Source organism: Neofelis nebulosa, chromosome 2 (genome assembly GCF_028018385.1).
Source record: "Neofelis nebulosa isolate mNeoNeb1 chromosome 2, mNeoNeb1.pri, whole genome shotgun sequence".
NCBI classification, from domain to species: Eukaryota; Metazoa; Chordata; class Mammalia; order Carnivora; family Felidae; genus Neofelis; species Neofelis nebulosa.
In genome coordinates, this window is record NC_080783.1 from 128326613 (window position 1) to 128396814 (window position 70202).

At 52.1% G+C, this 70202-nt stretch overlaps 1 protein-coding gene across 3 annotated transcripts; it reads right to left on the bottom strand.

Annotated features, from left to right (window-relative positions):
* Positions 1-12052: 12052 nt before the first annotated feature.
* On the bottom strand, positions 12053-31720 carry CSF1 (colony stimulating factor 1). Of its 3 annotated transcripts, none has more exons than XM_058716271.1 (9): positions 31402-31720; positions 28077-28196; positions 26781-26843; positions 24794-24964; positions 20875-21022; positions 18619-19160; positions 17978-18030; positions 17584-17642; positions 12053-14214 (listed from the first exon to the last, which is right to left on the bottom strand). In XM_058716271.1, the coding sequence occupies exons 1-8, from the start codon at positions 31438-31440 to the stop codon at positions 17597-17599; spliced, it is 1182 nt and encodes a 393-aa protein (XP_058572254.1). In that variant the 5' UTR covers positions 31441-31720; the 3' UTR covers positions 12053-14214; positions 17584-17596. The 3 variants fall into 3 exon arrangements, with proteins under 3 accessions (XP_058572254.1, XP_058572255.1, XP_058572253.1); XM_058716272.1 differs by having other exon boundaries at positions 18619-18749; positions 31402-31716; XM_058716270.1 differs by having other exon boundaries at positions 18619-19685; positions 31402-31714.
* Positions 31721-70202: the final 38482 nt, after the last annotated feature.

Sequence of the window (70202 nt, forward strand, 5' to 3'; positions counted from 1 at the left end):
GTATGCCCTGTTCGGACCTCTGCTGATACTCCCATATCGGATTTCATCGTGCTGAAAAATCGGTGGTGAATGTTTGCAGTGGAAAGAAAGTCCCAGGTCAGGATTTGGCTCCTGGTTAAAAATAAAGGAGGAAATCATCGGTTTTGAAGTTGTATTTGTCTTGCCTTTCTGTTTTGTTCCTTTCCGCTCCACAGACGCGAATCGAGTGCCTCCTGTGCCCAGCTGCCCCGTGAGCAGGCTTTGTGAGTGGAGTTCAGACCTGGTGAGGCTGAGTGTCAGATGCAGTTCCTCTATCCCAGTGTTTGAACTTATAACTCAAAGGGTTATGAGTTTTAAGGAAGATTCTAAAGCCCATTTCAAATCTTTCTTCCTCTGTGTTTCTTCCCTGATCCTTAGCTAGACCGACTCTGCCTCTCCGTCTCTTTTTTCTCTGCCTCTGTCCCTTTATGTCTCTTTGTCTCTGTCTTTCTCTCTCTCCCCCTCCATTTCCCATCCCCCTTCCTCCAAGAGTAGCTTTTACTCTGTATCTCCCAGGACACTTCATATTCCAAATATTTTGCTCCACAATTCCTACATTAGAATGTGCTCAAAATGCAAATATCTTGACAACAAAGCAACAGCTTCTGAAATACTTTTGTATCCCCCAAATAATAAAACAGCAGACACTTGCACAGTGCTATTTTCCAGGACAGTTTAGAGATAGGTACTATTGTCGTCCCTAATTTACAGAGGAGGACACTGAGGCACAGAGATATTAAATGACTTGCCCAGGTCTCCTTGGTCAGATCTTGTGGGCTAATTTCTAGTTGAGAAAATACAGTCTTCGTAATCACTCATCCTATCTCTTCCACTCCCTCTGGCCTTGCCTGTAAGCTTTGCACATCTGTGTCTTTTATCTGCTTGTGGGCCAAAACCTTGTTATCATCTCATCCCTTTGCCCCATGTGCCTCTCTTGTACAGAGTGGAAGTTCAGTAAATAATTGTGGATCAGTTAATCAGCTCAGAAAAATATAGACCATAAAAGAATAAAAGAATATCTACAAAAGTTGTAATGATGTGGGAAATGTTTCATGATTATAATCTTGAGTATAAAATTGATATATAAGTGAATCTACATTATGGTTTTACCAACATAAAAATATAAGTATAGTGCTATTAATATACTGGAAGAGGGGCACCTGGGTGGCTCTGTGGATTAAGCATCCAACTCTTGATTTCGGCTCAGGTCACGATCTCATGCTTTGTGAGTTCAAGCCCCGTGTGGAGCTTTGCACTGACACTGTGGAGCCTGAGAGATTCTCTGTCCCTCTCTCTTTGCCCCTCCCTGCTCTCTCTCTCTCTCTCAAAATAAATAAATAAACTTAAAAAAAATTTTAAAAAAATACTGGAAAGAAACACAAAAGCGTGTTGGCAGTAGTGGTCGCTGAAGGGTGTGGCTGAGAGTGGTTTTTATGTGCTTATTTATACTTTTTTGTACTTTTGCATTCATGTGGAATCAGCTTACGCTATCTTCATAAACAGAAAAATGAAAATTTTAAAATATAGCATCCACTCAAAGCAAAGCAAGAACAACGGAAGATACTGGTTGATAAAATTTGCCCTAGTGACTTGGGGTCTCCCTGGGGGCGTTGGGCAGAATTTGAGTGTGGTGTGGATTTCACAGCCCGTGTGTGTGTGTGTGTGTGTGTGTGTGTATGTGCGTGTGTGTGAATGTCTGTGACATCTGTGCCACAATCTGATGGTATACATGGGAGGACATAGTTTAAATGATTACTTATGAATGAGAAAATGATTAATATAGTTCAAATGGCCCATAGGCTTTGGAAGAAACTGGTCCTAGGAAAGACTAGAGCATCAGGGCCGCAAAAAGGCCACAGAGATCCCGAAATGTAATCTCCTCTTGTATACATCAATATCTGATGCCTATTTTGTTCAGGGAATCGATCAGGGTTAACCTAGGTCGGAAGGGGAGGAATCCTCACTTCTTCCTCTCTCTGGGTCAAACCTGCAGCAGCCTGATCCTGCTGTCCTGGCAGAGGGCCCCTCAAGCACACCTCCAACGGCGAGCTGCTACAATGGTCCAGCCCTGACCCGGGCACCTGTGGCTGTCCCCTGTTGTCCTTGCCGCTCGGGACATCGCATCTCTGTGGCTGTGTGTGTGAGGTCTAGTAATGAGTAATTTGCAGGAGGGCACGGGGCACTGGGACTGGGCTCTCTGGAGACCCAGAGACTGCTCTGCTAAGCCAAAGAGTCTGCTCCTTTCCGAGGAAATGGCCTCTACTCTTTCTAGGCCCGTGTGGACCAGCGGACTGCCGTTTGTGACCAAAATGACCATTCAGAGACATCGAACCTCCAGCGACCAACCGACAACTGACCAGTAATTTGTTCAATTGGTCAAACTGCTTTTGTACGTTTACATCTTGCCTCAGAAGGTAACATTTTGTGGTTTGGCAGATGACTTCGGGAAAATCACGACCTCACACGCAGAAGTAGAAGTTTTACAAAATATTTCAAATAATTTTTTGGCCTATAAAAGCAAAATGAATATTTTATTAAAATTTGGGAAACGCAGAAAAAAGAAAGAAAACAAATCCCCCATAATTTTAACCCTTAGTAATATCCTCTATTAACATAATTGTTTTTCCTTGCTATTAGTGGTTTCTTTTCATTTTTTCCCTCTGTACAGATTCATGGCATACTCTAGGTGTTTTTTAGTCTTGCTTTTTGCCCTTAAAAAGTGTATGATAAGCTTTCCCCGTATCACTCAATACTCTTTGAAAACCATGATTGCTAAGCACTGCATAAAATTCCACTGTAACAATGAACCATCATTATGTAACTATTCTCCTGGTTGCAGACATTTAAGCGGTTGCCACATTTTAAAAATAAAAATGTCATGAACAGAAGAGGAGACAATCAGTCCTGGATACCTCCCGATGGAAGTGCCCACCAGCACCTGTGAAGGATGTTTGTCGAAAAACTGAGCCTGAATCTGATCAAGCCTCTAGATCTAACCTCCAATTTACAAGAAATGAATGACAGAGAAACACATTAGTGACACTCTGACACCACACTCAGAAAAATCTGGATTCCGGGAAACTCTACAGGACAAATGAACCAGGTTTTTCAGGAGATAAGAGGCCTGGTGGAAAGGATGAGGGAAGGGGAATCTATGGACGGAAAGAGGCTTAAGAGGGAGCATCAACCAACTGCAGTGTATGGACATTTGGGTTCATATTCAAACAACCTCTAAAAAAATATTTGTAAGACAGAATTGGCACACTAACTTAGATATTTGATAATATCAAGGAGTTACTAATTTTTCAGAAGTGATAAGAGTTTTTGTGGTTATGTTTGAGAAACAAATCCTTACTTTAATTAAAAAAAATTTTTTTTTTCAACGTTTTTTATTTATTTTTGGGACAGAGAGAGACAGAGCATGAACGGGGGAGGGGCAGAGAGAGAGGGAGACACAGAATCGGAAACAGGCTCCAGGCTCCGAGCCATCAGCCCAGAGCCTGACGCGGGGCTCGAACTCACGGACCGCGAGATCGTGACCTGGCTGAAGTCGGACGCTTAACCGACTGCGCCACCCAGGCGCCCCCCTTACTTTAATTTAAAGACACATGCTGAATATCTTACATTTGAAAGGATGCATTTGGGATTTGCTTCAAAGTAATGGGAAGGGGGCAGGAGATAGTGTGTGAGGATACGGGTAGGTCAAGATTGTCCACAGTTGTTGAAGCTGAGTGATGGCTGCATGGAGGTTCATTTTATTATCTTTTTACTTGGCGTATGTTTGATACTGTCCAGAATTAAAAGTTAGCAAAAGGAACAAAGGAAAAGGGAGCCAGTTTCTCTGATGACCAAATGCTGAGCTGAGCTCTGGAGAAAAGAGCCCTGTGCTTGAATAAGACAGACCTCATTTTAGTCCCACCATTCACGTTTACTGGCTGTGTGTCTTTGGGCTATTTATCTACCCTCTCTGAGCCCCAGAGCCTTCACTTATAAAACTGATATTATAAAGCCTACCTTATAAGGTTGTTGTGAGGAGGACACACGATCTTATCTGGGAAAGTGCTTGGAAAACTAAGGAACATTGGGTATTTTATCTCAAGGGACGGGTAGAGCATGAGATCAAGGCATAAGGAGAATGTGCCTCTTTGCCCCGCCCCTCTTCAGGGAGTTAAGCTCCCCAGTTTTTCATTGACTGCTGCAGGGTGGGCCTTTTATAGAAAAATACTCAGGTATGTAATTTTATTTATCAACTTATTTATTTATTTTTATTTTGCGAGAGAGTGAAAGAGAGAGAGTGCGTGAGTGGGGGAGAGGAGTGGCGGGAGAAAGAGAAAGAATCCCAAGCAGGCTCTGCACTCAGCGAGGAACCCCATGCGGGGCTGGACCCCACAACCCTGAGATCATGACCTGAGCTGAAATCAAGTCAGATACTCAACTGACTGAGCCACCCAGGCGCCCAGGTGTACCATTTTAATTCCCTTGTTGTTTTTTTTATTATGTATTTTTGAATTGTTTACTTTTTGTTTTCATTTTTGGTGGGAAGGTTGAATTTTTTGTTTGGTTTGGTTTGGGTTTTGTGGGGTTTTTTTCGTGTTTTTTAAAAAATTGTTTTCTTAGTGGTTGCCCTAGGGATTACCATCTTAAACAACCTGGCTTAAATTGCACTAACTTAATTTTTTATTTTTATTTATTTTTTAATTTTTTAATTTTCTTTTTAAGAGAGAGAGACAGAGTATGAGTAGGAGAGGAGCAGAGAGAGGGAGACACAGAATCCAAAGCAGGCTCCAGGCTCCGAGCTGTCAGCACAGAGACCGACGCGGGGCTCGAACCCACGAACCATGAGATCATCACCTGAGCCAAAGTCGGGCACTTAACTGACCGAGCACCCAGACGCCCCTAACTTAATTTTAAAAAATATTTGTGATGTTTAATTTTTCTAAAGCATTGTGATGTGAACAGTGAATTGAGTATACCATTTCTATTAAAATACTGTTCTGAAATTTTTCAAAAATCTGCAAAAGCAAGGATTAGAGAAAAACCAACTATCATCTTACCTTGAAAATTGTCAACTCATAAATGATTTAGGTTCTCTTCCTGTAGAACCTGTAGCAGATTCCAGAGAGTGCATGATTTTATTATCTGCCAACATTTTAGTATTTCTTAAAGACCCAACGTGGATGAGCGACAGAGATCGAAAGAGACTTCACATACACATCAACCAGTTGCAGATTATGGATCTTATAAAGATCCTGAATCAAATGAAATGTCAAACCAAGGAAACAAATGAGACAATTGGGGAAATACACTAACTTAATTTTGATAGCACACCAGAACTTTGTTCCTTTATTGCTCTAATACTCCCCCTCCATAATGCTGTTATTTTTATAGGTTACATCATTACACATTTTTTTTTTTTGCCCATCAACATAGATTTATCATCATTGCTTTCTGCAGTTTTCTTTTTAAAAAAAAAAATTTTTTTTAACATATATTTATTTTTGAGACAGAGAGAGACAGAGCATGAACGGGGGAGGGGCAGAGAGAGAGGGAGACACAGAATCCGAAACAGGCTCCAGGCTCTGAGCGGTCAGCACAGAGCCCGACGCGGGGCTCGAACTCACGGACCGCGAGATTGTGACCTGAGCTGAAGTCAGACGCTCAACCGACTGAGCTACCCAGGCGCCCCTCTGCAGTTTTCTTTTAAATCAGGTAGGAAAAAATACACTTACACTGTCTTTTGTATTTACCTATGTATTTACCTTTACACAATCTTATTTCTTCATGTACATTCAGGTTTCTACGTAGTAGATTTTCATTTCAGCCTGAAGAACTCCCTTGGTATTTCTGGTAAGTCAGATCTGCTTAGTGACAAACTCTCAGTTCTTCTTTATCTGGAAAAGTCTTAATTTTGCCTTTGTTTTTGAAAACTGCATATAGAATTTTTTTCTGGGTATAGAATTCTTGGTAGACAGTTCCCCACCTCCCCCACCCCCCCCACCTTCAGCACTTTGTGAATATCATCTCACTGCGTTATAGCCTTCATAGTTTCTGATGAAAATTCAGCTGTTGATCTTACTGAGGAGTTCTTGTCTTGTTTGCATCATTTCTCCTCTGCAGCTTTCCAGGGTCTCTTTGTCATTTGAAAGTTTGATTATGATGAGTCTAGGTGTGGGTTTCTTTGAGTTTCCCTACTTGGAATTCATTGAGCTTCTTGAATATGTGGATTGATGGTTTCCATCAAGTTTAGAAAGTGTCAAACTATTTCCCCAAATATTCTTTCTCTTCCTTTGTCTTTCCTCTCCTTCTTAGGCTCCTACGATGCACAGGTTGACGTGCTTGTTGATGTCTCGTAGGTCTCTGAGGCTTCATTCATTTTTCTTCATTCTTCCTGTTATTAAGGCAGGATAATCTCAATGGACTTATCTTCAAATTCACTAATTCTTTCTTCTGGCTGTTCAAGCCTACTGTTGAGTTCCTGTGGTGAAATTCTCCTTTCAGTTAATATACTTTTCAACTCTAGAATTTCTATTTGGTTCCTTTTTCATAATTTCTTTTCTTTCTTTCTTTCTTTCTTTCTTTCTTTCTTTCTTTCTTTTTTTCTTAGAGAGAGGGAGGGAGAGAGGGGCGGAGAGAGGGGCAGAGAGAGAGAGAGAGAGAGAGAGAGAATCTTAACCGGGCTCCATGCCCAGTGTTGAGCTGGACTCAGGGCTGGATCCCACAACCCTGGGATCATGACCTGAGTCAAAATCAAGAGTCAAACACTTAACCCACTGAGCCACCCAGACGCCCCCCACCCCCTTTTTATAATTTCTATACATTTGTTGACATTCTTCATTTGGTGAGATATTATTCTCATATTTTTCTTCAGGGTCTTTTTTTAAGATTTTATTTTATGTTTAAAGTTTATTTATTTTGAGAGAAAGAGAGAAAAGGAGCATGAATGGTGGAGGGGCAAAGAGAGAGGGAGAGAGAGAGAATCCCAAGCAGGCTCTGCACTGTCAGAGCAGAGCCTGATGTGGGGCTCAATCTCAACTGTGAAACCATGACCTGAGCCAGAATCAAGAGTTGGACGCTTAACCTACTGAGTCACCCAGGCGCCCCTTAAAGATTTTGTCTTTAAGTACTCTCTACACCCAACATGGGGCTCAAACTCACAACCCCACGATCAAGAGACATATGCTCCACCAACTGAGACAGCCACGCACCCCTTTCTTTAGTCCTTTACACTTGGTTTCCTGTAGTCTTTGAACACACTTAAAATACTTGACTTAATGTCTTTGCCTAGTAAATCCAATGTCTGCACTTCCTCAGGGACAATTTCTATCCATTGCTTTTTTCCCTTATGTCTGGACCAACTTTCTCATATCTTTAACACACCTTGTAATTTTTTGTTGTGGTGGTGGTTAGAACCAGACTTTCGAAACGATCTAATGCAGCAATTCTGGATGTCAAGTTCCTGCTCCCTCCCCAGAGTCTGTTGTTGTTGCTTCTATAGAAAAATACTCCAAACATAGCACAGGCTTTGGGCCAAAATTTCTCCAAGACAGAGGATGTTCTTTGGGAGAATAGATAGAGAGAGGCTCTTGCATGTGGACATGGAGCTCCTCTGAGGAAAACCTCCATGGACTGAGTGCCTACAGTGCACTCTGAGAATGATGCTCTTTGAGTCTCCCTCAAATATAGGCAGAAGGAGGGTTCTGTCCCTAGCCATTTCCCAGTCTCCCCAGAATCACTAGTGTGTTGAACCTGCAGATGTCACACTCGGTGATCCTGATTCAGCCTCGGTCGTGCCATCCCAGCCTGTGACAACCTCCTCCGGAGATCTGGCTGGTTGTATGGTGGGCAAATGCCCAGCCTCTTCGCCCAGGAAGGTCAGGATCAGGCAAAATAAGAATAACACCAAAGCTTGTTGCCCCCTAAAGTGATCAGTGCCCAGATGTCGCCTTGGCCAAAAATTAGTCAGAGACCTGGGAGAAGCCCAAAGGGTGGGCAGGGAAAAAACACATGGGTCATAAAGGACCCAGCCAAAGGGAGTCTGTGGAGGGGCTGGCAGTCAGGAAGGGACTCTCCCAGAGGCCCAGGTGGTGGGCACATCACCCTGGAGGGGCTCTTTCTCTTTTCCTGGAGGATTTAGGATTAGCAGCAGGGCCGAGTATGAATCTGGTAGGAATCTGTCACAGGTCCTCCTGCCCGGTGCCAGACTAAACAATCCTGCCGAGGGAGAGAAGAAGAAGGAGGTTGCTAAGGCCCTGGGAGCCCTCCAAGCCTGCCAGACTGGAATGAAGTGTCCATTTGTGTAACAAGCATCTGCTAAATGCCTACTAGAGTGTGATGTGACAAGACCATGGGCTTTGAAAACAGGCAGATTGGGGTTGAAAACTAGGCTCTGCCGCCTACCACCTGCTGTGACCTTGGCCAAGCAGGTTTTAAGTGTCTCTAAACCTTAGTTTCTACATCTATAAAAGAGAATATTAGCACCCACTGATGGGGCTATTGTAGGATGGAATGAGATGACATTTTTATAGAGTGCCTCACCCATACCAGGCAATTAGTCAATGAAATCTATTCATCTTGTTGGCAGCATTGGATAAAGACTATTCCTCTATGACTTCCTCTGCCTTGATTTTCCTAAGGGCCTGCACTGCCCTGCATCCTTGACCAGGTCCTCTGTTATAAGCTCTCACAGCACCTGTGTCTTCCTACCTCTGTTTTGGTTTCATAATTACTTACTTGTGTCACTGACCTATCTCCCCCACTGACTCTTTTGCTCATGATTTGGTGCTCGGTTTCTAGCAATAAATGGGGAAATGAATGAGTAAGTGAGGATGAGGCTGTGGCCTTCACAGACCTCACCAGGTGCACACACACAAAGAGACTAAATAGCAGAGTGGCTGGGACAGGTGTCCAGGACCTCTGAGCAGGCCTGGGACCTGGGAGCTGGAGTGGCTGGAGTCCAGGATGGGGCTCTCACCCAGCTCTCCTCCAGGAGCTGGTTCAACAACTCCCTTGACCCAGCCTCCTCCACCTCCCCCACCTGTAACCTCTCCTGCCCCACTGTCACCCAGTCCCAGAGCTGCATCAGTGTGGACTCTGGACAGGGCCATGGGGGTCAACCTGTGGGCCTTCCTGTGGTCTCAGACCAGCGATGGGGCCATGGCAGCTGCAGCCCCTACAGGCCTCAGAATGAGCCTCTCTGTGGTTTGGTCACTTTGCCATGGGGCTTTCCAGGCTGACAGGTCCACCTTGTTCCCTCAGGAGTCCCAGCATCCAGGCCCTCCCCCTTTCCCAGAAACTGAGGTGGGAAGCCAGGGGACAATTTGCTCTGCTCTGGCAGAGGGGCAGTTCACTGCGGGAGGGGAGTGTGGGCTCTTTCCCCACAGCTGCCCAGCAGCTGACCTGGGCATTGCCCATGCCTTTATGACTTTAGCATCTTGTTCAAGGGGTCGCCAGACGCCCACCCAGACTCCAGGCCCCTACCAGCCCTTTCCTTGCCATGGCCCGCAGTCTGCATGAGGTTAACCTCAGGCTTCTTCCTGGTTGTCTCTGATTCACTTTCCTGTCTCTGGCCGGATAATGGTTTGGGGTTTGGCTGGGCCCTTCTGCTCACATACTCGAAGACAGAGTTCCTGACCCTGCCTGCCAATGGGTACCTACTGCCTCCCGGGGCCACTTTCCCCTGGGTCTCCAACCTGTATCCTGCCTCCAGCCGGAAATCCTTGAGTTACAAGGTATCCGAATCCTCACCCGGGTGGGAAACACCCAGTTCTACCACCTTGGGCTGAGAATAGCCAGGGCCTGGTAGCATCCCGCCTCCCTGGTGCCTGCCCCGAATGGAGCTGTGTTTAGCCTGGGCCCCCTGGGACCACTCAGCAAAGGCAGCATCAGAACACATTTTGTTTGGGGACAGCCCTTTGGAGTCCACCTGGTGCTCTGTGGTTTCTCCCTTCAAACCATGTATATACCTGGCTTGTATTCTGAAACCAGTTCTAAGGATGAGGAGAAACCTGAGGTTTGGAGAGGTTGAATACTTGCCCAAGTCTGTACTGTTAGGCAGTAAGAAATCCAAGCCAGCTACCTAAATGCTCTTGCTCTGAATCCAAAGTGACTATTGTTCCATAGATATGACCCTTCTCCAGCAGCCGCGGCAACACGTGAAACCCAGGAGAAGACTGCTGAGGTTCCCGGGCCTTTCTTTCTGGATACCTCCTGGGGTTTCTGGAAAGGCAAGTGAGGGGCAGGGATTTTTGTTTGGTGGGTTGGTTGGTTGGTTGGCTGTTTTTTGTTTGTTTGTTTTGTCAATCCTTGCCTTGAAGTATACATTCCATCCATAGCACAGTGATTAGAGAGAATTCTAACGTAACTTCATCTCCATCAGAAGCCAGAGAGAACCTTCTACTGAAAATCCCTTCTCTGCTTGGCTAATGAATTAGTATAGTTATCCAGTATACATTCCACTGGTTAATACCAGTGAGGCTCTAGAAAAGGGCGCCCATGAACTCTGGTCAGAATTCGCATTATTATGCCTTCATTCACACATTCAGTATTAACCTTTTGACACGCGTTTATCAAACACCTACTGTGCGCCAGATACTCTTGGGCGTTGGGATGAGAGAGGGCTGTAGCACAGCTCCTGCTACAGTTCACGGCCTGGTGGGACAGACAGACCCATTAACAGGCTCTCAGTCTGTTGGAACACAGAGGAGGAAGGAACTAAGCCTGGGTGGGCCTCAGAGGCCTGGGTCAGGCTGGGAAAGCATCTCAGAGGAGGGGACTTTTAAGCTGGGCCTCGAAGGAAAAAATATGAATAAGTTTCTTCAAGAATCTTTTCTGAGGGGCTTTTCACAAATGATAGGAAATGCTTATGAGAAATGATGAGGGATAGGGTGGTAGTGGGGGTTAAGGGTGTAAAGAGGGATGACAGAGACACCTGGGAACTTAGTCCCTGGCCAGGTTTCTTTGGGGCCTGTCCTGACCTTACAACCTCAGTCCCCTAAGTGCAGGGACCCAACCTTTTAGTCAGCACCGTCCAATAAGATTTCTGCAATGGTGCAAATGTTCTGTTTCTGTGCTATCCAACAGGGTAGCCACGTGTGTGGCTAGTGAGCCTTTGAAATGTGGCCAGCGTGACTGAAGAACTGGATGTTTCCTTTCATTTCGTGGTAAGTCATTTCAACTTAGTCCCCATGTCAGACAACGCACCTCTATGTGCTTCTCACTCTGAATCACATTGGAATCATTTAAGATGCCTTGCAGAATTTCTGATGCCCGGTGCCCGAGCCTTTATCCTGTGATTCTGATTTTGTTGATCTGGGGCGGGGGGTGGGGGTGGGGGTTGGGCATCAGCTGTTTTTTGAAAACAACTCCAGTGTTTCTCAGGTGAGCCAGGGTTGAGGACCATTGGTCGGAAGCTTTGTCCACCTCTCTCTCACAGGTGGGGAGGTCCTTGTTTCACAGGGTTAGTTCAGGGGAGTGGGCTGTGCCTTCAGTCACCCTGGCTTTCCCCAACACCGCTCCCCCAGTTAAGGCCACGCTGCCCAGTACGAGGGGCAGGCCCTAAGACCCTTCGCACAGCCTGCCGGCTCTCCCCATGCCGGCCTCACCCACCTCCCAGTCGAGGCTGCGTTCAACCACCTGAGCCCCGCTAGGACAGAGCCCCCTGTCCCCTTGCCGGACAGCAGGGGTCAGTGGTCAAGAAGCCTGGTCCTTGCAGGTCTGGGGACCTTGGACAGAGCCCAACCAGCCATTTTCCCAGGCTGGGCGAGGCTGGGCTGGAGCGGGGGCCGCTGGCCAGGCCTGAGGCTTGGCTAGTTTCTGTCCACTTTCCCATTAAACAGACACGCCAATGCGTATGTTTGGGACAGCAATAACACAGGGGGTTTTGGTAACGGGACTGGGACCTGGGGAGAACCCTCCTTCCCCGTGTACCCTGGAAAAAGCTTTCTGAGCTGGGGCTGGCCCAGCAGCTGCTGCCTGCCTACCCCCGTTTTTGCCACCCACGCCCCAAAAGCACTTTTCCCATGACTCACACGTGGCAGCCTGTGCACTTCTTTTATTATTAAATATATAAGCAGCTTCCTATTTTTTAAATAGATATTTAAATGACTTTATATAAAATAATTCACCACTTCCAAGTATAAAAACAAAATCTCACAGTGTGTGAGCCAATGTTCCCTCTCGGCTTTCTCAAAGAAGGGATTCCTGTGCAGGTAGCCGGGGGAGCAGCCCAGAGGTCCGGGGCCCCTCCCGCACCTGTGTCACCAAGCGCCCACAAAGAGCTTCTGCAAGGAGTTGGATTTGCTTTCTTGACTTTTAAAATACTATATGTTTGGGGTGGGGGAGGAATGCCTTTTTTCTGTGGATTTTTTTTTTTCCCTTTCACTTTTAAATACATATACTCTAGCATCAAATACAGAGTCTGTGACTAGAAGGAGCCCCCACAGGGCAAGTTCCCCGCTGCTCTTTCTTCAGCTGAGAGCGGCAGGGCAGGGGCGGTGGGGGCCAGCAGACCCCAACTTTCGAGGGCAGGAAGAAAAGTCATGGGCCTCGGCCCAGGGGCCAGGAAGGGTGGGATCTCTCGGCGGAGGGCCCAGGGCAGCAGAGAGGAGGGATTGCAGCAGCACAAAGAGACCAAGGGCAATCAGCAGCCCTGTCACCTGCTGCCAGTTCTCAGAACAGTGGCCACAGGCTGGCCCAGGAAGCTGAAGCCCTCAAGACAGAATTGGAAGCAGGTACCCGGTCCCTCTCCCACCCCGGCTGGCCCGGCCAGAGAGACAGTGTAGGGGTGAGAGCTGGGGGTATCATTGCCTACCCAGGTGGGGAAAGAGGGGGGGGGATGAGAATGGGAGCTGGGTGCCGCGCTGAGATGCTGGAGAGCAAGGCCAGCCTCAGGGCTTCCACGGGGACAGCCGGGGTGCCTGCCAGCACTGCCCTGCTGCTATGAGGGGGGCGGGGCCTGGTGCAGGGAAGGAGACGTGGGCCGGAGGGTCAGGGTGCAGACGCCTCCCCCCACCTCAGCGGTATACCCATAATTGCAAAGACCCATTTTCAGTCAGAGTTCACCCCGCAGCCTCCTTCTGGGTCTGCCTCTGCCCTCCCTGCCCGCCCTCCCACAGTCACTTCCCTCCTGGGAATGTCAAAGTGCAAGATGCAGAAACCTGGGCGAACAACGCAGCCTAAAGACCAGCTCTGGCTGGCAGCCCAGGCAGTTCTCCCACCCCATCCACCCTGGGGAGTCGAAGCCTGGGTCAGCAGAAGGTCAGGGCTTAGGGGCTCCCTCAGTCGACAGGCAAGGCCGGCTCGGGCACTCAGTGCAGGAAGCTGGCGAGAGGCTGGAGGGGCAGGAGGCCGGACAGATGTTCGCTCACAGGGATGGACGGGGCAGGCTGTTCAGCAGGCAGGTTCAGTATTCACAGTGCAATGGCTTCCTTCGTGAGGGGAGCCTCTGCGCAGCCTCCCGGAGAAGCTCTGGCAGGGCTGGAGGGAAAGTGGGGCAGATCCCAGAGCCTGGTCTTCTCCTTGGCATTGGAGCCAAGCCAGACAGGTCCCGAGGGCAGGGCTGACCTCTCCTCTCTGCCTGGCAACCAGCAGAGGGCACTTGGGCAAGCAGAGGGTGCAGACACGCTCCAGGCTGTCAGTGCAGACCAGCAGGCCCAGAGGCCTTCTCTTCCCGTCTTTTGGGCCGCACACCTTTACGGGAAATCCAGCTGACGCTGTCCCGCCCTGCCAATCTCATGCTTCTCTCGCTGGAGACAAGTCCCTGCTTGTCGGTGCTGGCATCATCCCTAGGCACCAGGCGGTCCTCTGGGCAAAGGGCTCTTTCATTCTCGGTGCCCACCCTGCTCTCCCACGTCCTACAGGCATCTGGGTCCCTGGCCCAGGTGTGGCTTGGAGGGGAGTAGGAGGAGAACACAGCCCCTGAGGCGCAGAGGGTCCTCAGCCGAGCTTCCCAGCCTTCCTCTAGTGGATGGGAGCCGCGAGGGCCCACGATAAATATCAGCAGCGTGGAGGGCAACCTCCAGCCCTCTCCTGGTCAGTCCAGAGTCTGAGGGTCGAGGGCAGAGGGACTCCAGCCTCGCTGCTCTGGTCAGGAGCTCTCGTGGTGGGCAGGCCACATTGCGAGGAGAATGGCTGGGGAGGGGTGGTGGTGGACGCCCCCATGATGTCTCGTCCCATGGAGAGACTGTCCTGTGCGCCCAGCTGTAAGGGAGAGAAAGAAAGGCTGGTCAGCCGAGTGGGAGTGGAGGGAGGGGTCGCTGAGGACACGGGTGGGGGAGACAGCGTTCCTGTGGGCTGTCGGTGGTGCTACAGGCAGGACTTCCTCTGGTCCTCTCCCTCGCCTTCCCAGCCACCCCAGACACCGCAAAGGACCAGGCGGCTTTTCCTGGCAGCAGTCCAAGCCTCTGGCCAGACTGGCCTCACCTCCTACCTCCTCCTGGGGAACTAGGGACCGCAGGGGGAGGTAACGGGGCCGGGTAGAGGCCTGAGCAGGGCCAGGAGAGGGGGTTGGCAGCTGCTTAAGTGGATGAGTCTAACAGGGAGGTGGGGGGGGGCACTTGAGTGTCCTTAGACTTCCCCTCGGGCAAGACCACCTCCCTGGCCTTGGGCCAATGAACCAACGATTCCTGCTAACTCTAGCAAAGAAGAATTTCTCATTCCCACCTTCACACCATTCATCACAGACGGTCATCGCACACATTACTCGATACTCGGGACAGCAGGTCATAGGTAACCAAGAGGAAGAAGTAGAGGCAGTTTCGGAACAAGGAAACTTCCACCCTGCCACTTGGCGTGCTATCCCCTAAGTAACCCCGCCTCCTTCCTGACGGGCCAAGGGACTTGCCTCCCTGGATCATCCATGGGAGTCAGGGCCTTGCTGTCTCCAACCCCACCCCCATCCTTGTCCCTTGCCCAGCATGCTCAGAATGCTTTGTTCCCGGAGCAGAAATCCCCTGGGCTCCATCCAACTTGGGATCCTGTGTGGGGTTTCCCTCCCTGACCATCCATAGACCCGATGGCAAAGTCCGTGACGGACAAGGAGGGCAGATGGGACCATAGCTTCTGGCTTCCAGCCCGTTCCCGTGCTGTGGAGGGGGAAGAAGGGAGAACCAGAAATTGGACATGAGCCATGCTGGGCACAGCGGGGTCTCAGACCCGGCTGGGGCTAGAAGGGAAGAAGGACCAAGTGGGTGAGTCCGCTGCCCGTATGCCCTGATTCCTTAGAGTGCCTGTGTCTTCTTCTGAGCATCCGTCTATCCGTCTCTCTGCCTCTGTGTTTTCTCTCTCTTGTCAGAGTGGCAGGTAGGCTAGGGGCTCGCCCTGGATCTCCTGAGGCTCCTGGGGCTTAGGCTGGACCTACTGATCCAAGTGGTGGGATCAGGAATCTGGGGTGTGGTCCCTGCCCTGGATTCCCTTTCTAAGTGAAATCCAGAGGGGAGGAAGAGGAAAGTTGGGCAGGGCCTGAGAACAGGGAGGCAGGGAAAGCAGAGCAGGGGTGTAGAAGAGATGGGGCGGAGGGCCAAGACCAAGGGGGGAGGCTGGCAACCAGTCAGAGGGTGGTGCAGCCCTGAGCCACGGAGTCCCCAGGGACCTTGATCCCTCCTCTGCTTTACCAGTCTCCAGGGAGTCTGGGTCATCCTCACAGCCCTGCCAGTGTCCCACCTGACCCGCTCACCCATCTTAGCCCACCCCGCTGAGAAGGGGGGACCCCAGGATTCCAGATACGCTCCCTCGTGCTCTCTTCTAAATAGGCTCCCTCGATACTGAGTATTCCTTAGATTCCTTTTCTGCAAGGAGTGGCCCAGACCTGTCACTGTACCCATGGGAAGGTCCTAAGGCGCTCACGTGTATGTGCCATGGGGTGTGACTGGAAAATTGAATGGGTTACCCTAGCTAGCCAGCCAGCGAGCCAATCAGCAAGTCAGGCCGTTAGCCGCTAGTTAGTTAGGCAGGCAGCTCAGTTTAAGCAGTTCCCAGCTAGTCAGTCGATCAGTCAAAGTCACCTAGCCAGCTGGTCAGCCAGGCAGCCAGAGTTGATTAGTTAGCTGGTTAACCGGTCATCCGGAAGGCTGGTCAAGGTAGAGCCTGGCCAGGGTCAGGCGGTCAGTCAACCGTGAAGCCAGTCAGTTATTTATTGAGTTCTTGGCAGATGTGGAGGAGCCCTCGCTGTAGTAGAAAAAGAAATGCAAAGAAAGTGGAAGACACAGTCCCTGCCCTCAAGGGGCTTACAGCCTTCTTAGGGATGTGCAACATACATGTACACATAAAATAAGATTTCGAAGTGTATGAAAACAACATCCAAGTAAGTGCCAATTGATACAGGATTAACCAAATACCAAAGAGCGGAGGGGGAGGACCTGAAGAGCAGTCAGCGGGCGGTGGAGACAATCAGGAAGAACGGGAGGTGGGAGCGCTGCCTGGAATCGGGGAGCCAGGGTGAGGAAGGATAAGGGTCACATCTTTATCAACAGCGTGGGCGAGGACAATAGAAGGCGCTCATCAGTGTGCAGGAGACACATTTGGGAGGACTATGAAGACAGCATTAGGACTTGAAACGATTTCAGTGGGCACTGGTGATGGGCAGAAACACTAATGCAATCTGAATCTGCTCGAAAAGAAATGTCCAGATCAAGGAAGGTTAACAGTCCCACTGTACTTTGAGCTGGTCAGACAACATCTGGAGCACCGTGTCCAGGGCTGGGTGCCACATTTTCAGAGGGACATTGACAAACGAGTGTCCAAAGGAGGGCGACCAGGATGGTGAGGGGTCTGAAAACCCTATCATACGAGGAATGTTTGAGGGACTTGTGCCACACTTAGCTTACAGAATTCTTAAAGGGGGCCTGGATAACTGACTTGAGACACTGGGAGGGCTCTCGTGAGAACAGGAGGGAGGACCATCGCGGAGCAGGCAGGGAAGCTCACTCGAGGCAGGATTTCCTCGCGGCGCTCCTGGGAGATGGCAGGGAGCTTGCCTGGGACTGGGAATATGGGACCAGCAGCTGGCTGACCCCCTGTCGGGGATGCAGAAAGGGGAGGCCTCTGTCAGGTGGGACACTGGCCAAATGACCTCTGAGAGCCTTTCTAAGACTAAGGTTCTGGGGGTCCATGAATCTAAAAGCAGGGACGTAGAAATGATCTCGGCTGCGGAGAAGGGTCAAATAGGGTGCAGACAGATAGAAACCTGGCAAGAGGTGCCAAGCTGAGAATGTTGGGTTTGAAGTGGTTGGCGGTGCAAATTCCCCGGGAGGGTAAAGACCACGTACAAGAAGATTTTGGTTGCTCTGGGATGGAAGGTGGCAGCAAAGACTAGAAGCCAAATATAGAAATGATAAGCCGATGTACAGGCCACAGTGCCTAGCCTCCGATGGTGGGGGTGGGGGGAATGGAGGGGCCGTGCGGCTTCCTGAGGATCTCGAAAGGAGACAGTTGGCAGGATATGGGGACGGATGGAAAAGAGAGCAGGAGGGGAGGGAGTCAGGTGTGGGTTGGTGATTAGAAATGTAGGGTGATTAGAAAAGAGGGTAGCTAATTTTAAGGGGTGGAGAGAGATCCAAATCAGAATCTTACCTTAGAAACCCCTCTATACTGGGAGCTCCACCTGTCTGTCCTCATCCTGGGTCAGGGGGCTGCGGGCAAAGCACAGGGCTGGCATAAGACTTCAGCAGAGGCTGAGGAGTGAGGGAGCCCCTTAAGTTTGTCCACCAAACCCCTGCACATGTGCTCCAGCCCTCTCAGACTTAGAAGACTCAGAACTGCCTAGCCCTAAGGAGAAATCAGGAAAAATCCCAGAGATACAGGAGAGAAGAAACGCCCTTCCTCCTCTCTGCCTCCCATCCTGTTCTGGGCTCCACTTCCTCAGAGCAAGTGAAAGGAAGTCTCCCTCAACTCTGGAGGGGAAACAGATGCCAAGACAGGCCCCCCTGTGCCTTCCAGAGCACCCCCACCTCCTGCAAACTCTCACCTGCCCTCTGGTCGCTCCATGGTAGAATCCACTGTCTGAGGCTCTCGATGGCTCTGGGGACAGACAGTAAAGATCAGGCTCCCTGAGGAGCTGGGGAATGGTGTGGGGACTGTGGCCTCACCCCCAGGCAGGGTTGCCCAGAGGAGTAGATGAGAGAGTTATTGAAGTCTCCCCCAGCTACCCTGATGTGGGGGTCAGCCGCGGGGCCTCACTCCCAGCCGCTCCCTGGGGCCTCACTTCTGGTGATGCCCCATCTCCTCTCCCCATGCAGGCTGCCTCCTATCCCAGGGGTCCTGGGGCCCGGGGCCCCACAGAGCTCCCAGCAAACACTGCCCTGACCTCCATGCAGTACCACTTTCCTCTCCTAGCTCCCCTCATGGCCGGGGTCTCTTCCCACTCTCGGCCCAAGAATATTCTCTCCTGGTCCCTTCCCGTTGACCTTATAGCCTGGGTCTCCCCTGTTTTTGAATAGACCCTCCACTTCAACCTGCCATCTTCTGTGCTCAGCTAGCCTCCTGTCTTGGCATCTGAAGAACCCAGGCGGAGCCCAAGTAATCCTCCGACCCGCTCGACCTGCTCCCCCACCTAGGCTGTGCCACCGCCCCCACGGGATGCCCTCCTCTCGCAGGGGCTCTCCTTACCCGCCTTCTCTGCCTGTAGAACAGGAGGCCGCCGACGGCCAGCAGGACCAGGATGATGCTGGGCACCAGCAGGCGGAAGACAAACCCGGGGAGCTGAGGGTCTGACGGTCCCTCCTGCTGCCTCTCATGGCCTGTGTCAGTCAAAGGAATGGAATTAAAGCGGGCTGAGGGCCTGTGCCCCTCACTTGCTTGTCCTTCCAGCTCTGTGGGGCTCCTCCGATCCCTGGTGCTCCTTCTGCCCTCCAACTCCCTGAGGGGCAGCACATGGCCCCAGGAGTGGCTTCCGGGAAGACTTGGCTGTGCAGAGAGGGCCGAGGGACTACCGGGGCTTCGTGGAGGCCGCGACGGGGTCCTGAGACTGTTGAGGCTTCGTGGGGGCCGCGACGGGGTCCTGGCAGAGCCTGGCTCCTGGTGGTCTCTGGGCTTGGCAGATGGACGGTCTGTCTTCTCAGGTGTATGACTCTGGGCCTGGCCAGTGGGTTTCGCAGGGCCCACCATGGGCAGGGGTATGCTAGTCATGTCCTCTGGCTGCTGGCTCCTGGCTGAGTAGGACAACGGAAAAGATGCTGACAAGAGGTCACTGGGCCTGGCGGTCATCTTGGCCTGGATGCTGCCTCCTCCCGGCCTGGAGGAGGAAAGCTCTGCCCCTTGGGGTACGGGACCCTCACTAGCCTCTCCGGAGGCCTCTTCTAGGGTCCAATTAGTGCCCAACACAAAGTCAAGAATGTGCTCCATCCCAGGGGTGGGGGCCCCGGCAGAGGACTGGGGCTGAGGTGAGTCTCCGATAGGACTGGCCTCTACACCCGGGGGCTCTGGAGAGTCAAAGTTCTGGCAGGTGCTCCTGGCTGGTCGCTGCTTGGCAGTGCCCGGGTCCAGGTCCACCGTGCGGAGGGGCAGCTCACTGGGCAAGAGGGAGCCGCCCTCTGTCCCCTCAGAGTCAGCCCGGGCCAAGCGAGCCATGGGGGCCGTGGAGGGGGCAAGGGGCTGCTGAGGGGAGACAGAGGCCAGGTCACTGGTAGGGGTGGCTTTGGGGTACAGGCAGTTGCAATCAGGCTTGGTCACCACATCTGAAAGAACCACAGAGAGAGGGAGAGAGAAAGATGGGGGGGAAGAGATAGAGTCACCAGCCTTCAGCACAGGTTTCCCGGGGGGGGGGGTGTTGAGAGGGGATATGGGTCCAGGGTCCCTCATCCCCTAATCCCTCAGCTAGGGGCTGAGGAAAGGACAGGACTGGAGCCAGTGCTCATGACACAGGCCTTAGGCAAGGAAGGTACAAGCTGCAGGGTCTCAAAGGCAGAAAGCAAAGAGTGGGGTTTAGAGGACAGACTAGGGGCCAGGGTCAGGGAAGACCAGGGGACAGCTTTTCCTGGAGTTCCAGCTGGCAAGGTGCCAAGCCACGGTTGAGCAGCAGCTGGCCAGGTGGTTGAGCAGCAGCCTCCAAGACTAACACAAGACACCCTCAGGTCCCATAGACAGTGCTGGTTGGAAAGCAGCAAGGTGGTTTCATGCACAGCCAGGGGCCACACAGCCACAGCCACAGGCGGGAACAAACTGGGGCTGGAATGTGGCCAAGACTTGAGGCCTTGGGATTGAAGCAACGAGATTGGACTTGGCCATTGGCAGGTCGCGGGGCCTCAGCTCCTGCCTCGGGGAGCAAGGTTGAATGTAGGAGGGCACACGTGGCACAGGACGCAGAGACGAGGCCACGTAGGGTACACGCGTGTGCAGCTGGGCCTGCACTGGGAGAGTTTGAGTGATGCTCAGCCTTCAAATCCAGCCTTTTCCCTTGAGGGGACATTCAAGGCATCCTGGGGACTTCTGGAGCCAGGGTATCCTGGTGATTCACAGCAGGGCTCCTGGTGCAAGGGCCCTGGCTCCCAGATGGAGCCTTGCTCTCTCCACGGAACCCCCTGTGCGTTCAGCCAGCCTGCAGAGCTGGAGGGGAAAGCCTCCAAGCCTACAGGGCCCTCTGAGAGGGGCCCCTTGCCCATTCCCTGATCTCACAGCCACCAGCGTGATCCTTCTCGATGTCTCAACATGCACACACATGTCAGAAAAGACATGTGCCTGGACCACCCAGAGGTACGTGAAGCCACATATGAACATGAGAAAAGCACATCTACACACACAGGAGCTCGCGTCGCAGCCAGGCTGCCTGCCCAGGGTCCCTCCAGCCCCGCCCCTCACCTCCCAATCCCTGCTCTGTTCCTTACACCCTCCCCTTGACCCACACTTGCTGGCCCTTTTGGTGCTTACCTTGGCTGGAGCATTTCTCAAAGCTCTTGTTGCAGTTCTTGCTGAAAATGTTCCAGTCCTTTTTAAGGAGATTCTTTGTTTCATTAAAGACATTCTTGATCTTTTCCAGCAACTGGAGGGGTGTCTCATGGAAAGTTCGTACACAGGCCTGGAAAGACAGTAGGGCCCCCCCCCCCAACTTGGTGAGGATGGGCCATGTCTCTAGCTTGTTTGCCAAACGCCCTTGGCCTTTTTCACATCTGTCTTCTTTTTCTCTTTCATTTTCTCCCTCCCCTCGCCCCTGCTGGGTAGTGGCACCAGCCCTGAGATCTCCAGATATGTCATTTATTCACAGATCTGTTGAGCACATATCTATGTGCCAGGCATATGGCAATTACCTGGGAATCATGCAATGAGCATGAGAGAGGTGGTCACTGTCTGAGTTGGGACACTGAATCTAGCAAGGCATTGGCATTAAACACGTTACAATTGCAGGGAGTCATATGAAGAAGTGTGGAATGATCTGAGAGTGCACAACGAGGGGAACCAAATGAGGGCCCAGGGTGAATTTCCCCATGGAATCAACTGAAAGATGAGCAAGGGTCAACCAGGAAAGGAGGTGGGGTTGGAGAGAGTGGTCCAGGTTGTGGGAACAGAGTATGCAAAGGTCCTGAGGCAGGAAAGAGCCTGAAATGTGGAAAGACCAAAAGACGGCTAGAGTGGCTATAGTAGTGCCACCTAGGAAGAAGTTGGCAAGAGATGGGGCACCTGGGTGGCGCAGTCGTTTAAGTGTCTGACTCTCGATTTCCACTCAGGTCATGATCTTACAGTTCATGAGTTCGAGCCCCATATTGGGCCCTGTGCTGACGGCACGGAGCCTGCTTGGGATTCTTTCTCTCCTTCTCTCTGCCCCTCCCCCACTTCCACGTGTACATTTTCTCTCTGTCTCTCTCAAAATAAATTAATTAATTAAAAAAAAAGACTAAAAAAAAAAAGAAGTTGGCAAGAGATTCATGCAAGAGAGGTCAGCAAGGGCCAGGTGCTTCGGGCCCTTGTTGGCCATGTCACAAACCGCTAACCTGATCCATACAGCAAAGAGAAAACATCCGAGGGGTTGTTGGGGAGGTGGCTGGTGTCACAGTGAGACCCAAGTTTTAGAAGGGTCATCCCGTGGTGTGGAGCAGGCCACGGGGCTGTGGGTCCTTCTCCGGCATGAGTATGCCTTGGAAGGGGGGGCTGAAGCTGCCCCAGTCCTGTCTATTGAGCTGTCCTTTTCTCTTCTGCTCATAGGACCATGGCTCCTACACCCACTGGGGCTCTGAGAAGCTTTACACCTCCTGAGCTGCTCCTTCTCAGTCGTCTTACCAGGCTCCCTTCCTCCACCAGACTCCTAAATTCTGGCATTCCTCAGGGCTGTCCTGGACCTACTTTCTCCCTTTCATGCCAGATGAGGCCCCACATGCCCGTGGCTTCATCCGTGGTCTACTTACCAATGACTTCCAAATACCAAGTTTTTCCTTAAACTGAGCTGCACAGGCCCTTGATAAATGTGGACCAGATGAACAAATGAATGAATGAATGAATGAATGCACGCATGAGAAAACCTGGGCTCAGCTCTGTCACCCACCACCCACGTGACACTGGCCAAGTGGATTATCCAGTTTGGGCTCATTTCCTCTTCTACAGTGCCTTCCAGCCTCCCACCAGGGCTGCTATAAGAAAGAGGGAAACTGCCTTTCTCTTCCTTTCTTCGTAAACCTCTGTGTCCTTCGTACCTCACCTCGTAACTGCACAGGGAACACGGCAACATCCAACAGAAGGTCCCGATACCCACCTATCACACAGAGGCTGTGCCTTCTCTCTTCAGGAGCTCTGAACCCTCACCAGCCTTCTCCTCAGGAGACTGGCTCCTGTAAGCCTCAAAGGCTCCCTCCCTCCTCAAGTCCACCCTGCTGTGTTCATGCCGGGTGTAGGAAGTGTGCATGCAGGGTGGGTGGCTTGTGACAGTGCAGATTCCCAAGCCCACCCACAGCCCCAGGGAATCAGACTTTCTAGGGGTACATACTGGGAATCTGGATTTTAAACAAGCTCCCCAAGTGATACTTAATGAACCTTAACATTGGAAAACCTCAGCCTTAATACCTCTCGGGAAAGATGTTTCCTCCCGCAATCCCACGCTCCCTCTGGTGACCTCTATTCCTGTGCCTTTATGGAGCCCCACTCCCCCACAGCGCTGCCTCTACTTCCTCTCCGTTCACCCTCATCTGGCACCTGCCTCCAGCAGCAGCCGCACACTGCCTGAGCCATCGGACGCTTTTCTACCCTCGTCTTGCTTGACTTCTCAATCCCGTTGGATAAAGGCGACTACTTTTTGCATCTGGAGACAGTCTTCCACGGGCCCAGTGAAATCAGTCTCCTGGTTGTCCCTCCACCGCTCAAGCTGCTCCTTCCCAGTCTCCTGGCCGGGTCCCCTCCTCTGCCTGGCTTCTGGGTGCTGGGGTTCAGGGGTCTGTTTCTCCTCCCACAGTGGGCCATGCTCTACAGTCTCTTGGCCTCACAGATGACCTCCACACCACCTCCTCTTACACGAGTATCTTGCCAGACAGACTCAAGACCCTGTGTATCCAGCCACCTGCTCCGCATTTCCCCTTGGCTGTCTCACAAGCGTCTGGAGTTTCATGTGTCCCAAACTGAGCTCCTGCCCTTTCCCCAAACCTTCTCTGCCTGATCTTCCCCTAACTGCTCCAGACAAAACCGGCCTTGAGCCATCCCTTCCCTCGGCTCCTTATGGCCACCGCATCCCCAAATCCTGTGCGTTCTTTCTCCAAACTCGACCTGGGAGCACAGCTGCTCGCTCTGCCTGCACAGCATCACCGGGGTCCAAGCCCCGCGCTGTGTCCCCCGCCCCCCAGTGGTCCAAGCCACTAGAACCTCTGGCCCTGACTCGCGCCCCCTGCTGGCCTCCCAGCCTCCATTCTTGCCCCCTGCGGTCCTCGCAGTGAAGTTAGATTAGGTCATTCCTCTGTTCCCCAAAGCTTCCCTCAAACTTCAGACAACATTCCATATCCTTAAGACCCCAGATGCGCCCCCTGCTGGCTCCCACCTCCTCCCCTCTCTCCCCGCTCTCTTCCACACTTCCTGGCGACCACCCTTTCTTTGTGGTCCTGAATGTGCAGTCCTGCACACCTCAGGGCTTCGGGCCTAGCATTCCCTGTTCTGGAATGTTCTGACCAGCCTCACAGCTTCCTAACTCTTCCTCATCTTTGAACCTCAAGCGAGTATATTCGTACTCGGAAGGCTTCTCCTTCTCTTCTTCTTCACCCCCCTTTTGAATTAGAATGCTGTTTCTTTCTCAGAGCCCCATGCAGCCCTCCTTCATGGCGCCGCTCCCTCACCTCCTTCAGGTCTCCCCCTTGCCTGGCTTTCTCTTCAGCAATGCACTTACTACCATCCTACATACCACGTATTTGACTTGCATATTTTGTTAACTCTCTCACCCCCCACCAAATGTAAGCTCCATGAACGTGGATGCGGGTACTCGTCTGGTTTGACCCCAGATGATTCCTAGTGTCTAGAACAGTACCTGGTACACAAGAGGCACCATTCACCATTGGTCGAGTGAATGAATAGTGCTCATGTTTCATAATGCTATTTACTTGTGTCATTGTTTAATGGTTGCCAACCTCACTTAACCGTAAGCTCCACAAGGGTGGGGGCCACGGAATTTTTCCTCACGAAGACACGGCCAAGGCCTAGCACCGTGTCTCCTGCCCGGTAAGTCCTTAGCAGAGGTATGTGGGGTGAATAAATGAATGAGAGAGAGAGGAACCATGACACAAGGTGAAGCAAGTGAATATACTATGTGCACAAGGACAGGGAGGGTACCACCAAAGCCACCCTCTACTCTTGCTCACTGTTCCTGGCTCCAGGACCCTCCTACCTTGTCCTGCTCTTCATAGTCCTTGGTGAAGCAGCTCCTTAGCCTCAGAGAGAGCTCCTGGAGGGTCACGATGACATTGGCATTGGGAGTATTGTCTTTGAAGCGCATGGTGTCCTCCATTATGTCTTGCACTAGGAGAAAGGCCTTCTTAAGGTAGCACACGGGATCTTTCTGAAAAACAAGAAGCTGGAGTTTATGGTCTGGCTAATGTGATCGGGGAACCCAGGCTCTTTGACAGGTGCCCCCATCCCGGGCAGACGGAGGGCTGCGGCCTGCCCTTCGCCTGCCCCCGAGGGGAGGGCCACACCACCCCAGTAAAAAGGGGGGCGCTGACCTCAGCTGGTGTTTCAGTCTCTTTCATGGGATCTGGAGCTGCCTGGACTTGAGGTAGAGGGAAGGAAATGTGGGTTCTGATTAGAGACATCCTCAGATTTCTGGAAGGTGAGGCTTTCATCAGAATGGGGGTGTGTAGGTAAGGTGGATCCTGGGGAAATACTCTGTCTCTCTTTGGCTTGCTTTCACCAAAAGTCCTTTACTACACGGCTCCTTCAAATCCTCCAGGCCACAGGGGGAACTAGAGACCACCTGAGGACCCAAAGGATAACTTCCATGTTTTGTGTCCCTCAGAGAAGGTGGTTGCCTCAACAGACACTCTGCTTCAGCACCAGATTCCTGGTACCAGTCTTATCATTTCCTAGCTAAGGAAACTTGCCACATTTGTTAAGGCGTGAGTGAGTGAAATACTGAGGTTATTCCTTGGACCATGAGGTGGTCTCCAGTTCTTTTTTTTTTTTTTAATTTTTTTTCAACGTTTTTAATTCATTTTTGGGACAGAGAGAGACAGAGCATGAACGGGGGAGGGGCAGAGAGAGAGGGAGACACAGAATCGGAAACAGGCTCCAGGCTCCGAGCCATCAGCCCAGAGCCTGACGCGGGGCTTGAACTCACGGACCGCGAGATCGTGACCTGGCTGAAGTCGGACGCTCAACCGACTGCGCCACTCAGGCGCCCCTCCAGTTCTAATAGACATGTATATGGGTCAGGTGTGCAGAGGTTCAGAGATGGGAGCAACTCTGGGGCGTATCATGGTGATTTTGCAGGTGCAAAGATGAGCAGGCGTGGAATAAGGAGCAGTATGGGGGCAGTTGAAAAGACATCACAGGCACAGGAAGGGCTTGTGCCAAGGCTTGGAGGCAGGAAGGGGCAGGGAATGGGGGCGGTGGGCCCGGACTGTGTGGTGTAAACCCCAAGCTGACCAACCTGGGCTTTCTCCTGGAGTGAGGGGCAGGGGCGAGGGGGTGCTGACAGGTTTGGAGGAGGGAAATGAAGGTAACAGGTTGGAGTTCCGAGAGCTCCCCCTAATGGCGGGAAGATGGGGTGCATTGGAAGCAGGGAGGCTCTTGAAACTGTCCAAGCAACTGATTGGGTGAGGCTCCCGCAGAGCCCAGAGCAGCTGGGAGGCAGAACCGGCAGCACTTGATGGCTGGTTGGGTGTGGGGTAGGAGGAAGAGGGAAAGGGCTGGACTGACTCCCTGGCTGCTGTTCAGTCTGTTGGATGGAAACGACATCCTTAAGCAAAGCATGTGACCCAGAAGTCATCTTGGTTTGCTTTGGCCCTAGAGCCAGCCTGCCTGGGTTCAAAGCAGGCCCCCACCACTTAGAATCTATGCTCCCTGAACCTCCCTGAGGACGATAACCGAGACTGGTATATCACATAGTCGTACTGTCAGGATTAAATTAGAAAGTGTCTGGTGCATAGTAAGGCCTTGATATGTGCCAGGGCCAGGAGAAGGGAGCAGCAGGGGACTTGAGGCCCGGATCCTGCTCGGCCCTGGACCCTGGCACCCCAAACTTGAGCACCAGGGATCCTCACGCCCTCACCATGCCCAGTTATGGGATTTCTCCTCCCTTCATGTTCCCACATATACCCACCTTGGGAAACACATATAGGGCTGGCACAGGGGCCTTATAAATAACCATAACTCACCAACCGCTCCTGGTCTACAAACTCAAAGGCAATTTGGCACGAAGTCTCCATCTGACTGTCAATCTGTAAGAGAGAGCAGGCCAGGGGTGGCAGGGCGTCTGCAGCTCAACTGAGCTCACCTAAGAATGAGAACTAGAGTTTTTGGGTGGGCGTTTGGTGCTCATCTACCTCCCCACCAACCATACTGGGAAAGACAGAGGCAAGGGAAAGACTTGTGCCTCCCCCATGCCCAGGGTGGGCTGTAGAAGAACAAGGAGTCTCCTCGCTCCACCCCCACTCCACAAAATCTGACAAATACCAGTTAGTTAGAAGGAAGAACTATCTAACAGAGGGTACAGGGCATAATCTTCCACGACAAGTAGTGAGCTCCCTGTCCTGGCAGGGATTCGAGTTGCGGCTGGACAAGCTCTGGGGATTCAGGATCTACAGGGGCTGGGGCTAGGTGCCCTTAAAGCCCTCGCTGGCCCCCAGAGCAGTGGCTCTGGGAGTGTAAGCCTCAGAGAATGCTATGGTTCTTGTTCTACCTGGATGGCTGCAGAAGCTACATGCAGGAGGAAAAGTGTAGAGGTAAGAGAGGCAGGAGGCCCAGCCTACAAGCCCCGAGCTCAGGGCCCTGGAGCTGGTCTTAGCCAGTGGTGCCCCACCCTGTCTGGCTGGCCAGAGGGATGGTAAATTCTCTTCTGAGCAGGACAGCAGCCATGATGGTAACCTGATTCTGCCCGGCTGAACCATGTTTGGAATTGTTGACAACTCTGCCAGCCGGATTAGAATAAGACACGGGTTCCTTCATGGCCTGGGTGAGCAGTCCATCCCAGCCCCAAGGCTCAGGCAAGAGCCAGGAGAGTGAGGGTGGAGGGCTGGGAGCTAGGCAGGAGCCTTCTCTCCAAATCTGACGGTAGCTCTGGTGCCAGGTCGGGGGCATATCCGAGAGGCTGGGAGTTAGAGGCGACACAGCAGGCAGACTGGGATGGCTCCCCAGAGGAAGCATCACACTGAGGGAGAGCAGGCTTCGCAAGCCTTTTCAGAGTCTATGGTTGACATTCTAGGCAATCATTAACCCAGGCAACTGGCTGGAAGCCCACCCTGTCCACTGTCTGCAGGGGAGTCAGAGAGGGCTGCAGGCTTGGGGGTGGGTCAGAGACCCTGACCCTGAGAAGGTCAATGAGAGCTAGGTGGGAGCCATGAATCATGTCCTGTGCAGCCGTATTTCTCTGCCTGCAACCCTTGCCTTTGACCCTGCTCCCTGCCTCAGTTTCCCCGTGGGGAGAAGGTAGATAGGCACGGCCACACACTCACCAGCTGCTGCAGGAACTGCAGGTGTCCGTTCCCAATCATGTGGCTACAGTGCTCTGACACCTCCTCGGTAATACTCCCGCTCACCAGGAGACAGACCAGCAGCAGGCGGCTCAGCCATGTCTGTGGTAGAGAGTGCATCATTACTCCCAGCCCTCACTCTCCCTAGGAACCCCAGTGCCCTGTTGAGAGTGGAGAAACAAGGAACTCACACCTACAATGCTGCAGGCTCTGCCCCTTGCCCAGGATGCAGCGTTGCCCGGAACTTTTTCAGGATTTCCTACGTGGCATGCACAATCTCGCTCTCCTTGATAACTACCCAAATGTCACCTCCTCCAAGAAGCCTTCCCAGATTAACCCCAGCCGAGCCTGATTACACACTGACCCTTTAAAGAGGACACGGGAGGTGTTCCTACCAGTCTAAATTTCCGTGACACTGGAAACTCCTTGAATGCAGGGCTTGCATCAGCCCATTGTTGTGTCCCTGCAACTTCAAACACCGAGCCAGACATCTTGTGGGCTGCCCACTCCTCTCAAGCTCATGTTCGAGCACCCACTTTCAGACTTCCAGCCAGACATTTTCCCTAGGCCCAGCCCTTCCTCCCACCTGATTCCACACAGGTCTGGCTCTGCTACTGGAAAAAACCAGGGCCCCGAACTCAGTTTCACTGGGAACCTATCCCACACTGGAGACCTTTTGGAGCCCTGGGTGTGTGTGTCAAAAAGGAGTCTGACTGCTTAATCAGAGGTAGCAGTGCCAGTTCTAGGCCATCCCTGGTTGGCACCTGCTTATCAGAGCTCCAGCAGGGTCTGCATCCATCCTGCCAGCTCTCATCATGGTCAGGAAGTTTTCAGAGATCTTTCCCTCCTTCAGCTCCCACCTGGCCCAGGAGCTGCTCACCCCTCGAGTGACGGGACTGGTCCCTGACACCTCATCGTTCCCCTTCCTTCCTTTCTCCCTCCTCCTAACCAGGGTCCCCTCAACCCTCCCCCTGGCCCAGGTCTCCCATTCTCTAGCCAGAGGCAGAGGGACTCTTGAACTTTCTTTCCCCAACTCAAGGTTGCCCCTGGCAGCTGATGTCTCCAGATTCAGGGAAACACTGTCAGGGTGGGGTGAGAGCTGGCACCTTCCTGGGCTCTGGGCTCTGCCTCAATAATCCAGATGATGAGACAAAGACTGCAAATAAATAGCACATTGGAAAAACAAGGAGGCTATGAAACAGCCCTCAACAACATGCTGATTTACATATAATTAAAAGCCCAAATGTTTGTTAGCTCCTACCAGGGAACAGAGGCCCTGGCTGGGACTACCAGGGAGGGCGCAGGGAGAAAAGGCCTCTGTGAGGCCATGAAAAATGGAGAGAAGTTGATGGCAGAGAGAGGGAAGGGGAGGCCTGGAGGGAAGAGGCACAGGATGGCCCAATGCCACTCAGTAAAGGGATCTGGTGAGGGTCCTGGCCTGACCTGGTGGAGGAAGAGTGGAAAAGGGGGAGGACAGTCGGCGGGGAGGGCTTCAGGCTCTGTTGGGCAGTTGAAGAGGTAGCCCTGGGTGGGAATGGCTGCCCAGGCCCTCCAGAACCTTTAATTCAGGACCCATTGGAAACTGGGCCATGCGGAAGGTGTGGCTCTGTCCCAGGCCGCTGCCCCTGCCGCTCTGAACCCCCAGTTTTAAACAGTGTGGAGGAAAGAGCCCGTGAGAAAGGCGGTATTCAGGAAGACAACCTTGCCACAGGCACTTCAAGATATTGACATCGGAGGACAGCTTAACACCCAAGGGCTGCCTGGCGTTTGGAGATATTTCAGTGATTGGTGCGGGGAGGTGCAGCCACCACGTGGGAAGCTGACTTTGAAGGTGGCCAGAGGGGGTCCCCCCTGCCCCTGGGGCCCCAGGTTTGCCTCAGAGGAGGAACTGAATGGGCACCCAAGGGTTAACATTCTAGCTCGCATCTAGCTGGGCTGGCTCTTCTCCCCCCTCCATTCTTCCTCCCACCCACCCGCCTTGGCCTCTGGGACAGCCACGAAGGCACCTCTCCTGCAGGCCCACAGACATCTCAGCCCGCTGTCCATCCTCACCTGTCCCATCCTTCCCATCAACAGGGGCCCTGGAGGGACCTTGGCACGACCAGATCCTTAGACGGCTCTTGTCTAAAACCAGTCTACGTTTCCCTCCACCTTTACTTTCCTCATGGTCTCCCTCCAGCCCTTATCTTTGTCTGGTTGCCTACCAGCTCCCCCTCCACAATTTCCCCCCTCCTGACACTGTCGTCAGTCTCTCAGTTGGGCTCTTCCTCCCCTGTGGGTCTGCTCTTCCCCCTTCCTCTCAGCCCCACCTGCAACCCCTTCCATTCCCCTCCAAGTATTTGCTTCTCTCCCAGCCAGTTTCTCCTGCCATTCTCCTTTAGGGCTCCTCACAAGTAAACCCACTGGGAGAACACCTACTGTTCATTAACAGTGCCACCCTGCACTTTCTAGGAGCTGCCCCACCTACTGCCGGCACTTGGGGCCGGACATTCCCCGTGCAAGGCGGAGCAGCCCCTACCCTGCCCAGGGCTCTGCACCACGGAACCCTCCTTCCACCTTCCCCTTTCTCTGCCACCGCCGAGCCCAGGAGCTCCCCGGCTGAATGAACCAGATTTTGCAATAAAAAGATTCGGAGCTAGCCCCAGGCAGCTCTGGAGTCCGGTCCCCCCAAAACAGACTTGACTCAAGTCCCCCAACACCTCCTGCTTGCATGCTGGGACAAGTAGCGGCTTGCCCGGCTCTTTCCTTTTGCCAGCAGGTTCCTGGGCACAGACCCTGGAATTCTGTGAGCTGGATGACCTCTGAACTTCTCCAACGCAGAAGCGCCCACTCCCCAGCAGAGCCTGGAAGCATGTGTGGCCCATGGCGAGGGTGCCCACTGGGAGGGCGCCACACTCAGCGCGCAGCCACTACGCGGGTCTCTTGGCGGTGTCGGCTCAGAGATGGGAGAAAGGCAGGGGCTGACACGGAGCCGGCACAGAGCCTCTGCCGGTGGCTGTGAACCCCTCTCTCCCGCCGGCGGGTGGCTCAGTGCGCGCCTCGGAGCAGTGGGGTGAGCAGCCTCCCCTTTCCGGAGAAGTACCGCAGCCCCAGGAACCGCTGCAAGGCGTCACGGGTCCCAGCCCGAGTGCGCCCGGGACGCCAGACAGCCGGCACGCAAAGATGGGAAGGACCCCGGAGCCCATGGTCGCGGCGGGGAGCGTCGGCGGCCGGCGCGCCAGGGCAATAGGTTCCGAGGCGCCGCACCGCGCCTCCCGCTCCCGCCCCAGCCCTGCGGGCGCCCCGCCGCCCCGCGGCCGCCGCTTACCGTGGGAGGGCAGCGCCCGGCGGCGCCCCGCGCGGTCATACGGGCAGCTGGGTCCCGGCCGGGCGCGTCGGCCGCCCTCGCTCGCTCGCTCGCTGGCCGCCGCAGAGCCCGCGCCCCGGCCGAGGGCCGCGCTGCAGTCCCGGGGGTGCGGAAAGCGGGCGGCGGCGCCGAGAGCACCCAGGCAACTTTCACTTTCCACCAGCCGGTCTCCACTGGCCAGCTCCTCGGCACAGCCTTTTAAGAGGACTTGTGGGGGCATGTGGTTTATGGGAAATCACCTTGGACAGGCGCCAGACACACACACACACACACACACACACGCACGCGCGCGCGCACGCGCGCGCGCGCACTGACACAGACACACACTCCAGAGCCCCACTGAACCGCCTCCCCTCCCCCGCCCCTCGGGCTGGTCTTCCCCGTGGTCCTCCCAGTCGCCCTGTTTTGTGCGCGGCTCCAGAGCCTTCAGCAAAGTTAACTCGGACTCCGCCGCCTCCCGCCCTTCCGCGCGCCCGCTGCGGACCGAGCCGAGCCTTTCCTTCCGCGCTCTCCAGGCAGATCCGGTGCTGTCTCTCTCCCTCTCTTTCTAATATTCGTCTCGAGGGACTTTCCCTCCGGGCCTGAAAATTCCCAAATCTGAGCAGGAAATGGGCTGAGAGCAGGGGCAAGCACTGGAGCCTGGGGCCTCCCCGGGCTGTGCACGCTGCAGCACCTTGTTGCGATGCAGTCCGCGGGTTTGCAGCAGCCCTCTTCTTCCTATGCAGCCCCCCAGCCTCGCGTCTCTCAGGGTACAGATAGGCAGGGAGGCTAGCTAGCTACCTGGCCAGGAGGGGAGGGACTGTGTCCTGTGGCACAGAGCTGGGAGGTTCTGCTCTGGGCCAGGAGACACTCCGGGCTCTTGACCTGCCGGTGATGTAAATGCTGGCAGAGACCCATGCTCCTCTCCTATCTGACTGCCAAAACCTGGGATGATTGGCACCTGGGCCCTAGATTTCTGATGATGCTTTTGGAAATGCATTTCCCGAGATGCTTAATCATGTTCTGCCCCTGCATGAGAACGAATCTAAACGAAGCCTCATAGAATGCGCCTATTAATTATCATGCCAACTTCAGGCTCTTTTTCTTTCTTCAATTCATTATGATTCACTGTTGGAATCTTCTGGAAGGCCACCCATCCATGATATATGGTCTCAAAGGGGCATCTTTTGTCGCTTTCCCCAGCCCCAAGCAGTAATTTTACACCCTCATCCCCTTGCTCCTACTGGTGTCTCTGCGTGGAGTGCTCTTCTCCCGCTTGTCTTTAAGGCAAACTCCTCATCCTTCAAGCCTGAGGTAATACCACATCCTCCATCAGCAAAGCCTTCTTTGACTCCCCAGGCACATCGGTGGTTCCCATTTCTGTGTTCCCACCGGACTTGGCGCCTTCATGTGGGCCCTGATAAGTTGTTATTCATTCATTCTCTGATGATTCTAAAAAGTATTGAAGGGGACACTGAGAGTTTTATTGTGCCCCAAGTCTCACCGAGACTTCCTGCAGGCTGGTCCCTTGTTCACTTACCTCAAAACAACAGTGCCTGACCCATAAGAGCTACCCCGTTAACGGTGATTGAGTCAAATGAGACCTTTAGAGAACAATTCATTCATTGGACAAATGTAGCACCCTGTGGCTCCTATGTGCCAGGCTCGGTGCTGGCCCCCCGGGGATATGGAGCTGGACATACCAACATGCCCCTGCTTTCACGGGCTTAGGGGCAGTCATGTGGAGCCGTGCTGGGTCCTCAGAGCCTTGAGGAAGGAAGACAAGAGACAGAGCCCTGCCAAAGGAAGGAGGTTAAGGATTTACTACCCCCAGGCCTGTTTTGTCAAGTGTCCCTGTACCAAAAACACACAAAACACAATAACACATTCACTCCATAGTGCTTGGGACTGATAAGAGGTTAGAGGAAGTATAAACCTCTTGACTCGTTGAAAGGAAGTCAAATTTCACCTGCTCCGTCCTGCATCACCCCAACCCTGCCTCAAGCTCGCTGAGGCTGCCTTCAGAACCTAGCTCTGCCTCTGGAAGAAGGCAGTCTTCCTCTCTGTTGGCACAAAGCTTGGGTCCTCATTCTCCCTCAGCTGAAATCGTTTACACATCCAGGCTTGAACCCTGACTCTACCACTTAGACATTAATTTACCTTTCTTACGGGAATGGCGGGGATGGGATGGGATGGTGCCCATTAAGTGTTTAGCCTGGGGCCTGAAGGTAGTAAGGGCCATTGCTGTAGTTACTGTTATTATTATTGTTTATCTACTCACATGGGCCTTAAGCAATGACACAGCAGTGGCACAGAGGACCTGGGAGTCTCAGAGCCAGATTTGAGTCCCAGCCCTGCCACTCATTTGCTGTGTAGCTTGAGACAAAGCCCTTAATTCTTCTGAGCCCTTCTTTCCTCATTTGTGCAATGATCATAGTAAGCCCTTTCCCCAAGGAATGGTTGTGAGGTCAAATGGGCGTCATATGGAGGTCTCTAGGGCAGCAGACAGCACAGAGCAAGTGCTTAGCTATGAAAGAACACTTTGGAATGGGGCTGTGGGATGCTGGGAAACTGTCTGCACGGAGCTGCAGAGGGATGAACAAGGCCCTGGATGACCTTGACTCCACAGCGGGACCCTGCAGCTGTCTCATGTCTGTTACCTTAAAAGGAAAGGCTGTGAATCTGCTTGACTTCAGATGTGCTTTACCACCAGACACAGGGAAATTGAGGCTGGAAGCCCCTGTGGTGTGCCTGATGGGCTCACTATCTCCAGTGCTCTTTCCTGCACTGCATGGATACTCCTGCCCCCTCTCCCCGCCTGTCTTGCTGGGAGACCTTGGCGGGCATGTCCTGGCTGTGTCTCGGGGCCAATCCAACAGCATGATGTCCATGTGCGCATAGCGTCCTAGCCGTTCACACCAATGAAGGCCCGTGTGTGGCCATCCACCGGCAGCGGGGCTTGGAACCACAGAACCAGGAGCGTTTCCGGCCCACATTGCCTCAGATGCGCAAATGAAAGCCCAGATGGGCAAAGCCACCTCCTCCAGAGTAATGCATGAATTGGTGCAGGCTGGGGTGGGGGCTTCAGGAGTGAGGCCTGATGCGAAAGAGCTCTGGGGCCCGTGTGCTGTCCCTGGTCAGATTTACTGCTGTTCTCCGCACTGGCTTCCGGTGGAGTCATGTCCGGAGCTGGGTCACTGGGGAGGCATGGAGGGATTTGGAACAATCCAAGATTTGGGTTTCAATGATTTCCTAATGCAGCATCATCAAGAAGGCAACACTCAGCTGACCCTGGAGGAGGGCAGAAGGGAGTACAGGAGGGACCCTGTTTGCCAGAGGAATGAACCAAGGGTGGGAGGAGAGCGATTGAAAAGGGAGAAATGGAGATGGACGGCAGGAAGTGGGAGGAAAGCCTCATTTGCTTGTTGTCGAAATGTCATTTCTTTGAAATTATTTGACAGGCAACATCCCCTTGAGACCTTTTCCAGGGAGTTGACTTTTATCACAAAGGGCTGGCTTGCTCGGTCTTTCTTCTTTCCCTCTCTTTCTCCCCCTCCCTCTCTCCTTCCCTTCCTCCTTCCTTCCTTCTTTCTTTTTCCTCCCTCTTTCTTTCTCCTTTTCTCTCTTTCTACCTTCCTTCCTTCCTCCCTCCTTCTCTCCTTCTCTGTCTCTCTTTCTTCCATCAAAGTGGTCCCATGGTTCTTAGGAAGTGGACTGGAAGGTGGAGAGCAGCAGCCTGGGGGAGCTTGGGGCTGTAGAGGGAACACTGTTTTCCTGCCCCATGCCTCCTGACAAGGTGTTGCTTAGGGCCAGAGTGTGTAAGGACACACTGGCTAACCAGGTTAGGGATGCCAGATATCCCATCTCCCATCCTGCCCCACATAGGTCTTTTGCGCTGCAGGCTGACTGTTCAAACATGTCTACCTTCTTTTTAAGAAAGGGGGGTGAGAGCGTGAAAGGTGGTAGAGCGGCCATAATGGATCGATCCTTGACTGGGTTTCTCATCAATTAAATGGGAACGGTAGCTCCCAGCCAGCCAGCTTCTCAGGGCTGCTGTGAAGACCTTGTATTTGATAAACTAACAAGAGCCAACTTAGATACTGTGGAAAAATACCCAGGTAGATATTAAGGCCGTGTCTTCTCCTGGCTGGGGGAGAGCCAGCTGTCTCCCTCGTCCCTGAAGCTGAGGAGACACCTGTGCTGGTCTCATGGCCATGCCACCAGGAGTCTCGCCCCTGGAGAGCAGGCACTGCCGGAAAGCTGTCTGTATCGGGCCCCCGCTCTGCCCTCTGCTTCCTGCATCTACCAGGCTGGGCACTATCTCCTGAATGTGGGCAGGGGGAGCCCTCTCAGATTGCTATCATGAACTCCTCAGAGCTGATCAGTGTAACCTAGAAATAAGAAAGCGACTTGTCCATAGTGAGTTTTAGCTTCCCAAGTGTCCTCCCTACCCTCTAGCATCACAGCACTTTAACTGAGGAAACTTCTAGAATGAAATTTTGTTCTAACCTTCATTGGAAAAAGAGAATCACAAAGAGGATGATGTATCGTCTTGTGTCCAAGCAGCAAACAGGCCCACTTCTTATCTTTGGTCCTGTGTGACTTCAGAGCAAATGAGGCAGAGCATTACCTGGAAACAGGAAGTAAAAACCTACGCCATCCGTATTCATCTATTAACTCCATAAGCATTTTCATTGTTGAGTGCTTGTTGCATGCTGGATCCTGTACTCATCCAGGCCAGCTGAATTACATGCCCTCTGCGCACAGACTGCCAGGGACAGTCCAGCACGAGCCAGGATGAGTGACAATGGGGAAAGGTCCAAGGTGCCCCAAGGGCCAGAGTGGCTTGGCTGCTGGAGGTCACCGAAGGGAGTCAGAGACCTGGAGAGAGAAGAGCCTGAGGGTTGGAAGAGTTCAGGTCCCCGATACCCCTGGCCACAGACCCCTGTCTTCCACTTTGTGTTACTGAAGGCAATTCCTTGCGTTGGTTTGCGTGATGCGAACTGGGACATCTAAGAGGAGCCCTCCTCACATGAGGGCCAGGCTGGGCAGGAGGGGGCAGCCCAGCGTAGGGGCGTGAGTGGGGAGCCCAACACAGGGGTGTGAGTGGGGACCCCAGCGTAGGGGCGTGAGTGGGGAGGGAAAGCCTTTCCAGGGTTGCCCTGTGTGAGGAGAGGAGAGGCATGAGTGAGTCCCGCTCCAGCCTGCAGCGCTTATCTCTGTGGCTGCCCTGGACTCCAGGCCAGGGGCCCAGCCCAGCCCTACACCCTCCAGCTGGGTGGCAAATCTTCCTGTTGGCTGGTGCCGTGCACTTCTCCCCAGGAAGTAGGAAGAGTCAGGGTAGCCATCATGGGCGGAGAAGCGGAGGATGGCGAGCACAAGATTAGCTCTGTAGTCATGCCGCCTGGATTGAAACCTCAGCTCTGCCTCTTCCTCAAGCTCTATGACCCAGCATAAATTACTTAACCCTCCTGTGCCTCAGTTTCCTCATCTGTAACATGGGGATAATAATGGCCTCTTCCTCACAGGGCTTCTATAAAGTTGTTATTATGTGTAGAATGCTTAGAACATTGCCTGGACTGTAGTGGGTGCTCTACAGGGGGTAGAATTCCTTAGGCTGAGATCGCATCAGCTCTACTCAATTAAAAGAGGACTCCAGAGTGGCTGTGCTAATGCCTCCTTAGCAGTGCCCTGGCCAGGAAACAAGGGAAGGGGGGGGGGTAGGGTAGGGAGGCATGAGGCGGAAGGCTGCTTCCACCTCAGGAAAGCCCCTTCCCTGCTGTGAACGTCCCTCTGGACCCTGTGGTGGTGGCGAGAGCCCTGCTCTGGAGGCCAGGAGGGCGCAGGGCACAGGCTTAACCTTGGAGCTCAGAGGGATGGACGGGCCTGTGCTGCCGCCGCTGCATCCTGAGCACTCGGAGTTGCTGAGAGGAGCAGGAATGCAGTGTTGCTTGGGAGCCTCTCCCCTCTCCTAACCACAATTGGCCCACATAACCGCAACCACCAATGGTCCATTCATTGGAAAGCCAGCAGCCCGACACAGCTCCCTCCCCCTCGCTCACATTCCTGCTCCCAGCTGGGCGCCTGGGCTGCCGGAGGAGCCCAGCCGCCAGGCCTGGAGGCCCTTGCTTTCTCTCCTCCCAGGTACAGGCATTGGGAGCAGAATCCAGTCTGGGCCACAGTGTGGCACGAAGGCTCTTCGGGGCTGTTGGGTGAGAATTCTCTTCCCAGAATTAGACACTTTTCCTAGAATTCTAGTGCTGTGCTAGAAGCTGGGCAGGGCCCAAACTAGACGATCCGGGCCTCTATCCGGTATAGCAGAAGAAACACAGGATTTGGCTTCAGCTCAAGTCCTAGATATGTAATTTACCAATCGGGACTTTTCGAAACTTGCTAGAACCACCCCCCCCACCCCCCACAAGCCTCTGTTTCCTTATCTATAAAATGGGCATTATAATCATTGTGACCTCACGTGATATGGTGATAGGATCCAATTAGACATGTCCTGGAAAATACTCTGCACCCTAGGAAGACTCATGCAGATGTTGGCTGTCATTACCAAGGACTTTGGGTTTGAAACCAGAGAATCCACATTCAGATCCCCGATCTGCTACTTTCCGGCTGTGACATCTGGGATAACGCAGAAACTTCTTTTGAGCCTCAGTTTCCTCATCTGTTAAGTAGAAATAAAGCTACCTGCCTTAGGGAGCTAGTGAAAAGTCAGCAGAAGATAAAAGCAGACGCTTGCTGCAGGGATAAGGGCTGCACTCAGTGTTACTTACAATTAGTCATAGGAGTAGTGGTGATGATATGGCCGGAGGAACTCGCCACAAAAAGTAACCCAGGCTCCCACACGTCTTGCATTGCACTCAGCTGCAGCTCCCCATGCTGTAATCACTCAATAAATATTTGCTGATTGATTGAGGATGATGACTGGTCCTGGACTCTGGTGCTGACATCCCTTGAAAATCTGGAAAATTCAAACCTCCCGGCGCCAGGCCCTGGGCCTGCTCCATAGGAGATGGAACCATCTTGTCTGGAGCCCCCCTTCCCTTCCTGCACAGCCGCCGCAGGTCAGATAGTTGCTTCCCTTAAAGCACATGAAACACTATTTCATGAAATTATATTTTCGCTTACGCAAGAATGCTGTCATGCCAAAGCTATTTTATTGTGAAGAAAGCAAAAAGCCATGGACGATATATTTTTAGAACACAACAATAGAAATCGTCTTCCAGTTCTTCCTTGGATGTTAAAAATAAAAGATCATGGGCCATATGCCTGATTTTTTAAGCCAACTTCAAATAGGGATCTTTTTAGAGTTGAGTTCTGGGGGGATCCTGGATTGTGGGCTCATGTCATCTTGGACGCTGAATCTTGAGGGAGTTTCATCCCTTTCTGCGAGTGGGAGCCAGGACCAGAAAAATTGCCACCTCCCTCTGAAATCACTGGCATTTCTCCAGACGTTAATTCACTCATTCATTTAACAATGGCCTATGGAGCACCTATCAACCACCGGGCCCTTGGCACTAAGGCTAAAATCGTCAAACAAGACTTGTCCCTACCCTTAGAGAGCTCTTGGGCTTGTAAACACGGGGTTCCTACACAGAGCACAGTGCCGGACAGCGTCAGGAGAAGGTGTGTGGGTGGGAAGAGAGTCAGGAAGGCTTCTAGGAGGAGACCTTTGAGTTGCATTGAGAGCAAAACAGCATCAGGTACAGAAATGGGGAGGGGACATTGCAGAGAGAGGAAAGACACGCACAAAGGTCAGGAAAGGCAGGTAACAGTGCATCAGGCTTTGGGCAGTGTGGTTATTCTGTAATGGCTGGAGCCAGGGAAGAAGACAGTGGGAGAGAGGCAGACCAGCGCCATTCGTCAGGTGCCTATAGATCACACATGACTTTTGACTTTACCTTGAGGAGCCACTGAGGAGGGTGTCACTGGAGGGTGACAGGGTCAGATCCATCCATTCAGAATGAATGTTTTCGGAGCTTAGGACGTTGTTCTTAGTTTTGAGGGGCCCGTGAAGAGGTACATATTGTATTGCATGGACTCTTATCCTCAGGAAATGCAGCATCTAATCGGGAAGCGAGAGGATCTGGGGTGGGGAGGTGTCAGAGACTTAATCACATTTATTATCAGCGAAAGGAAAGGAGCCCAGGAACTAACCAGATAGAGAGACAGAGGGCACTGAAGGAGCAAGGTCCCCGGGGAGGGCAGGGGTAAGATCAAGGACGTAAGGAAAGATTTGAGGGGTCAGGAGAAGGGATATGTCACTTTTGAGGTCAAAGATGTGGGTCTAGCAGAAGGAAAGGGGCTCAGGAGACTAAGCGTTGTTGAGAGAGAAGTTCGGGGGACCAGTGGTGGGTCCAGGTGGGGAGGGAAGGAGGAGGGTCAGAGGAAGTTCACTGCCTCATTCAACAAGACAAATGGTTATCGAGCGCTACTGGGAGAGCGGGGACAGAACCAAGCCGCTGTGGTTGCGCCTCCAGGAGCTCTTGGTCTCTTTCTGCCCAGCCTGCTGCCTCGCCTCACCCCTCCCAGGTCCCCGTCCCTGGAGGCGTCTGAAACGTCCCCTCCTGAGGACGCCTTCCCATTGCTCTCAACAGGAATGCTTTCTCCCTCCGCTGGGCCCCGTGGCTCTTTGGTCTCCGTCTCTCCAATGTTTGTGTCTCCCTTTTGTGTGTACACTTCTCATCCTTCCTCCAATTAAACTACGAGCTTCTTAAGGATAGAGACAGCTTTTTATCTCCTGCAGAACCCACGTATACCAGGTGCTCGATAGAAGTGTGTTGAATGGACGAATTAGTGAAGGAATGAGTGAATGGACTACAAGAGCCCGGGTCATTCCTCAGCTGGAAAAGAATCCCCCCCTTCCCTCCATGCTAAGCTGAGTTCCTCCCTTCCATCCCACTGCTGCCTGTCCCAGGGCTGGCTGCTGGGTCACATGCTTGTCACAGGCCCTCTGCACTTGGGTAAGGTCAGGGCTCTGGCAGGAGGCCAGAGATGCTGGGTTTGAACTCACTCTGTCAGTGAGCCCAGGTGTGAGCAGGACCTGGGGGCTGCACAGGCTCACCAAATGCTCCCGCAGCCTGCTGACCAGGATGCTGGAGGAGCCCTCAAGCCTTCCTCTCTCATAGTCTCTCTTTTCTCTGCTTAAACCCTCGGGTCCCTGCAGGTGACCCTGTCAGTGGGCTACCTTGCTTGCCTAGTGGGACAGTGGTTCCATGTACCGCTCACCCCCCCCTCCCGCCCCCACCTTGCCTGATGGCAGGCCTTCCTCAGTTTGGTCCCAGTCTTCTGCTTCAGCCTCGGCTTTCATTATTCACCTTCAGGCCCCACAAAAATTGGATACCCATCCACTCGATGAATCTTTTACTTTTTTAAAGTTTTGTTTATTTAAGTAATCTCTACACCCAACATGCGACTCGAACTCCCAACCCTGAGATCAGGAGTCGCACACTCCTTTGACTGAGCCAGCCAGGTGCCCCCGACTTGATGAGTCTTTATTCAGCGTTTACTATGGCCCGCCTCAAGGTTCGTTGCTGGAATTTCCAAAATAAAATACAGTCCACTCTCAAGGAGTTCACAATCCACGGGGAGTTAGGTAAGTAAGCCAGCTCCAGGGCCCTGCCCCGTCCCATAGTTAGTGCCAAAGGCGGAAGCCCAGGTTGCCATGGGGGCAACTGGAAGAGGAGGTTGAGAATGGCTAATGGGGAGGGGGCATGCCAAGGGAAGATGAGAAAGGAGGGGAAGGGTGTTTCAGCCAGTTGGGAGCAGTAAGTGCGTGGGAGTAGAAGGGAGGGTGGTTTGGTGCAGCTGAGTGTAGGCAACAGGGGGGCTGATGGCAAGGTGGGCAGGGGCTGGGCCATAGAACTGTCACTATGCACCCGTGCCCACTTGTGGAAATAAGTCCCTCCTTAAAGCCCTCTAAGCTGCCACCTCCTCCAACAATTCCTATTTCTACAGCCCACCAGGTTTCGTCCTTTTCAGAACCGGATGGCATTGGGTATCCTTCTGAGGGCCTTTGTCACATTCTAGTTTATTTCAGCCTCATATGTGCACCTGCTCTACCCCTTCCCCCAGACTAGGACCTCCTCCAGGGCAAGGACATGTCACTTTAATACTCTCCACAAATATTTAGAGAGGACCTGCTCTGGGCCAAGTCTAGGGTCCTGGGAATGCAGCAGAGACCTCCCCAGACAAATTGAATTGAAATACCGAAGTCCCCACCCAGATCTCCTCTGTCCCTTTATCAGGCTCACCAGTGAGTCACCAGGAGGTTGCTTGATAAGCAAGGAACCCATCCAAAGGGAGGGAGGTCATCTGGTGCCACTTGCTGTGTGACTTTTAGCAAATCCTATAACCTCTCTGATAGAGGTAAAATAACTCCTCCCTCAGGGACTTAAGTTGTTAGGAGCAAGTACACAACAAATGTGGACGTGCTAATTGAACTTTATTTTTTTTTCAGACCAAATTACTATTATTATTATTATTATTATTGTATTTCTTGTTGAATTTTTTAAAACTTAAACTCAATTAGTTAACATACAGTGTAGTCTTGGCTTCAGGAGTAGAACCCAGTGATTCATCTCTTACATATGACATGACACCCAGTGCTCATCCTGAGACGTGCCCTCCTTGATGCCCCTCACCCATTTAGGCCATCCCCCCCCCCCCCCCGCCTCCAGCAGCCCTCAGTTTGTTCTCTGTATTTAAGAGTCTCTTATGGTTTGCCTCCTCCTCCATTTTTATCATTTTTTTTTCCTTCCCTGCCCCTATGTTCATCCGTTGTGTTTCTCAAATTGCACGTATGAGTGAAATCATATGATATCTTCCTTTGACTGACTTTGTTTCGCGTAGCATAATACCCTCTAGTTCTATCCACCTTGTTGTGAATGGCAGGATTTCATTCTTTCGCATCGCCAAGTAGTATTCCATTGTATACATATTACCACGTCTTCTTAATCCGTTCATCAGTCGACGGACCTGTGGGCTCTTTCCATAATTTGGCTACTGTCAGTAGTGCTGCTGTCAGCATCGGGGTACACGTCCCCTTCGGATCAGCATGTGCATATCCTTTGGATAAAAGGAAGTGCTAGGTGAACTTTCAAGCAGCCTCTAAAAGCCAGAAGTTTGGGAGCACGGTGCTTTCCCACTCTTCCCAGCCAAAGTGCATCTTTCGAGAGGTGCTCCTCCCAGACCAGGCCGTCCTGCCTGGACAAGGCCCACTTGCTCAGCGTGGCTCACTGCTCCTCTCTGGTTTGCACCCATCTTTTTCTGGCATTTCTCATCAACAAGGAAAACGTTCCAGCACTGCTAGGAGGCCTCATGTGCAGGGTTGTGATTTCTGAGCCTGCAGTGCGTCCTCTGATTCTAGAGGATTTACTTCTTGGTTTCTTTAACCTCTGGGTGGAATTGCACCCGAATTTCAACATCAGAAGAATGGAGCTTCTAGAGACATGCTCACATGGTGGAGTTTCTGGAAACCAGAGCCTATTTGGTGGAACTAAAAAAAAGTGGTATGTCCCACCTAAAATCATCCTTAACTGTGCTAACCCAGAGACTGCTGGATCTTTGGTTCTCATGGAGACAAGCAGTAAGGAGCAGGGGCACAGGTTTAAGTTTTGAGAAGACTGCCAGAACCTCAAATCCTCAGTGGAGAACATTCTACACTCAGCCTTCAGATGAGTCTTCATGTTTAGGGGTGCCTCTTACTCCAGGGAACAGAATTTGGGGGCTCTGGGTCTCAGAGTCAGGCCAAACTTCCAAAGAAATGGCCTAGTGCCCTAAGGGCTCTTCTGGCCTCCTGGCTGCCCTGGCTTTCCTTCGTTTCCATTTTCCTCTCCTTCCCTTTCTTCTAGGCTGACCTCCACGATGTCCATGACTATTCTGATCTTCCTTCTCTTCGGCTATGGGAGAAACGAGGAAACAAGAAACAGAGAACACTAGATGGTGGTCAGGGCCCTGATGAGAACAAGGTAGGGGCTGTGGTAGTGATGTTAGGGTGGCCTTAGAGGTGCAGTGAGGACGGCCTCCCAGAGCGCATGACATTTAGGCCGAGACCCCTGTGACAAGGAGCCCGCTGCATGGCAACTGGGAGAAGAGAATTCCACGGCTGGGGACACATCAGCTCTGGCTCCCGCTTCTGCCCTTGGCCCAGTTTCGAGCCAGCAGCACGGTCCGCAGTACGAAGAGGACCAGGAGGAGGGGCGGGAGGAGAAAGGACAGGATAGAAAGGACAATCCGGGTGTCTTCTGATCTGCAACTTGGGGCGCTGTGGTGGCTGTGGGAGGTGCGGGTCTCCTCACCCTGCTGGTCCTCAACCCCTCTCCCAGGATAGACCCCTTTTCTCAACATCCCACCCCAGTGCCCAGCTCCCCTCTCCCCTTGTCTCCCGCCCCAGTCTGACTCAGAGCCCCCGGGGTCCCAGGCTCGCAGCAGCCAGAGGTCTCCCTTCCTGTCATCTGGCAGGTGAGCAGAAGGGTGGGGTCTTCTTCCTCCCTCACAGGGGATGCTAGAGCTCTGGACACAGGGAATGGGGGAAGCTTCCTGGAGCCACTCCCAGAGGCAGACCCTGGAAGCGGAAGAAAACCTGGGAGTCCTGCCCTCTGTTGCCTGGTTCCCTAACTTTTTGTTGGTTGAGAAAATGCTTATGTGCATATGGATTCTGGACTCTGCTCCAAGTCTGCTCTCTTCCTTTCCTTTACACCTAAGTTTGCAGCTCCTCTCTCTCTCACACACACTTTGTAAAAATATTTTAAGTTGAATTCTTTATTTTGAGAGAAAGACAGAGAGAGAGAGAGAGAGAGAGAGAGAGAGAGAGAGAGAGAGAGAGAATCCCAGCAGGCTCCATGCTGTCAGTGCAGAGAGACCGATGCAGGGCTCAAAGTCACGAACCCACGAACTGTGGGCTCAGGTTTGACCTGAGCCAAAATCAAGAGTCAGATGCTCAACTGACTGAGCCACCCGGGTGCCCCTCTCTCTCTCACTTTTTAAACATCTTTATTGAGGTATAATTTATATAGAAAAAACTGTACACAGTTAATGTGTACAATTTGATGAGTTTGGACACACGCATATACCTGTGAAACTATCACCGCAATTAAGGTAGTGCACACATCCACCGCTTCCGGAAGTTTCTTTGTGTCCCTTTGTGTTTTGTTTTGCTTTGTTTTATTTCTGTGGTAAGAACACGTACCAGGAGATTTGCCCTCTTAACAAAATTTTAAGTGCACCACATAACACTGTTAGCTAGAGACACTGCAGCCTTCTCTTATTAAATGTTATGGCTCACACAGAATTCTGTGGCACGGCCGAGCCCAGGAACTGGGTGACGTGACATCACTCTTCTGTAGAGAAGAACACATTCTAAACTCCAACAACTTTGGGAGTTTGAGCCAGCCTGCCATGGTGACAGCTATAGTAGGTTAACTCTTGCCAGGTTCTATGTCAGAGGGATGGGTTTCCATCCATCCCCGTCCCTGCCCCCGTTCCAGGTTACACCCTTCTGCGGGCCCGGAGCCCTCCGTCCCTTCCTTCGGTGCTCACTTCCTTAAGAAGCCTTGCCCGACATTGTCCCCGACTCTGATGCCCTCACTGGCTCTGGCGTCCCCCTCAGAAGGTGTGCCTCACCAGCCCTGGCTGGTGCATCCCCCCCACCCCCAACCCCTACCAGCCTGGGAGGGCCGGAAGGGCACCTCCTCTCCCCTTCCTGGCCTTCACTACACCCCCCCGCCTCCCCAGCTGGCTGGAAGAGGGTTTCTGGGGCTGCCTGACTCACCAACGACTGGAGCTGTCAGGCTGGCTGTCATGTGGCATGGTGGGTCCTAAGCGGGTGGGCGGGTGGCAGGGGTTGGGGGATGGTGTGCTCCCAGCCTCCCTCCCCACTCTGTGTTGTCCTGTGTTGCTGTTTTGGTGCCCAGGAAGCTGGCTGGGGAAGGGAAAGTCTGACCCCTCTTCCTGTCAACAATGACTTTCTGCTCGGAGCTGACCCCTCTGGGGTGAGTCACCGGGAAGGGCAATCAGTCTCTGCTAATGGAGGAGGAAGCATCAGTGTGAGAACTTTCCTTCCACAGCCCAAGGCTGCCAGGGGCCTGCGGCTAGATGGGGGCCTTCCAACTGAAAGAGGGGCTCACGATGGCTCCCTGGAGCCCCCTAAAATGGGGGCGGTCTCTAATCAATCTGGTGTTCTTAAACATGGCTTTGACCATGTCAAGCTTGCTTATAATCTTTGGAGGCTCTTCACTTCCTCTAGAATAAAGTCCAAAGGCCTTAGGTTGGCCCCAACCTCCCTTTTTGACCTTATCGCCTTTTACTCCCCTCATGTCCTCGGCTCCAATCGAAGTGGCCTCATTCACTCCTGAATGTGACGGTGCCCATGGCCACCTCCACACCTTTGTCTTTGGCACACCCCTGCTGTGCCGAATGTCTTTTCCTTTCCAGATGTGTCCATACTTTATTTTATTATTTCAAAACAATTTTTTTAGTGTTTACTTATTTTTGAGAGAGACAGAGACAGTGTGTGAGCATGGGAGGGACAGAGAGAGAGGGAGACACAGAATCCAAAGCAGGCTCCAGGCTCTGAGCCATCAGCACACAGCCTGATGCGGGGCTCGAACTCACGGACCATGAGATCATGACCTGAGTCAAAGTCGGACGCTTAACCTACTGAGCCACCCAGGCACCCCCAGATGTGTCCATACTTTAAACCCCACTTCTACTCTCACATCATCCATCCATCCATTCAAAAAATATTTGTCGAACACCTTTATGTGCCAAGAGCTGAGGATTCTATCACCAACAAGCTGGACAAGGTAAGCATTCACAGACATGCCAGACTTGTGGAGGGTACAGAGACATAAACAGGCACCTGTAATGTAGTGAGGTGAGCTCAAGGTGCTAAGGAAACACCTGGGAGGAGTACCTGGCCTTGCCCTGAGAAGATCACAGAGGGCTTGCTGGAGGAGGTGACACTGCTGATTTCTTTAAAGGTTTTTTTTTTTTTTTTTTTTTTTAGTAATCTCTACACCCAATCTGGAGCTCGAACTCACAACCCCAAGATCAAGAGTCACATGCTCTTCCGACTGTGCCAGCCAGGTGCCCCGACATTGCTGATTTCTTGGAGAGTGAGGAGGAGTTTGGTAGGCAAGGGGACCAGGGAGAGAAGGGGGCAGCAAGGATGTTGGGACCGGCAGAAGAGAAAAGTAGGAAGGCCCAAGGCAAGGGACGGTGCATTCTAGGAACTGAAAGTTGGTCATAAAGTCTGGACTAGAGGGTGCCAGGGGGCATAGTGGCAGAAGAGGTTCAGAGCTACCCAGTGGCTCTGCACGGTTTGGACATTATCCTGAGAGCCATGGGAAGCCGATGTAGGGTTTATAGCAGAGGCTTACAATGAGCAGACTTGCACTTTAGATGGTCCGGAGTCACTACAGCGAAGGCCACAGATGGGACGAAGGCAAGCAGCAGGCCTCGGACACCGGTCAGGAGGCGATGTATGTGGTCTGGGCTGGAGGCATGGTGGCTGGAACCAACTGATAGCTGGGGATCTGAGGCATGGGGTGTGAGTGTTCAGCTCTGAGTGTTCAGAGCTCCTTCCAGCCGACAGGACTTGGTGATGGCTTAGCGGGGGGGCGGGGGGGGGGCGGTGGAGGAAAGGAACCAGCATGGCTCCCAGGTTTCTAATAAAGCTGGGGGGGGAGACTGTGACTGAGAGGGGCAGTCTGTGGGCAGGGAGATGATGAGCGCAAACTTGAACAGTATGGGCTCCTCTAGGGGCAGTTGAGGGTAAGCAGGTGCCATAGGGGTGGGCAAAGCTAGATATCTGGAAAGAGGTCTGTGTGGACGGATAGACTCGGAGGCCCTGGCTGTATATGGTCATTGAACTGGGAGATGATGAGATGTCCCTCTTCTGTGAAGCCCGCCCTCTCCCTCCAGCTTACGGCCCCCAGCCCTAGCCCTCCCCTGACGTTGTACATGCTGCTTTGTGGTATTTAGCTATTCTCCAAGTATGTATCATCTTCCTGATCAGAGAATGATCAGAGGTCAGCCAGTTAGGAGACCCTTGCCAGGTCCTCATAACAGGGGTGAGAGTCTGAACCCAGAAAGAGGGGACAGATACAGGAAATATTTTTAAAGGGGTTTTAGTGGGCCTCATGACTAGCTGGGTGCATGGGGTGAGGGAGAAAGAGGAGTCCCAGCTACCCTCAGCTTACTGGCACAGGGGATAGTTTAGACGACAGAAAGAAGGACAGGTTTCAGGAGGGGGAAAACAGGTTCAGTATAGGACCCACTGAGTTTGTGATGATGCCTGCAGAAGGAGTCTCCAGCTGTAGAAGTCCAGACGTCACAGGGCACTGGAGTCTGAGGCCAAGAGGGGAGTGTGGAGTTCTACACGAAGCAGCCTCATCCATCCCTCTCCCTGTTCCAGCCACACTGGCCTTCTTTACAAGCTCATTTCTCACCTACCTCAGGGCCTTTGCACTTGCTCTTTCCTTAGCCCCAAAACAGCCTCCTCAGACATTCACATAGCAGATATGTGGCAGATATTACATGCAGATCATTCAGGTTCCTCTGGAATAGCCCCTTCCCCCATCACTTGCTGTCTGCTGCTTGTTTCCATGTTCACCATGGCACGGATCACTCCCTACCCAACATTCTGTCATGAATTGTTTTACATGTTTTTCTGTCTCTACCCCTGGAACTTGACTTCTCTCAGGGCAGGGGTGCAGTCTGTCTGGCTCACCCATAGTACCTGCAGTACCCTGAGGTGCCAAGATGGCCGGGGAGTGGAGAGTCCCCGCAGGAAGAGGGGACCCAGAACACAGAAGGCCTCAGGGAGCTCCAGCCTGGAAAAGCCCCTGGGAGCAGGCCACTGGTAGCAGCTGCTGTGGAGAGTGGGGCCGGGCCCCAGACACAGGAGGAGTGAGCTGGGAGCCGGGGAGGGCAGAGGAGGAGAGCCGGGAGAGGTTCTGGACGCTGTGCCAGCCTCTGGGATAGAAACTGGGGGTGGGGATGGAGGTGAGGGGCACCAGCTGTGATGAATGATGATCACAGCCCCCTAACTGTTTTCCTGGCCCCGCTTTGGGAGTGAACTCCCCACGCAGAATAATCTCAAAAGCATAAATCAGATCATGCGTCGCCCCCCCCCCCCTCCCCGCCACCGGCCCCCGCTCAAAAACATTACTGAGAATAAAACCCAAACTCCCTAATGTGATAAACAAGGCCCTTCGGGCCCTGGCCCTGCCTTGTCCTCTGACCTCATCCCCCCACACAAGCCCTGCTCACTCCACTCCAGCCACACGGGCTCCATGCCGGTCCTTGGGCCAAGCACCTCCCTGCCTCAGGGCGTTGGCACTGCTATTCCCTGTGCCTGGAACTCTCTCTCCCAGAGGGTCTCCTGACCCTCTTTTTCCCTATAGTCAGGTCTCTGTCCAAATGTCACTTCCTCCGAGAGGCTTCTCTTGAGCATCTTAGATGGAGCTTTCCTGTCTTCTGTTGTCTTACGCTGCTGTATCTTTCTGCATGGCAGAACGTTATATCTCCCGTATTTTAAATATGTGTTTATTTGTCAGTTTCTTGTTCACCTTCCCTGCTAAAGTGTAAGCTCCAGGAGGACAGGGATTTTTGTCTGTTTTGTTCACTGCTACCTCCTTAGCACACAGAAGAGTGCCTGGCACATAGTAGGCAAAGAAAAATGCTGTGTGGAATGGATGTTTGAATAAATGAATAACTGAATGTCTAAAGCAAATTTGCAATGAGTCCTATGTGCCGTGTCTCTTCATAGCAGCTTTGCAAAAGGGACATTCTCCTCGTGCAAAGAAAAAAGCCTAGGCTACGAGCAGTTGGGTGACTTGCCCAGACTGAGCCGGAGCCCTGGCAGGTGAGAGCAAAAGGTGAGCACAGCCCACATGAGGCTCTTCTCGCTCTGCCCTGTGGACCCAACACGCCCAGCCTCCCCCACTTTCTCCTGGTTTAGGTGGGGAGATGAGAGGAAGGCTGTGAGGGGAATAAGAAGGGCCAGGGAGAAGTGCTGGGGGAACAGGAGAAGGAGGAACCCAGGAGGAGCCAGGAAGGGCAGGGAATGCCAGGGAGGGTTTGAGGGTGAGGCAGCCCCCCTCCCATGGGAACCGTGGGACTGTGAGAACCGTGCACCCCGCAGCGCTGAAGGGGAACCTTGGGTTCCCACAGCCTACTTCTACCGCCAGGGGATAAACAGGGACTTGCCTCAGGAAGGTATGCATCTGCTGATGAAGGGCTGACCTAGTGGAGCCTTCTTCCCTCCATCCCTCCCGGCAAAGCTGCTGGGAATTCCCCACTTCCTGGTAGGAACTGTAGAACCTTGGGGGGATTTTCCTCAGCCTGGGAATTTGGGACACTGTCCAGCTTTTATCACAACTTCTTCACACTCTGCATAACAACTTCTCCCCCCACTTCCCCCGCAGATACATTTGGAGAGGGGTGGGGGTTGAAGGGAGAGGACAGAGTCACATGGAGACCTCTGCACCTGCTCCAGGAACAGACCCTTTCTCCTCACATCTCCCCAGACTTAGGGAACGGTCCCACCTTGTCCTCTCCTTCAGGCGACCCAGTGGCTCAGGGCACAGTTGCAAACACGCGGCCTCCGAAACCAAGATGGGGCCCAATCCCAGCTGAAGGAGGAGTCTTCTGCTGGTGCACCTCAGAGCTCCACTTTCCCAATGAGTCACTCTAGCCGGGTCCCTGTAGTTCCTGACCCTGCCTCTGCCTGCTGGAAGCATCCCTTCCCTGTGCATGGCCATATGCAGGAAAGAGTGGCTACCGGGTGGGCTGGGAGTTTTGTCAGTGAGCCAGCCTCAGAAGGCCCTCCAGGACGAACTGTGACCCACTGGTGTCTGGGTCTAGACAGCAGTCACATGAATCGTGAGCACTCGTCTGGTCTGAGACATTTCCCAAGCCAACTGTTTACTCACAGGTCCCCAGAGCACCTGCTACTTCTGCACAACTCTTTCTCTTAGATCATTTCAGTGAATGTTGACCCTGCCAGGCCTCGTACAAGGCACCAGGGGAAAGAAGAACAAAAGATTGAGGAAGACACAGCTCCTACCTTCAGGGAGCCTGAGGTTCATGCTAACAAATCACATAGGGTGTTTTTATGACATGCCAGGGTTGGGCGGGGGCATGGGGACTCAGATAAAGAAAACATCTTTCTGGGGTGCCTGGGTGGCCCAGTCATTTAAGCATCCGACTTCGGCTCAGATCATGATCGCGTGATTTGTGGGTTCAAGCCCCATGTCAGATTCTGTGCTGACAGCTCGAAGCCTGGAGCCTGCTTCAGATTCTGTGTCTCACTCTCTCACTCTTTTCCTCCCCTACTAGTGCTCTGTCTCTGTCTCTGACTCTCTCAAAAATAAATAAACATTAAAAAAAAAGAAAAGAAAAGAAAACATCTTTCTGAGCTCAAGGAACTTAGGTCCTACCTGGGGTGACAGGTATATACACTGGTCACTTCACTACATTGGTGGTCCTTTGCCCAACTCAGCCTGCACCTCAAGGTTTTGTCATTGCCTGTCAGCTAGCCAGCGCCCCCACCACGACACGAACACCTTGAAGGCAGGGGCTAGACTTGCCTCTTTTTTTTTTTTTAATGTTTATTTATTTTTGAGAGAGAGACAGAGCATGAGCAGGAGAGGGACAGAGAGAGAGGGAGACACAGAATCCAAAGCAGGTTCCAGGCTCCGAGCTGTCAGCACAGAGCCCAACTCAGGGCTTGAACTCACAACCTGAGATCATGACCTGAGCCAAAGTCGGATGCTTAACTGACTGAGCCACCCAGGCCCCCCTAGACTTGCCTCTTTGTATCTTCAGTGTCTCACACAACTAAACAGATTTGCAAGATAAGTTACACAAGCGGCTTCTAAACAGCTCACTGTATTACAAGACTGAATATACAAGCTAAATAGAGATTTGGGCAATTTCCTGCCTTTGTTGTAGAGGAAGGGATTAATTCTAAACAGTGGGGAGCAGAGAAGGCATCAGGGACAAGGTGTGACCGTAGCAAAGCCCTACATGGATGGAGGAGGAGAATGGGAAGGACATCCCAGGCTGAGGGGACAGCAGATGCAAAGTCCCAGAGTCAGGAAGGAATATGACTTATGACAGCAAATGTAAGATAGCCTAGCGGGACTGGCATATGGTGCTTGGAAGGAGGAGCGAAAGATGTGGGTGGCAAGGAACACAGGGCAGGGTCAAGAGGAATCCTGAATACCATGCTAAGGAGTTTGATCTTTGCTCTGTAGACACAGAGATCCTCTGGGAAATATTAAGGACAGGCGTCATGGAGACTAAGCAGTGTTTTAGGAAGATTTTATGGATGACTATAAAGGGTCTATGTGGAGAAAGCACTGCTAAGAGTGTCTTCTCTTTGGCCTTGGGCCCTTGAGAAGGGGGAGAAGCTAGGGAAAGTCAGGGTGGGGGGTATGTGCAGAGAAATCATTTAGGAAGCCATTGTAGTGTTGGGAGACAGATGACAATGATATGAATCAGAACAGGGGCACTGGCAGTAGACGAGGCAGAATTAGTGACCAATTGGATATGGGAAGTGACACTGAATTTTCTAGTCAGAGTAATGGAAAGAACACAAGCGAAAGCGCAGGCTCTGGGGATTGGGGGAGGAAGATGAGGCATTCTGGCTCGTTACTGACTCCTTGGGCTCCTTAAGTAACATTGAGAAGGACTCATAGAAGATTTTCTCAGTTCTGCTGCATATTGACAGCAGCCTATGCACTCCTTCAGCCTAGAAGGACACAGAGGAATCCATTTTGTTCAAAGCTCGCACAAAAATCTCTTTCTACTATGGCAACGTTTCACAGTCCCCTCCTAGTTTTAGCCACCACCGCCTCCCCTCTTCCCACCCACCACCATGACAACCCACGTGGCCCAACAAACAGGGATGTGTTGCCAAGAAGCAAGACGTGTGAAGGACCTAGGAGGCCCTGCCATCACTGTGGATGATGTCACAGCCCATGATGCACCCCAGCCCACACCCTAGCTTCTTAGTTGCTTGGTGTCTCTCTCTGACAACCTTCAGTCCCACTGTATCATGGCCACCCACTCCTATAACCACTGCCCAGACTTAGTCAGCACCCAGAACTCCCCTACCTCTGCAATTAGTAACCCTGACATCCTTCTATCCTCTCTGCTTTCTAATATCTGTCCTCTGACCCCATCAGAAGCACTTGTCCGTGGCCCCCTCTTCCTCCATATCCTTCCTCTTTCTTCACCTTCCTTTCTCATGGCTTGGACTGTGCGGCTCAGAATTTCATTCATTCTTCCCTGTAATGTAAATTCCCCTTTGTTGCACCACCCCGCAAAAACCCAACCGTGAATCAGCCAGCTCTCCTTTTCCTCTTAACTGTACCTATGTTGGGGGTGATTTCTGCTGCAGAATACCACACCAGCAAGCTGACTGGATCCACATCACTGGTGGTCACCAAGCTTGACCGGGTCCTCAGCACTGCCCGCTATGTTTTCCATGGGCAACATCTATTCAACTCCTTGTACACCCGCCTTTTTAAACCTTATCCCCTGTTCTCAAACCTTGCACATATATACCTCCATCATATTTCTCAGTGGATGATATCACCTCTCCCTTCAAAGACAAAACAGGAACCTCAAAGCAGGAAATCTTTCAACATCTTGCCATCCCTTCTATCAACCTGCCTGTACCCTCCATTTGCCTCCTGGTATAATGGAAGGTGCATGTCCTTCTATGCAATCCTGCCCCTGATTTATTGGATCTCAACCCTTCCTTTCTGCCATCCCCGGGATCTTTCCTGTCCCCTCTTTCCCCTCATCTTCAGCTTCTCCCTCTCTACTCATGTCTTCTCATCAATATTTGAACAAGTTTAAGTTTCCGATATATATTTTTTCAAGTCTCTAATATCAAATTAAGCCCTCCTTTGACCCCACCTCTTTCTCCCACCATCACCTTCTTCTTAATAAGAAAAGGAGAACATCTCAAATCTTCCTATAAACGGCTCTCACCAAGACTACCAACAACCCATCTGTATATTCGATGAACGCTTTTAGCCCTTGTGTGTTTGATTTTTCTGCTGTGAGTCATTTCTACCACTCTCAGCTCCATGACATTCTCCTCTTTTTCCTTCTTTTTGCTCCTCTACCCAAACCCTAAATGCTGGAGTTAATTGGACCCTGTCCTAGACTCGTCTCCTCTATGTATTGACTCTAAACACCTCTACATTTCCAATGCTTCAAGTCCTTGGTGCTGGCAATTGTCAAACATATGCCTCTGTCTAGACCTCTCTTCTGAGCCTTGGATCATGTATACAATGGCCTGCAGGCTTGTCACCTTTAGCAAGTATAAAAATATAAGATGACCAGTTAAATTTGAATTTCAGATATAACAATGAAAAAATGTTTTATTATGAGTGTGTCACATGTAATACTTAGGACAGATTTATCCTAAACATTTGCCATTTTTCTGAGATTCACATTCATTCCTTATTTTATTTGGCAAGCCTGCATGACTTGGCATCTTTATCGAGGCCCCACAAAAACCTCCACTCCACGTGTCCACAACCGAATTTCTGTGGGACAGACTTGACCGTACATTGTGTCACACAAGTGAGAAAAGCAACATTGTCCCTGACTCCATTGCCCCTCTTTAGATCCTGAATCCTTCTAAGTATCCCTAAAATCTGACCACTCCTCTCCAGTGACAGCCATCACCCTGATGAGGCCACCATCATCTTCCACTCACCACAATGTCCTCTCCAGTCCCTAATGTGTGATTGTCACAGAGCAAGCCAAAATATCTTATTTACATGCACATTTTTACATGGCCCTCCTGGTTTAAATTCTAAAGTTTGAAATCCTTACTGCCACCACCATCACCACCCCCATGCCCTGTGTGACTCAGCCTTTGCTCACTGTCCCTCCTCTATATGGACCACTTTCTTTACACTCCATAGCCACTCTGAGCTTCATTCAATTCCTTGGAAGTGTTGAGCCCACTCTTGACTTGAGCCTTCCCACATGCTATCTCCCTGCCTGGAACAATCTTCTCTCCCTCTTTTTCCTCTTAGCTCTTAATAATCCTATAGGTCTCAGCCCCCACCCTTAGCTCCCTGTACTCAATCTTGTGCTTCTCTTTTTTGAGGGGGCACTCAGCATTCTCTCCTCACCTGCTCGTGCCTGGTCTTCTGTTAGACTGAGCTCCCCGAGAGCAGGACATTGTCTGTCTCCTACAATGTATCCAGAGCCTCTAACACAGTCCCTAGCCCAGAGAAGGAATTCAATTAACATTTCAGGGATGAAGGAGAGAGTAACCTTTCTCCCCATTCAGCCTGGGAGGTCTCCTCTTATCTTCCTGTGAGCTCTCAGCCCAGAGCACTCCCCAGGACTGGAATGGGTTCCAGATGGGTTTAGAGTGTACCCACCACTACATCCCCCAGGGGGGCATCTCAGTCCTCCAGGTTTAACATCAGCAATAGAGAACCTGCCAGAGTTTTCTCAAAACTGCGTGTCAACAGAAGAAAGGAGAAGGCAGAGTAGCCAGAGATAAATAATAGCAGGTAGCCTCCTGAAGGATTATGGCAGGCCCAATGCTGGTAAACTGAGGCAAAGACCCAGCCACCAGGGCAGCCTTGTCTCCAGGCCTAGCTCCTGAAGTGTGGCCTCCAGCACGGTGACCAAAGTCCAGCGGAAGCCCCCCGACAAAGGCTGTATTGAGCTTGGGGATTGCGGAGGGCTCCCAATGGCACCCATCCAGCAGGCTCTTGCAATTGAGGGACTAGAATTGAAGAAGCATCAAGGCTATAGAGTCACCAGTAAGCAAGTGACCATCAAAGCTGCACGAGTGGTGAGACCCCTCCAGGGAGACCATGGGCGTGTCCAAGGGGACGAGACCAATGGCAGAATTGGGGACATCTGGCTTAACGGGTTCAAGAGAGTAAACTATAGAAGAAGTCAAAAAAGAGGAATTGGAGCAGTAGAGAATCATGAAGGTGCAAAGGCTGGGAGCCCAGGAGATAACATTTGAAGAAGCAAAGGTTGAGCAATAGTCAACTGCTCCAGGGAGAGTTAGCTCTGAGAAGTGGAAACTGGGGTTGGAACACGGGACGTCGGTGGTGACCTTTGAAGACAGATGTTAGCTTCTCTCTCTGGTCCCAGCCCCTTCTCCCTTCACTCTGAGTGCTTTCCCCTCCTGTCCATTTCTTTAAGTGGGAAAACCATTTATGATTTGGGGAGTGGGCGGGAAGGAGAGAGTCGATCCCAGTCAAGCAAGCTCACTGCTTCTGTGTCATCTCCAGAGCCTGTGGCTGTGCTGAGGAAGGTGGTGGTATGGTCCTCACCTTTCAGAGGCTGACGGTCTAGTGGAGGTGTCCCGCTCTGCCCCTTCTCAGGCCAGGGGGCTTCCTGGACGGTCCCCTTTTCTTGAGAAGGTTCCTACAGGCTGCATCCTTCTCTGCGTGTCTCCTTGCCACCACCCACTCTTTTGCCTGAAGTTTGCCTTCTATCTCCCCCCTTCTCAGAGCCCCAGAACCTGCCTGCACAAAGGGCCACAGGCCCCCCCAGTTCTCCACGTTATTCTACCCGCCCCCCCCAGGACAAGCCTACAATATACTTCTCTACTTACATCTACTTCAGAGAAACAGAGCAAAACAAGCAACCAGTCCAGCCTGGGTTGGGCGATACAAGGTCTGACAACTCTTACAGCTGTGTGTGGTTCTTAGTGTCTGCTCCCGGTCCCTCCTGGGAGCTTCCATGGGCCTTGACCTCATGGCTTTGTTCCTGAGGGTAAGACCTCCTTCTCCTCTCCACCCCAGTTCAGATATGCAGACCCTGCTTCCCAGCCCACCCTCCCTACCAGTACCCTCCCTTCAGTGGGTACTGAAGCCTTTGGGTCTAAGGGACCCCCATTCTACAGAGCCTCAGACTTATTTAAGAATGTCCCAATGGAAGGCATTCTCTCTTAGGAGAAGACAGGACAGATTAATCTTTCATACGAATGTCTATCTATCTATCTATCTATCTTTCTATCGAGCGTGCATGCCTACAAACAGGGGAAAGGATGGAGACAGAGGAAGAGAGAGAGAATCCCAGGCAGGCTCCTCTGTGCTGTTAGCACAAAGCTCGATGCAGGGCTTGAACCCACAAACCATGAGATCATGACCTGAGCTGAAACCAAAAGTTGGATGCCCAACCGACTGAGCTACTCAGGTGCCCCTCATACTAATATCTTATAATTAATGCCTTTATCATAACAGTGCCAAGAAACTTCCAATGGCTCCCTCTGGCCTGGGATCTGAGTGGGAAATCTTTCGCCAGTGCTTTCACTCCTTCAGGCCAGGCTCTGGGGGAAGAAAGTACCTTCCTCTGGGAGATCAGCAGTGAGTGTCCACAGATTTCTCTGCTCCAGAGGCCCCACTGACCCTGGGCATGTCCCCTGCCCAACACTGGACCTCCAGCACACAAGGGATGAGTTTGGGTGAGGAGGACAGGTGTGCTGGAGTAAGGAATGAGCTGCCTTGGGCTTCTGTGTGGCCAACTCCGGATGGCTTCTGCTCCAACCTCACCCATTTTCTTAGGCGTCTGAACTCTCTAGGCCAGAAAGGGCCAATAGGCTCCTTCTCACTCGCCAGCTTTAACCAGCTGCTGAGGGCTACATGGAGAAGGAGTCTGCAATCAGAGGCTGTGGGAAACGGTGCTACCGTCAATTAATAAGGGAGGTGGGAGTGGGGTCATGTGTGCCACGCATTGGCCAAACTCGATCTATGCTCTCTCAGCCCCCCACCCTTTGACTCAAGCAACCCCCGTTTCCTGGGAGCCCCTCCCTTCTTCTCTACTTGTCCAAATTCTGTCAAGACCCAGAGTCTTCAAGCAGCAGGGCTACTCGGGCGCCTAGGTGGCCCAGTCGGTTAAGTATCCAATCTCGATGTTGGCTCAGGTCATGATCTCGCGGGTTCATGAATTCAAGCCCTGCATTGGGCTCTGCACTGAGTGTGGAGCCTACTTGGGATTCTGTCTCTCTCCCTCCCTCTCTGCCCCTCCCCCTGCTCGTTCTCTCTCTCTTTCTCTCTCAAAATGAATAAACTTTAAAAAAAAATTGCTTAATAAAAAAGAAGCAGGGCTATCTTCCAGCCCTCAGAAGCCTCTTTCCCGTCTGCACTTTTTTTTTTTTTTTTTTAATTTTTTTTTTTTCAACGTTTTTTATTTATTTTTGGGACAGAGAGAGACAGAGCATGAACGGGGGAGGGGCAGAGAGAGAGGGAGACACAGAATTGGAAACAGGCTCCAGGCTCCGAGCCATCGGCCCAGAGCCTGACGCGGGGCTCGAACTCACGGACCGTGAGATCGTGACCTGGCTGAAGTCGGACGCTTAACCGACTGCGCCACCCAGGCGCCCCACCGTCTGCACTTTTTAAAGGTAACGAATGTTAAAGGACATTTGGTTTGTTTTTAGTTTCTCGACATGGCAAATAGAGCTGCTGTAAATAATAAACAAACAAACCCTTAAAAAGGTAATGACTTTTCTGCTCCTTTGACATTAACCCCAGGCTGCCTTGTCAGGGGAAGTTCATTCTGGATGGTTTCTGTGTTCTCGCCCTAATGAGACTGTGAGCTTCTGGGGGGCAAGGCTCACTTGCACCACTTTGTTTCTTGTGACGAGGTAGGCCCAGAGCTCAGAAGAGTTTGCTGAGTGGAAAACCTGTTTCTACACAGGAAAGACCAGACAGATCCTGGCCCATGCGGACTGACAGTTGGCTGTCTGAGCTGAATGCACGGAGCGGTGGGGGGAGGTAGACCCGTGGGTTTAGTCAGACGTGAGGCCTTTCCCTAGAAGTCAGTTTCAAAATAGGGGCGGACCCATCCGGTGAGAGGAGGTGGGGAAGTTCCAGCTGTGCGGAAAGTGTGAAGGTTCAGAAGTAGGAATCATAGAATCTTCTAGGGAAATCTTAATAGGGAACAATTCTAGTCCGTATTCTTTTTCATCCATGAGACCACTTGCACTTTGCCAAGTTGCTCTCCATTTTCTCCTGCCTGAGCACCGTCTTACCCCAAACCATGTGTCCCCCTGCCCCCTGCTGATAATCAGTCCGTTAGTTAGCTGATAAACCGAAGATGTTGGTGGTGTCCAGGGGTTGGTGGCCAGCAGTGTGCCCTGAGAGCTGTCAGTTCAGGGATGGAGCTGAGATGTCAGCCTCACAGAGTGCTGATTTATGAGAAGATATTCTCCAGCCCCTACGCTGGCCCTGTTGTGTAGAGGCGCTGTGTGTGTTGGGTGGGGGAGGGGGTGGGCTGGTAGAAGGAAAGAATGGAAATAAAAGACCAGATGCCTGGTGTCTATGGGCCGCGGATAGGACCCTCCCCCACCGCCTCCTATTGTGTTTGGTCACCCATGGTTTGCTATTTAACCACTCTCACTGTGGTCTGATTTGTGTGTGCTTGTTCGCTCTCCCCTCCTAGTTTGCAGGCCCCTGGAAGGCAGACACTGGCTTCTATTTCTGGTGTCTGTCTCCTCCACCCCAGCCCAGCTCCTAGCACCACGCTGGGCTCATGGGAAGCCTGGAAGCCGTGCCAGTTGCTGGGCTGACTGGCGGGCCGGGTGGAGGGTAGCAGGGGTTAATTAATCCTAGAAGGCAGGCCTCCTAGAAAAGTCCCAGCTGCCTGCTCCCCGAGGGCCCACAAAACTCTGCGTGGCACCCTCCGCCAGCTCAGTGCCTCTGGTGCCTGATCCTGCCTCTGCTGGCTCTGGCTGTCCTTCCTCCTCCGGCCTCTCCTGGGAGATGTCTCTGGCCTCCAGTTCTGAGTATGTCAGCTGGTTCTGTGAACTGGACGCTCCAAGGCCCATCTGAATGAATTTAGCCACTCCCAGTTTTACAAGCCCCGTTCCTACAAACAGCTCCCACCTTGCCTTCCTGCACAGCTCATGCCTCCACTCCCTCCATCCCTCAGAGGAGAAAGCCTGAGGCATCAGCCTGTTTCTTCTCCAGGCCCTCACGCACCCACCTCCCTCACTGAGCCGTATTTGCTGCGCCCCGACTCTGGCCGTGGGTGTGGCAGTGACCTGGGTAGCGGTAAGAGCACCGCAAGGAGGGCCCCTGCCTTCCTGAAGCTCCAAGTGCACCAGGGTGACCAGAACACATTGCGAAACTCTGCGAGACGACACTTGCTTGCTTGCTTGCTTGCTTGATAAGCACCACATGTGTGCAGAGAGCACTTGTCCCAGCCCCGCCCGGGCTTTCCTGGGTGGGCTGGGGTCTGGGAGGGACCCATATAAACAAAATGGGAAGAGGATTCTTCCAAGAGCATGGAGAGCCAACCAGTTCAAGCTACTCACCCAGCTGTGTGACGCTGGACACGTCACCTAACCTCTCTGGATTCGGGTTGTTTCTCCACACACCAAGGCTCCCTGATGTAGGACTCTGACAGTGCATGGCACAGAGCTGCAGCCCAGCTGCTAGACAGAAGGTCTTTGAGTGCTCACTGAGGTGGGGGCTGAGGTCCAGGTCACCAGGGATGGGCGTGGGGCCTGGGATCCTAAGTCAACTTCCCATGATCAGTAGGTGCAGAGGGTCAACCCGAGAGGCCATCGGGGCCAGAACCGCATCCTCCAGGCTGGAGACCAGGTGCCCAGTCCTGGGCTTCACCTCACCACTGTCCCCGGACCTCCCCCTTCTGCAGCGGCAGTAGGCAGGGAGGCAAGGAAAGAGCCCTAGCTGGGAAGGGGGTGGGGGGCTGCAGTAGCCACATGGGCAGCAAGCAGTACAAACAAAGATGAGCTGTTCCCCCCAGCCTGCCTTTGTTTATTTGCAAACAACAGCGTTTGGGCCAGCTAGTGTTCTCTTGCCGCCCAGGCCAACAGAGGCTTGTCTGTGTGCCTGCCCCACCCCCTGCCCCGGGCTCTGTCTCTGGCCTCCACCAGGGCCTACCCCAGGCACAAATCCCCCGGCTCTATGTAGCAGCTCCCCACCCGTGGAATCTGAGCCTCGGACTGGGCAGTGGCAATTCAGGAGGCAGTTTAGAAGGGAGGACTTTGAGGAGAGTCAACAGCACGTTAAGCAGTCAAAGTGTGTGTCCTGTCACATCCCAGATGCCTGACTCTGGTCATGCTCAACATCTCCCCACCGCCACCCCAAATCCGCAGGGCCGTGATCCATCAGTGCTGGGAATCTAGGGCTCTAAGCCCCTCTGAATTGGCCTCCTGAGGTCTTAAAGCCCTGAACCCAGGAGATCAAACCTCCCTGAAGTTTTGGCAAAGTCAGGACCAGACTCTGCCTTGTGAAGTGTCCCTCTGTGAGGTCAGACAATCCCCTTTCTAGCAATTCTGTCCTTTGGGGTAAGTACTTTCTGTACAGGGCCTCATCGGGCAGGCAACTAGCCTTGAGAGGGGCACAGCACATCAGGCCCGAAAACCACAGAAGAAAGTGGATAGGGTCCAGGGGCCTGGGCAGAGGGGACACCCTCAAAAAGAGGGGGAAAGGAGGTGGAGGCTCAGCAGGAGGCCTGATAGGAATGTCCAGCTCCCCCTTGGTGAAAGGGAGCCCTGGGGGATGGGTGCCCTGGCTTTGGAGTGGAGGCTTAGGGGTGGGAGAGGGTGAGAACTGGTCTAAGGATGTCAGAGGGGATAGAGGCTGCTCCTGTCAGCTCCAGGGACCACCTCCTAAGGAGAGAGGTACTCTTTCTTTGCCCCATGCCCAGTCCTTGTCTGCTCTCTGCCCCAAAGGACAGGGACATCAAAAACATCCCAAAGCTGGGGCACCTGGGTGGCTCAGTCAGTTAAGCGTCTGACTTCAGCTCAGGTCATGATCTCACAGTCTGTGTGTTCAAGCCCTGTGTTGGGCTCAGTGCTGACAGCTCGGACCCCGGAGCCTGCTTCGGATTCTGTGTGTGTCTCTCTCTGCCCCTCCCTGGCTCACACTCTATCTCTCTCTCAAAAATAATTAAACATTTAAAAAATCCCAAAACTATGTCAGAGCAACACCTCTTTCCTATTCCTGAGGCTTAGGCTATCTCTGCAGGTTTGCCCCCATCCCAGGACTGGCTGGGAGGATCCAGAGAGGGCTTGGCTCTGGTGAGAAAGCCAGGTTGACCCAGAACCCCTCCTCAGCAGACCTGTGGGCCCAGTCAAGGAAGGAGGTGTAGTGGGGGTTGAGGAATGGGTGCTGGAGGTGTCAAAGACCTTGGGCCTCGGGAGCCTTGAAGTCGGGCAGCTGAGGGTATAATCAGGAGCCCCAGCTGTGTGGCCTCTGAACCTCTCTTGACCTCTCTGAACTTCAGTTTCATTTAACTGGGGATAATCCCTATGAGAAAGCAGTGTGTGTGTGTGTGTGTGTGTGTGTGTGTACACGCACATGTGCACGTGTGTGTGAGAAAGTGCCTACCACAGAATAGGTGTTTGTACGTGTTTAAAACCTCCCTTGTGACTCAGGCAGGCAGCAGGGTTCTATGGCTGACTGCTCAGCCCAACTTCAGCAAGGAGCTCAGGATCCATCCAGGAACTCCTAGCCTGGGCTCACAGCCTTGGGCTGGGACTTTTGCACAGGGCTCAGCCCTGGGTGGGCACAGCTCTGCACGGATACGCAGAGGAAGCACCTCTGTGTCTTATTTGAAGTCACCCTTAAAAGGCGATCCAGGAAGGGGAGCCTGGGTGGCTTAGTCGGTTAAGCGTCCGACTTCAGCTCAGGTCATGATCTCGCAGTTTGTGGGTTCAAGCCCCACGTCGGGCACTGTGCTGACAGCTTGGAGCCTAGAACGTGCTTTGGATTCTGTGTCTCCCTCTCTCTCTTTCCCTTCTTACACACACTCTCTCTCTCTCAAAAATAAACATTTTTTAAAAAGGAGGTTGTGGGCACCTGGGTGACTCAGTCGGTTGAGCGTCCGACTTTGGCTCAGGTCATGATTTCACGGTCTGTGAGTTTGAGCCCCACGTCGGGCTCTGTGCTGACAGCTCAGAGCCTGGAGCCTGCTTCAGATTCTGTGTCTCCCTCTCTCTCTGACCCTCCCCCATTCATGCTCTGTCTTTCTCTGTCTCAAAAATAAACATTAAAAATAAATAAATAAATAAAAATAAACAAATAAAAAGGAGGTTGAGGGCATCACCAGGCTGAGGTGGCAATGTTCTGACCCCTGAAGTAGTGCAGTGCTTGTGGATTTCCACTCTCTCACTCCCCCCCCCCCTCTACACACACACACACACACACACACACACACACACAGTATGCCCCATATGTGAGTGAGGTCAGGGTCAGGTCTCTGAGTCCACGTGTTTTGCCTGTACGCCGTGAATATAGTGGTCTGGAAGGGCAAAAGCAATCCTGAGGGTGGGAAGGCAGCACCCCATGGTGGGCGCAGCGATGGTGGGAGGGGTGTTTCAGAGCTGACGGCATTCCCAGGAATCCCAGATTTTCGCTGTGGCAGCCGCCAAGCCTCCCTGCCTTCTCCCCCACCTGTCACCTCCCTGACTCAGCCCACCTGTCTGCCCAGGGCCTCTGAGGAAGTCCCCAAACATCCTAGTCCTGGCCACTCCCTACTTAATTTCGGGCACCCAGATAAGGAGTCTTGACGTGTATCCAAAAGAAGTCCCAGCATATATAAAACACCAGGCCTCAGGAGCCATCCAGCCTTGAGGGAAAGAAGGGGTGAAGCTCAAGGCCAAAGTCAGGTGGGGTGAGGGAGCTGCTGTCCTGAATCCTGGGGACAAGATGTGCACATCTGCCTCGTGGGTCAGACCAGCTAGAGGCAGCCGGGCTTTGCCACTTGCGTGCCAAGTGCCTGTGGTCACTATGTTACTCTTTCTGGGCTGCAGTCCCTACCTCCTGGGGTTGTAAGGATGGAATGGGATCGGGGTGCAAAGCGGATGACCCAGAGCCTGGCCTGGAGTAGGTGGTCAGTAACTCTAATAACGCAAATGACCTCAGTTCATGGCCACTCCCCCTTCCAGGAGCTCAGGCCAAACACCGTGGAGCCAGCCCTGAGTCCTTGTTCTCTCACCTCCGCCCCACAAAAACCATCAGCAAGTCCTTTTGTCTCTCCCTGTAGCCACCATCCCACCTCCTCAGTCTTTCCTCAGCACAGTCGTTAGCAGGAAAACACCCTCGTGGCTCCCAGTTTGTGCAATGGCCCCAAGGTCGCTCATGACCTGCCTGCCCTCACCTCTCTGGCCTCTGCTCCCACCACTCTCCCTGTCACTGCCCCTGCCCCTGCCCCGGCCTCACTGACCGCCCCCATTCCTCATCGTGCAGGGCATGGGCTCCCTCTGCCTGGGAGGCATGGTCCCTGACACCTGCAGCTGGGTGTCCCCTTCACTCTGAGGCCCATCTCGATCACTGCAGGTAACACGGCACTCACCCAAGCCCAGAACCCCTTCACGCCCTCGCCCTGCTCCTACACTGCTTAGCACCTTCTAGCATACCATGTGATCTACTGATTTCTTCTGTTTAATGTCTATGGTCCGTCTACTCTCACTAGAACGAAGGCACACAAGGGCAGAGGTTTTCATTTTGGTGGCCCAGGCACCTAGAACTCAATAAATACCCGTCGCGTGAGTGATGGATCTCGTAACAACCCTGTGACATGGTAAAGGCAAGCGATTTCTTTTAATGACAGAAAACCCCAGGTTTTTTATAGTTAAGTTAGGATCATTTCCAGGTGCTTGGCGTCATGGTGGGGGTGCCATGGGGTGAAAATAATGGCTTCCCTATCCCCTCAACACACTCTTCTTTTTGATTCTCCTGCCTTGGGCTGCTGCCCCTTGCGACATTCTCGCACAAGCACAGGTGCCAAGCCATAGTCCTTTGGTTCCCCTCTGCACAGCTAGAGCCAACTGGAACTTTCCTGAGTTTTTACTACTTCCTACTATGGGAGGAAATTAGGGAAATTAATAGAGAAAACACAAGAAACATAAAAGCGTTCTGGTTTACAAAGTGCAGGGATTCTGGTCTAGTCTTCAGAGCATGAAGGTTGTATCTTGTTTCCAGTACCTTCTGTGAGGTCTACATCCTTGCCTCAGTGCCTGTCCTGGGTCCCCTCCTTCCTGGCTGCCAAACTCCCACTCTCTACCCGCTTTCCTCCTTAGCCCTCCTGCCCCTGGAGCTCGACACTGAACCCCAAGATTTCCCAGCCATGACCTAGTGAAGGCCAATTTGGGGGGACAGTTCTGTCTTGTGTAAAAGGGGAAAGGTGATGCCTTGGCCTTTGAATCCTGTTGGGAGGTGCAGTAGAAATATCAGTGCGATGGGCTTACAAACTTTAAACGAACCTAAAATAAATGGGACACGTGCAGGTGGAGTCAGGCCCTGCCTGCCCTAGAGGCAGAATGACAAAGGGACCCAAAACAGGGGGCAGAGGGTGCTATTGACACAGCTGGTATCTGCAAAGGTCACCTTTGCCAGGTCAGGTCACCCTTGCTGGGGGACTTGCAATCTGATCATAGACAAAAGAATTTTTTTTTAAGGTTTTTATTTAAATTCCAGTTGGTTAACATACAGCTTACTTTTGATTAAACAAAGACCCTTTGGTCTCCTGACTGGTTGTAGATGAGGCTGAGAGTGGGGAGCTGGAAGACAGGGACACAAGGCTCAAAGTGGGGTCATGCTTTGCTTGGCATAATGAAATTCATAAAGTACCTACTATGTGTCAGATGCTGTGCTCAGTATTGGGGATGCAGCAGTGAGCAAGGTAGACAGGACTTTTGCCCTCACAGAACCTCCTCTCGGTGACACAGACACTGAGCAAATGAACAGTAATTAATCATTATTAACCACAGAGGCAAGAGCTTAGAAGGGGAGGCACGGAGTGCCATGAAAATGTATAATAGGGAACCTGACTTCATTCAAGGGGATGGGGTGTGGGTGTCAGGAAGGCTGCCCTGAAGTGCCATTTGAGCTGAGAACTAGTGGCAAGATACTGTTCAGTGATTTTCAGCAAGTCAAAACCGGGCTCGCCACATGTTCCTGTGGCCTCCGGGAAGCTGGGCAGAGAGTGTGGCTGGGAGGCCCTTGGCAGAGGCCGGGCCCTGGGGTCGGGGATGAGATCCGGCAGTGGTGCGGTGGGGAGGTCTTGAGGGGTGCAGATGGGGCTCTGCCCCACAGTCCTTCCAGACCCCACCCATCCCCCAGCACACACGAACCAGTGGGGACTTCGAGATCCTGGCTGCTTAGCCACCCATGGACGCAGCGGGGCAGGGCTCCATGACCTCACTGTAATGGTGTCCTATGGGCCCCGCCAGCAGGAGGAGAAAACAAACACTGAAAAGTCCCCCAGCGCTCCCAGATGTCTGCTCAGGAAGACTCAGGGCTCCAGGCTATGGGCAACATGCCCAGCTCAGGAGGCCTGAACGGAATTCAAAAGTGCTTGTTTCTTGCTGAAAAATTCCAAAGATTGCTCAACATTCCTTTGACCCCAGGAGCTGGGGTTTGGCAGGAGGTGCTGGAAGCTAGGGACCCAGAGCCTGTGGGCTTGCCATATGGCTCAGGACTGTCAGGGAATAGCCCCTCTGGCCTGCTCCCTTGGGGGCAGGAGGGGCTATAGAAACACCCCTCCCTCTCCACACACAGGGGCACCATGGTAGAGTGGACTTTGGTGGGGCTGGAAGGAGGATGGGGAAACCCACAGACTGGGGTTCCGATTCTTGGGCTCTGGTGCAAAGGCCTGTTTTTCCAGCTCTCAGGTGCCATTGGGGTAACTCACTAAGGTCAACTTTCTGTGGCCCCCGGGAAGATGAGTTGCCTCTTCCCAGCTGTCTGTCTGAGAAGCTTGGTTCAAATGCCCCCCTCTTCCAGGCAGCCTGCTCCCTGCCTGGATTGGAAGTGCCTGATAAGGCACTCACCACTTTATGTCTCACAGTATAGTCGTTTCTCTAAATGTCTGCTCTTCTCCAAGGAGGAAATGCTCTGGAAGGCAGGAGCCTTTCTGGGTCACGTCTGTATAATTCTGCAGGACCCAGCTGGTGCAGAGATGTAGATGCCAAGATGTTCACCACAGTGTTGCTTACGAGAGTGGAAAATGGCAAGTTATCTAAATATTTAAGAATAGGGATTTGATCAAGAGTAGGGATTCCATATAGCTAAGCAGCCATTGGCAATTACATATCGGAAAATATTTAAAGGTAGGGGAGAATATCAGAATGAACAAACTTCCATCCTGCAGACGAACCACTATTCACATTTTAGGGTGTTTCCTTTACCTCTTTTTTTTCTACGTAGATACACAAACACGGTAAAATCTTACCAAACATGATATGTGCGGGGATAAAAATTAAATGGTGTGAAGTGTGGGGTTGCGTTATGGAAAACAGTAATCGGGGGGAGTCTATATTATCACAAAAGGCACAATACGAAGATGTTAAAAACTATACTGCACTCGGCACTCTACACTGAACTGAGAAAAGCCCCAAATGACCTTGAAGCAGTCACTTCCTAATCTCACACACCTCATCCTCAGAAGGGAGGAGCAGTGGGCAGCCAGTTTGAGACTGAGGCCAGGGAGAAAGGAAACCTACTGATCACATCCAGTTTTGCACGCTCACGGAATGTGACATGTATTTTTTAATGAAATGAGAATCATACTGTATATAAATATGTGTTCCATATCCTTTCTTATTTAACATTCTGTCTTAATCAACACTCCATCTTATGAACTATTATTTTTAACCTGGCCATTATTGTAAATGCTCTTATTTTTCAGGAAGTCTTATCTTTGGGGGCACCTGGGTGGTTCAATCAGTTAAGCGTCCCACTTCGGCTCAGGTCACAATCTCAAGGTTCATGAGTTTGAGCCCCGCATCAGGCTCTGTGCTGACATCTCAGAGCTTGGAGTCTGCTTCGGATTCTGTGTCTCCCTCTCTCTCTGCCCCTCCCCCCTCATGTTCTGTCTGTCTGTCTGTCTCTGTGTCTCAAAAATAAGCATCAAAAAAAAGTTTTAGTTTTGACTCCCCCCCCCTTATTCATAGGGTGCAATTGCCAGGTCCAAAGATATAAGTATTTTTAAGAGTATTGGAACGTATTCCCAAATTTACCTCCAGAAAGTTTTTCCAAGTTACACTCAGCAACAATGAGTGTTGCTTGCAGCCCTGTCCATGGGTGGCTTAGTCATTGTTCAAGTGAGTCGGCAGATCTGAGAACTATTTCCAAAGGTGGAATTGATGGGATTTGATGGTGGCTGGAGCATGGGGGCATAAATCAAGAGAAGGTGGAGTCGATGACATTGAGGTTCTCGTCTCTGATGCACGCAAACATGGGAAAGCCTTCGGCAGAGAAAGGGTACAAAGGAGGAGGATTGGGATCTGCAGAATAGAAATTCAGTTTGGGAATATTGCATAGTTAAAAGAAACAAACAAAAACCGCGCAAGACCCAGAAGATAAACAAGTGAAAACATTTCCTCAAAGGAAAACATGCAAATGGCTAAAGAATAACAAAGTGTCAACCTCATCATTCCATTAACTAAGATTCATGTGGTTGAAAATAATAGAGAGGTAAGTTTTACAAGTTTAAAGAGGAGAGTTTAGGGAAGATTCACAAAAGACTGGAAGAGCAGAGATATAGCTAGCACCAGATCTGCACACATTGACAAGATTCACTCGATCTCTTTCTCTACAGGTCAACCTTCTTCCCTCTCAGACTGGCATTGTCCCCGTGGCAGGAAGCATGGCTTTCAAGAACGCCCACAGCTCACCTGTCACAGCTTTGCCTCCAGAGAACTACTAGGACCTGCTCTCTCCCGTCGGGAGGTCAAAGATCCCAAGGAAGGGCTCTTACTCACCCAACGCGGTCCATTCACTGAAGCCGAGGGTGAGCTTTTGTGACTGGCCACCTTAGGTCGGGTACCCTTCGTTGGGCTAATAAACTAGGAGCAGGATTTGAAGGAGAATGAAGCATGTACATGAACCACGTGGTCAGTCGGGAAAGAACTCTGCTCAGAAGAAGGAAGATGCAAAATAATGGAAAGTCACTGGATTCCCAGCATATCCACGTTCCATACAAATAATGTCTGCAAATTGTCCTCTCTTACCGTGTGCAACCATCCCCTTTCCAACAGGATGTAGCTCAAATTCATCCTGCCTCCACATCGCGCTCCAAGTCCGGAGCCTACCAGATGGAAAATCTCTTTTTTCCTCTGGTAGTTTTTAAGATTTTCTTGTGTATTCTTGACGTTCTGCAGATTTAGAACAGCATGGATAGGTGAGCATTTATTATTTACTCCACTCAGCGTTCAGTGGGGTCCTTCTGTCCAAGGATTCTGGAGAATTTTTCCCGATTATCTCTTCAGTCTTTTCCACCATTCGCTCCTTGTTTGGAACCTTTTCTTGGATGGAGCCTCTCAAACTCACTCTTTTCCATGTCTGGTAAGTACCTTTTCAGAAGTTTCAATTTTTCTTTTTTTTATCTCCTGTGCTGAGTTCTGGGTGAATTCCTCAGCTCCATCTTCCAAAGCACTAATTATTTATTCAACTGTGCTTGGTCCAGAGCTTCCCCTTATCTGTTGTTTTTATTTCAAGTACAGGATATTTTCATTCCCGGGGTTTCTAATATTTCCTCTTCCATATCCACTTACTCTAATTCACTTCTTCCCTCATCTTTTGAGGATCCTAAACACGCTCGCTTTACAATCATTTTCATCTTGCTCTACTATTTTCTTTTCATCTGGAGGGAGTTTATCTCCTGTGGATCGCTTTTCTTGGCAGTCTTTCTTCACATTTGTTTCCTGTTTCTTTTCTGTTCTCTATCCATGGAGATGTTTACCTTCTTTTGAAATGTGGCTGCGTCCTTTTGTTTTCCTCTTTTCACGTGTCTCTCATTTCCTGGAGAGGCAGCGTGGAGTCCGGGGTGAGAGCTCAGGTTCTGGAGATGGCCTGCGTGCAGGTCTGGGCTCCATGACTGAGTGGCTGCATGACCTCAGGCAGGTTTCTTCACCACTCCGAGCCCTAGTTTTCCCTACCTGTATCTGAGCGATACTAATCGTACCAGTTGGGAGGATTGAATGAGCTGGTGTATAGAAAACTCTTAAACAATGCCTAGAACACAGTGAGTGCTTACTACACATTAGATGTCACCTCTGCATCTTTGAAGAAAATGGGCGAGTCTGGGTGTGGATAGGAGCAGGGCTCGAAGCATTAACTTGAGGACCCTCTGACGGCACGTCCAAGTCCAGGATTCCTGAGTGCGTTTGCTCCTCTTGGTCAAGTCTTCTCATGGCTCGTCATGATCTTGCTCTCTTTGGGTGTGTGATTCTTATAACCACCAGCCACCTCCAACACACCTCATGTACGATGCTGGTGGAAGCAGGGTAACCGTTATAAACACTACCATTTAAAATGCGTGAAAAGGAGGTGACATACAGCGGTCACTAGTCCAGCATTTAACCACATCCAGCTGGACAGGGATGATGAGGTCAGAGCTGTGGTTGGTGAATATCACTGCATCTTGGCAAAGAGTGAGTTCTCTGGTCACCAGTCTGACTCGCAGGTTTTGCCTGTTGGTAAAATTTCCCTTGCCCACATTCACAAGATGCCTTTTAAGCAGGGTGTTGGAGAGGATTCCTCACCTCAGGGCTCTCCTGCCTCACAAACTATTTCCCGCTGGTCCAGTTACCTGGGAAATACCTCATGACAGAGTTTTCCAGATTTCCAGTTTTCCAGTTTTCCAGGATGATAGAAATCTCCTGGGGAATTTGGTGGGAAAACAAAACAAAACAAAAACAAAAACTGATTCTAAATCACACCCCGCGTCTCCTGAGTCTCCAGGGGGAGGTGCTTAACAATTATACCAGGTGTTTCTTATCATCA

What these genes read in the sequence shown, in the direction of transcription:
- CSF1 (XM_058716270.1), bottom strand. Translation starts at nt 31,440, where the DNA reads ATGACCGCGCGGGGCGCCGCCGGGCGCTGCCCTCCCACG. An exon ending in TGCAGTTCCTGCAGCAGCTG is followed by an intron (nt 26,844 to 28,076) that starts GTGAGTGTGTGG and finishes TCTCTCTTACAG; the next exon opens with ATTGACAGTCAGATGGAGAC. An exon ending in TTGTAGACCAGGAGCGGTTG is followed by an intron (nt 24,965 to 26,780) that starts GTGAGTTATGGT and finishes CTTGTTTTTCAG; the next exon opens with AAAGATCCCGTGTGCTACCT.